Source organism: Vombatus ursinus, unplaced genomic scaffold, assembly GCF_900497805.2.
Source record: "Vombatus ursinus unplaced genomic scaffold, bare-nosed wombat genome assembly UNPS02014768.1, whole genome shotgun sequence".
NCBI lineage: Eukaryota > Metazoa > Chordata > Mammalia > Diprotodontia > Vombatidae > Vombatus > Vombatus ursinus.
Genome location: NW_020954546.1, coordinates 5,135,397 through 5,192,769, shown reverse-complemented (window position 1 = coordinate 5,192,769; position 57,373 = coordinate 5,135,397). Strand labels below are relative to the sequence as shown.

At 48.2% G+C, this 57,373-nt stretch overlaps 2 protein-coding genes across 5 annotated transcripts; one reads left to right on the top strand and one right to left on the bottom strand.

Annotated features, from left to right (window-relative positions):
* The first annotated feature begins 11,723 nt into the window (after nucleotides 1–11,723).
* LOC114043197 (zinc finger protein 687-like) lies at nucleotides 11,724–21,496 on the top strand. Its single transcript, XM_027862227.1, is given in 10 exon segments — nucleotides 11,724–11,841; nucleotides 15,658–16,427; nucleotides 16,429–17,733; nucleotides 18,087–18,265; nucleotides 18,680–18,856; nucleotides 18,944–19,106; nucleotides 19,327–19,662; nucleotides 19,835–19,947; nucleotides 20,041–20,173; nucleotides 20,362–21,496. Coding segments are annotated over 10 exon segments (3,753 nt in total). The 5' UTR covers nucleotides 11,724–11,756; the 3' UTR covers nucleotides 20,854–21,496.
* LOC114043198 (phosphatidylinositol 4-kinase beta) lies at nucleotides 21,395–47,224 on the bottom strand. 4 transcript variants are annotated; one of them, XM_027862228.1, is made up of 12 exons: nucleotides 47,123–47,224; nucleotides 38,422–39,346; nucleotides 33,713–33,757; nucleotides 31,050–31,277; nucleotides 29,026–29,253; nucleotides 27,225–27,334; nucleotides 26,835–26,939; nucleotides 26,525–26,648; nucleotides 25,589–25,854; nucleotides 23,672–23,804; nucleotides 23,338–23,458; nucleotides 21,395–22,486 (listed from the first exon to the last, which is right to left on the bottom strand). In XM_027862228.1, exons 2-12 carry the CDS (start codon nucleotides 39,316–39,318, stop codon nucleotides 22,305–22,307), a joined length of 2,439 nt encoding a protein of 812 aa, XP_027718029.1. In that variant the 5' UTR covers nucleotides 39,319–39,346; nucleotides 47,123–47,224; the 3' UTR covers nucleotides 21,395–22,304. The 4 variants fall into 4 exon arrangements, with proteins under 4 accessions (XP_027718029.1, XP_027718031.1, XP_027718030.1 ...); XM_027862230.1 differs by having other exon boundaries at nucleotides 29,032–29,253; XM_027862229.1 differs by lacking the exon at nucleotides 47,123–47,224 and adding an exon at nucleotides 42,714–42,776.
* Between the last annotated feature and the right edge of the window lie 10,149 nt (nucleotides 47,225–57,373).

The window sequence follows — 57,373 nt, the reverse complement described above, 5'->3', positions numbered from 1 at the left end:
GCTTGGGTTACATTATTATTTATTGTATGAAGTTTTATTGGTGCCATTATCTTTCTTTTACTCAAATCTAAATCATACTTAAATTCTTTGAAAGATCTATAATTTGACTGAATGAACAAGAGTACTCCTTCTGGTGATGTAGGTTGTTTTCTTTCCATGACTTAGTTGAAAGTTTCTTGAGTTGTTGGAGGCTGAAACCTTCATTGCCTTCCAGTCAGTATTTGGTGATGAGGCTGTCAGGAAATTAGTATGATCCTTAGCAGACATACAATCTGCCAATAGGTCCCTACTCAAAAGCTTTCTAGCTTGATATGACCTACCAGAATTGATTCTGCTAGCACAGCCTTTAAGAACCCATAGAGACTTCTATGCCATGATAAGGGCATTGAAAGAGAATAGAAACAGTGTCATTAGTAAATCATCAGTATGACAAGGGAGAAACAAAAGAAAATGTACATATAAGCATATTAAAATAATTTATTTTAGTAACAAAAACAATAATGTTGCCAACTTTATAGAAGCTCTGAATATCATATATTAAAGACATCAAAATGAAGGTATAGTAAAGCATGTACGTTTTAGATTGATATTGTCTGTGACAAATGAAAAATCACATTAATTATTGACTCTTCAATGAATCAATCAACAAATAAAGGAAGCATACAGTGAAAAGAATGCTGGCTTTGGAATAGCAGGACCCAAATTCACTTGAAGCCTATATACACTTGGGCCTCAGTTTCCTTGTCTGCAAAATGAAAGAGTTAGACAAGATTACCTTCCAGCTTTAAATTTAAAAACACCTACTACATGCCAGGCATTGTGCTAGGCACTGAAGATAAAAATTCAAAAGCAAGACTGTCTCTGACCTCAAGGTCTTATATCCTTTCAGGGATACAACAGGCTCATAGAAAGATGAATACAAGATACAAACAAAATGAATACAACTTGATGCATATGTGTGGGGACTAACAACCAGGAGAAATCAGCAAAGTCCTTTTGAAGGAGATGGCATTTGAGCTATGCCTTATAGGAAAATAGGGGTTCCAACAAACAAACATTTTTTCAAAGCTTACTCTGTGCCAGGCACTGTACTAGGTGCTGAGAACACAAATACAAATAATGAAAAAGTCCTATTCTCAAGGAACTTATAGTCTAATGGATAGAAAACAAGTGTATGTAAATACATTGACTACAAGTGTGGCACCAACCCTCAACTCCCCTTAGGAGCTCTTTTTCCCTGGGTTGGAGTGGCTTGCTCATCCTACCTGCACCGTCTTTAGGAGGTTAGGGTGCTTCCCAAAAGGTTGCCCACAAAACTACTACCCAAACTCTCACTGTCCTAGGGGTAACCCTGTAAGTCATGATTCCTACCAAGCTATTCCCACTATTCTCACACTATTGCTTGGGCCCCTACTAATGTATTTCTATGGTCAAACCAGTCATTAATACTCAATCTTTTATTTCCTCCTGTTACAAACATATATAGTCAAGCTAAACAAATTTCCTCATTAGCCATATTCTCCCCCAAAAAGTCTCATTCTGAACTTGGAGTCCTTCACCTCTTTATTAGGAGGTAAAATAATGCTTCATTATTAGTCCTCTGGGACCCTTGGTCATTAAGCTTATCAGAGTTCCTAAGTCTTTCAAAGTTGTTTGTCTTTATAATTTTGTTGTCGTATAAATTACTTTCCTGGTTCTGCTCATTTCACTTTGTATCAGTTCCTATTGTTCTTACAAGTTTCTCTGATAACATCCCTTTCATTATTTCTTATAGTATAATCATATTTAAATATCACATACATATTATGTGATATGTTATATATAATATATGTTATGATATATCATTATATTCTATGTTATATATAAAATATATTATATATATTACGTAACTTATTCAGTCATTCCCCAGTTGCTGAGTACCCTTTCAGATTCTATTTCTTTGCCACTTCAAAAAAGAGTTAAAATTATTTTTATAATTCTTTGAATTTGTTTTGCTTAGGACTAATCTCTCCCTTATTCTACCCTCTATCTTATTTACCCTTCTCAATTTTCCCTACTATTTCTTTGTTTAGTGAAATGTATTTCTGTAACCAATTCTGTGTGTGTGTGTGTTTATCCTTTCCTCAGATGACAGTAATGTTGAGGATCCCCTCAATCTCCTTTATTTATATAGATTTTTAACTTGCTCACACTGATTATGTGAGATAATTTTCTCTAACCTTTCTATCTCTTCCCCTCAACCCCAACATATTCCTCTTCCTCTCTCTTTCCATTCTTCTAAGATCATCAAGACATAAAAGAACCACTCCCAGGTCTTCTATCTAATTAGACTCCCTCTATGATCCTGGATGATAGTTGGGTTTAGAAGCAACACATGTATAATCTCTCCATTCTTGTTTGGTTTCTTCTGATTGTTCATTCATGTTTACCTCTTTATGTTTCTCTTGATTCCTCTGTTTGAGCTTCAAAGTTTCTATGCAGTTTGGTCTTTTTCTTGAGGAATGCTTGAAAGTCTTCTATTACATTAAAGATCCATTTTCTCCCCTGTAGAATTACACTCAGTTTTGTTGGGTAGTTTATTCTTAGTTGTAAGCCTATATCACTTGCCTTCTGGAATATCATATTATAAGTTCTCTGTTCCCTTATAATGGTAGCTGCTAAATCATATGTGATTCTGACTGTGGTTCCTTGGTACTTGAATTCTTTCTTTCTGACTGTTTGCAGTACTTTTACTTTGATTTGTAAACTCTGAATTTTATTATTTTATTTTTTGGCAAGGCAGTTGGGGTTAAGTGACTTGCCCAGAGTCATACAGCTAGTAAGTGTCAAGTATCTGGTCTGAGACTGAATTTGAACTCAGGTCCTCCTGACTCCACGACTGGTGCTCTATCTACTGTGACACCTAGCTGCCCTAAGCTCTGAATTTTGGCTATAATGTTCCTGGAAGTTTTCATTTTGGTGTTTCTTTGAGGAAAAGATCAATGAGTTTCTTCTATTTCCCCTTTGTCCTCTAGTTCTAAGATGTCTGGGCAGGTTTCTTTTATGATTTATTAAAATATGATGTAGGTTTTTTCTTTCTTTCTTTTTTTTGGTCATGGCATTCAGGTAGTTCTTAAATTTCTTAAAATTTTCTCCTTGGTCAGTTTTCCAGTTTCTAGTTTCAAAATTGTGGAGTAGTGGGGGTAGGAGCTCACACTATTTCTTCCTGTCACTCTGCTACTTTGGCTCCTTCCTTCCTTCCTTTCTTCCTTCCTTCCTTCCTTCTTTCCTTCCTTCCTTCCTTCCTTCCTTCCTTCCTTCCTTCCTTCCTTCCTCCCTCCCTCCCTCCCTCCCTCCCTCTCTCTCTCTCTCTCTCTCTCTCTCTCTTTCTTTCTTTCTTTCTTTCTTTCTTTCTTCTCTCTCCACATAGGGTATCACACCCCTACCGGTGGGTGCTCTGCCCAAAGGGAATGTAAATTTTAATTTCTGAAATTTTTTTTTCTTGTTTTCATTTTTTGGTCTTAAAGATCAGCCTTAATCCCAAATCACTCTGGTCCCAGACCAAGCCCTACTTGGTCACTGTTTGGACCCCAATAGGTTCAGAATAAATGCAAATAACAATTGTTTCTGTTTTCACCAGAAACCCTGAAGGTCTTCCCCTCCCAGATAAATTTTTTTTTAAAAGAGGCTATTCTTTGCCTCATTTTTATCAAGTCTTAATCACTGAATGGGGACTGCCTCAGTCAAACTGAGACCTGTTAAAGAGATTAGCTTGAAAAGGCCAAGGTCTCCCAACTGCATCCTGGGCCATCTCCAGTTGTCCTAATCCATATCTGGCCATGGACCCAGATGGCGACAGAGGAGAATGTGAGGCTGGTGACTTTGCACAGCCCTGCCTCACTTAAATCCAATTCACTTGCATGTCATGGCATCACCTCCCTGATGTCATGGTCCTCTTCACGAATGAAGGACAAACAGTAGCAACCTTGGCTCCATCACTCAATCATATGTGTATATATATATATGTATATATATATTTTGTGTGTGTGTGTGTGTGTGTGTGTGTGAATTGGGGTTAAGTGACTTGCTCAGGGTCACACAGCTAGTAAGTGTCAAGTGTCTGGTCTGAGACTGGATTTGAACTCAGGTCCTCCTGACCCCAGGGCCAGTGCTGTCCCACATTCAATCTTAACAAAAACATTTCTTCAAAATGCAAAGAAAAAATAATATTTATAAAAACATCTCACCAATAACACTTGTACCAATGCACACAGTGTCCTCAGGGAAGAGTTGGTATACACTTAGAGTTCCAGGCAGTGAAGCACATTGGCAGTTAGGACAACTCACAGCTCAGGGACTGTGGACTATGTGACATCCTCTTTCTGTCTTAGGAACTGTTCACATTCTGTGCTAAATAGGTGCTTCTATTGATAAGCTCAACTGACCTATGCAGTCCCTCTGGAATACCTCATCGTTAGTTACTTCACTGGGTAGCCTTTTCCATTTTCTGCTTCAAGCTGCTCTTTGCTTAGCTGAACTTACTCCTTAATGGCAACTATAGTATCTATCACTTCCAGCTTTCAGCTTAGCTGATGCTTTCAGCTACAGTAATGTCTTGCTCTGTCAGGAGTAGGCAATAACTTTTATCCTAAAATTGGCAAAAGCTTCTCCAACTCTGCTCCTTTGCAAGATTCTTCTTTTCTTTCTCCACCTCTCAACAACAACACAGGTGATAATGCAGAGAATCATCTTCTGACTTATCTTTTTCTCAGCAACAAATCATCCTTTTGGGGAACAGAGCACATTCTTCTCTATTCCTCATTCTTCTCAGCAGCAGGTGGCAATAGAGAGCATTCTAGCCTCTTACCCAACAACCAAACCAGTCTTCCTGGTAACAAGCGGTAGCGCAAAGACAGTCCTCTCTTTGACCCAGTTCTGAAATTTGTTCTTTGGTCTCACCCTCTTCTTCTATAATCTTTTTTAGTTTAGCAGTCGATTTCTCCTTAGCTTATGGTTAGTAATCAAATTCTCATCTTCTGTCTATATTTGGGTAAATTTCATTTGTCCCACAATCTTAGAGCAGTTTTGGTCCATGTTTGCCCAGATATTAACCTAAAAATTCTCTAATTCTTTGATTCTTCCTATGTAAGTCCCAGAAACAGACTGTATTCTCCACTTGCTCCAATGTTCTACTACTTGTCATGTGCAAATGAGCGATTACAGTCTCATCATTCTGAGTCATACAATTCAGCAACTGCTTTTCTCTGAAGCAAACTTATGCCCAGAGACAAATGAACTGTCAAGGAGACAGAATAAACATAAAGAAAATAAAAAGAAATAAATACAAAGTAGTTAAATACAAGGCAGTTTGGGAGGAAGGGTACTAGCAATTAGTACAGGAAAGGTTTTATATAGAAGCACATATTTGAGCAGTATCCTGAGGGAAGAAAGGTTTTTTGAGAAGCAAGTAAGGAGGAAGTGCATTTAGCACAGCATTAGGAGATGGTATGAGGAACCCAGAGAAGGCCTGTTTGACTGGATCACGGAATGTGAGAGGGAGAGTAATGTACAAGAACTTCAAACACTAAACAGATGAATTTATATTTTCTTAGAGGGGAAGTAAATAGGGAACTGGTAGAGTTTACTGAGTAGGGAGTTACAATATGGTCAGATCTGTGTTTTAGGAAAATCAATTTGGCAATAGTGTGTAGGATGAACTGGAGTAGTGAGAGGTGAGGTAGGGAGACCAGTTGGGAGACTACTGCAATAATACAGGTGAGAGGTGGTAAGAGGTGGAAGTGACAATATTGATTACAGAAATGCAAATTAAAACAACTCTGAGGTACCAACTCACACCTATCAGATTGGCTAATATGACAGAAAAGGAAAATGAGAAATGTTGGAGAAAATGTGAGAAAATTGAAACACTAATGTGTTGTTGGTGGAGTTGTGGACTAATCCAACCATTCTGTTGAGCAATTTGGAACTATGCCCAAGGGGCTATAAAACTGTGCATACCCTTTGACCCAGCAATACCACCTCTAGGTCTGTATCTCAAAGAGATCATAAAGGGAAAAGGACACACATGAACAAAAATATTTATAGTAGTACTTTTTTTTTGGTAGCAAAGAATTGGAAATTGAGCGGATGCCCACGAATTGGGGAATGGTTGAACAAGTTGTGGTGTAAGAATATAATGGAATACTATAGTGCTATATAAGAAATGATAAGCAGGCGGATTTCAGAAAAATCTTGAAATATTTACATGAACTGATGCTGAGTGAAGTGAGCAAAACCAGGAGAACATTGTACATAGTAACAGCAACGTTGAGCAATGATCAACTATGATAGACTTAAGTTTTCTCAGCAATCCAAGACAATTACAAAAGACTACTGATGGAAAATGCTCTTCATATCCAGAGACAGAACTATGGAGTCTGAATGTAGATTGAAGCATACTATTTTCACTTTGTTTTTGTTTTTCTTTCTCATAGTTTTCCCCTTTTGTTCTGATTCTTCTTTCACAACATGACTAACGTGGAAATGTTCAGCATGATTGTACACGTATAACCTATATCAGATTGTTTGCTGTTTTGGGGAAGGAGAAGGGAAGGCAGGGAGAGAAAAATTTGAAACTCAAAATTTTACAAAAATGAATGTTGAAAACTATCTTTACATGTAGTTGGAAAAAAATAAAATACTATTAAGTGAAAAAAAGATATGAAAATATTTGGTAATAGATTGTATATGTGAAGCGAAGAGAGCAAGGAGTTGAGAATAATGCTCTGAGCGTGGTGAGTCTGGGAGATTGAAAGAAGGAATGGTGGTGCCTTTGACAGAAAAAGGGAAGATTGGTAGAAGGGTGGAATTTTTTGGGAAAAAGAGAATGAATTCTATTTTGGACAATTGAGTTTAAGATATCTGTAGGACATTAGGTCTGAAATGCCTAATGAACATTTGATGAAGCAAGACTGAAGCTCAGAGAGACTGGGGCTGGCGATATGGGAGAGATCATTCAAGGCATGGGGTACAATCTGTCATGGAAGCAGGCTATGTAATCTCAAGTGTGGGGAAAAGTTAAGAAGACCAGTTAGGTGAGAGTGTGTGAGGAGGAGTAATTTATAATCTGCCTGGAAATAGTGTCAGATTGTGAAGGAACTTTAATGCCAGAGGTGTTTATATTTTATCCCAGGGCAATAGGATAGGCTTTTTGAGTATGTTCAGACCTGTGCTTTAGGGACATCATTTTTTCAGTCAGTCAACAATTAAGCACTTACTATGTGTCAGGAACTGTGCTAAGCACTGGGGATATAAAGGAAGGCAAAAGACAGTCATTCCTCTGTGTTCAAGAAACTCAATCTTCCTGACTTCTGAGTCAGGAGTTCTGAGTTCTGAGACAACTCCGTTGTTTCAGGAAGAGACAACAAGCAAACAAGCTATATATAGGATAAACAGAAATAATCAACAGAGGGAAAGCACTACAATTAAGAGGGATTGGGAAAGGCTTCCTGTAGAAGGTGAGATTAAGAGTAGATCTGCTTCAGGTAAAATAGCTTAGAAGACCCTAACCTCTATTTGGATGTAATAGTGAAAGTACTACATTTCCCAGGATAACTGGGTCTAGAGAATAAGGGTGGATTAGAGATATGGCTTTTTTTTCTGCAAAGCAATAGGGTGAAGTGACTTGCCCAGAGTCACACAGCTAGTAAGTGTCAAGTGTTTGAGGCCAGATTTAAACTCAGATCTTCCTGAATCCAGGGCTGGTGCTCTATCCACTGTGCCATCTAGCTGCCCTAGGACATCATTTTGATTGAGAAGATAGGCTTTTGGGAGAAGAGGGGCATCCAGGAACACAACAGCCGTGGAGTGCCCTTGCTTGAAGTCCCACAAAGCAAGGAGTCATACTAGTTACAGAGAGATAACTAAGATCAGCTGCCATCTAAGCAGAAATGTGGATTCTATATTCAATTCATTTTGCAACTTCTCATTTCAGCTACAGAGAGACTTCATGTAAAACGTCCCTCCTGGAATTAGGATCATTTAAAGGAGTTGAAATTCCACGCTACTTTTGGGGAGAGAGTATTAGATTGATTTATTGAGAATGTCAGTGGTGATTGCTTTCCACTGCTTTATTGCATATTTCTAACCTGAATGAATATTTTGTTTTTCCAATGCTGTACTGAATTTACTTCATTCAGTAAGTGGCCCAGGAGCTCAGGGGGGATGGGGGACTGGGAGAGATTCAAGATTGGTGGTCAGGGAAGGCTTCTCAGAGGAGGAAAAAAGGTCTGCTCCTATTGTGGGCCACTTTTTATTTGAATCTGAGTTAACATCAGAAGTTTCCAGAATTATCTGAAGCAGGGTGGAAATCAGCCAGAGAGGTTGATTTCAGAACGAGAAGACCCAAGTTGGGAATCTGGGTCCATGGGAGTCCAGAACTGTTTTGAAACATGGGTAGTATGGTACAGGAGAAAGAGTAATGAAACAGGAGGCAGAGGATCTGGGTTCAAATCCTCCTACTCTGTCATTAGTAAATGATTAGTAATTAGTAAAATCACTATCTGTGATTTTGGGCAAGTCATTGACCTTTTTCAGCCTCAGTTTCCTCATCTGAGAGAAGAATTTTAGAAACTCCCCCATTTGGACGAGATGACTAAAATCCTTTCCAGCTCTAAATCTGTGATCTGAGATGAATAAAAGAGACAATTTACAGGACCAGGAGGAAAAGAACTTTTACAATCCTTTAGTCTAATTCTCTCACTTTACAGATGAGGAAACTGAGGTCCAGGGAAGATATTTGATTCTTCCAAAGTCACCCAACGATAGATTAGCCAGGATGTAAATCCAGGTCCCCTAACACTAAATCTAGTGCTGTTTCCATCATCCTGTCAATCCATACTCTTTTTATCCATAGTTAAGTGGCACAGTGGATAGAACCACTGGCCTGGAGTCAGGAAGACCAAACTTCAAATTAGGCTTCAGGCACTTCCTAACTGTGTGATCCTCTGAGAAAGTCACTTAACCGTTCACTGCCTCAGTTTCCTCAACTGTAAATGGGGACAATAACAGCACCTACTTCACAGGGTTGTTGTGTGTCTCAAATGAAATTATTTATAAAATGTGTAAAGGCACAATGCCTGGCACATAGTAAAATGTACATAGTGTATACTTAGTACATAGGGTGTACTTAATAAATGCCTTCCCCTTTTCCTTCTTGGATTTATAAATACAATCTGGACCAGTTTAGGCTTTACCCTAACATAGAAGCTCTTAACCTTTGTGTCATGGACCCCTTTCGCAGTCTGGTGAAACTTATGGATGCCTCCTTTTCAGAATAATATTCTTAAGTGCATGAAATGAAACACATAGACTTACAAAGGAAAGAAATGAAATTTATTTAGTTATTAAATAAAAAAAGGCCCCAGGTTAAGAACCCCTGCTCTAAAACCCTGAATTATTCAATAGTATTAGGAATATATTAGGAAATTATACAGATGGGTTGGAATCCAGCAATTTCAACTTCATGATGAAATTATTACAATGTGCAACTTGTGATGTTTATAAACAGTCTTTTCTCTGCATAGATTAAACTGTATTCGTGATGCATTTTCTCTGTGGTCTGGTATTGACTTCTGAATATATAACTTATTTTACACAATTCTCCAAAACATACTGCAGGGAATGAAAAAGAGGCTGTCACAAATCCACAGGAAGTAGCCAAAAACTATTCTGTATACCTCAAGCTTCCTTCTGCAAAAAAACACGTGATGGCTTCTCATCGCTTATATGATAAAGAGTAGTTAATCTTACCTGACTTCCAGAACCTTCCGCAATCTCTCTGCAATCTACACCTTCAGTTTTAACAATTCCCCTTTCCTCTGGCTTAACAGGTCTCTTCTTTGCCCTTTACACGAGATGCACATTCCTGCTTTTGGCTCTTTTTTCCACATCTCTTCTTCCTGAAAGGTGACATTCTGCCTCCCTCTCCTCTTCTTCCTCCTACCTGGCACAATGCCTTAAGGTCTGCAAAGCACTTTACATAAATACATTATTTCACGGGACAATTCTGTGAGGTAAATACTGTGGGTATCATAGTCCACAGTCCTCATAGACATGAGGAAACTGACACTCGTTTAGCTTGATTTACTTAGCCCTGAGTTACAGCTACTTACAGCCAAGGTGGAATTCAAACCCAGGTCTTACTTTAAAATCAGGGGTCAAGCCCAATCAGCTGCTCAAAGTCTTCCTGGCCAACACAAATCTTGGGTAGGTCTCTCCTCAACTCTTAAAGGCCACAATTGTCTAAACCTCTAAACCTTGGGTTTGCTCTTTGCCATATGCTACCTTATGTGGGTTAGTCTCCTCAATCAGACTGTAAGCCCTTTGAGGGCAAGCAAGGACTTTGTTTCACCCGGGGGACCCCACCCCAATCTTTTCTTGGAGGGCTCTAGGCACGTCAAGCACCTCGTTGTATGGTATTAGTGATGGTGACAAGCCTACATTTTGATGGTCAAATTCAATTCCTTTTTCTGTCCCTCAGTTTCTTCTTGCCCCAAAAGGGAGGTTGCATTATGTTTCTAGGTTAAAGTCAACCCCAAACCCTACAGTCCCCATAGGTAATTAAGGGGCAGTAATTAAGTGAGGGGAGACTCCAGGTGGGTGGTTGGGGAAGGCTTCTCAGAGGAGGCCAAGAGGCTCCTCAATGGCCACAAAGGGGCCATAAGGGGCAGGTAAGACGGTCACTGGACACCCAAGTCAAGCCATACTCCACGTGTCCCCCACCCCCGCCCCCCACAACGTCATAGGAAGAAAGGAAAGGTGAGGAAAGTGAGGCTGTGGGAACATCCCTAGGCCACGTGTAGTTTGGTGTGACGTCACCACACTGACAAGAAAAACTGGCACTGTCCAACTCCAGAATCTGTCATGACGACAGGTGACGTAGTGACGTCCCCATAGTGTCATGGCGCGGCGTACAGTCGTAAAGGTCGTTTGTATGAGAAACTGGCGTGGACAGGGTATTTCCTATCCGGGTCTCTCTAAGAGTCAAGGAGGAGCTGCCCCTCCCTCTCCAAGCCTCCATCAAATGGAAACTGAAAACTCTTTCGTATTTGCATATATGAAGACAGGCCAATGGGCTTTAGGAGAACGGAGGGACGTCGGAGAGTAATCTACTCCAATGGGGAAAGAGGGAATCAGGCTGGGCAGTTGGTAAGCGACTGGAGCTTCCGCCAATGAACTTTAAGAAGCTCAGGTAAGAGGGGTGGGCAGGTTTCCTTCAGGATAACGACCAATGGCGAGCGGAGTCCTCTGAGTGACGAGGCCCCCGGCCCAATGAGGATTGGAGGAGAGCGGGGACCTCGTCCAGAGCGACGTCAGCTGAAGCCAGTAGCATCTGGTTATGGGCGGGGCTAGAATGCGAACGACGGGTGTGACATCCAATGGCGAGTGCAGGAGCAGGCGGCTCCGGCCAGGAGCGCCGAAGGGGCTGAGGGAGGGGGAAAAGCTCTACAGTGGAGAAGCAGGAAGTAGCCGAGGTGAGAAACGGAGGCAGCGGGAAAGGCGGTGGCAGCAGCGGCTGCAGAAGCTGGGCAAAGACCGCATAGTGTCAGCCTGGCCCGGGACCAGAACAAGTAAGCCCGCCCCGGGTAAATACCCGCCCCCGGCCCCGCCCCCTCCTGGGGGCGGGTAAATACCCACCCCTCCCCCACTTGGGTAAATCCCCCCTCTCTCAGGGGGAGGCGTCGGGGGGATTGGGGGTGGAAATCTGTACCGTAAGGATGCTGCTCCGCCGCCGCCGCCGCCCACCTGGGTCCGGCTTGGGGTGGGTGAACCCCCGGCAGAACCGTGCTCCCAGCAAGCCAGGTAAATACCCGGGGGACTGGAGCCACCTCGGTGCCGGCCCCCTCCCCCTAGCCTCCAGCCCGGGGCGGGACCGGTCCGGGGAGGCCTCGAGGGAGCACGACCCAACATGGTGCCTGCGCCCCGGGGAAAAGGAGTCGCGGACCAGCAGCCCTCCCTCCTTCCCCTCCCGACCCCAGAAGCCCGCCCGCCCGCCCCTTAAGACACGCCGGGGCCGGGTTCAAAGGCTTGAGGCCTGCGGGTCAGCCCTTTCTCTTCCCCTCCCTTCCCCCCCTTCCCCCCCTCTGCTCGCGCCTCCCAGGGAATCTGATGTCCTGGGGCCCCGCCCCACCCCACCCCACCCCTGGGGGCCCCCGGAGAGTCTGGAGCCCGGGAGCCGGCACAGGGTCCGAGCTGGCCCCAGGAGACCGGGACTGTGGTCAATTACAGGCGACCCAGAGGACTGGCGTTTAAACTCCTGCAAAGGAGAGGAGGGGGGTGGGACACCCCCGGGGCGCGAGCCGCTGCTGCTGCTGCAGCTTAGCTCTCGGAGACCCTAATTAGCAGCTTGTACGGAGGACCTCGAGTGCCCCCCCCCCCGCCCCCGTCTTGCAGCCTCAGTTTCCCCCTTCGCTTTTCCACGTCCTTGGACCCGTTCCCTGCCTTGCCTCGCTGCACTCTTCTAACCCTGTGCCTCAGCAGATGGCAGAGACTTAATTCCGCCTGCTGCCCAGCTAGTCTGCAGCCTAATCGCCTAGTGTGCGCTGGCCACCTCCCCTCCCTCCCCTGCCCCACCTCACCCTCAGTACCAGGCAGTGGGAGCCCGTGGAAAGTGGAGCACTCCTTCCCCTTCCATTCCTACCCCTCCCCTCCCCCCACATGCTCAGAGTGGGCCGAGAGCTAGGGCCTGAGCTGTGAACCTCTTCCTGTTCAGCCTTCTCCTTTGGCTTTTGGGCAAGAACAGAAGGAAGAACTGAGGGGGGTGGGCAGCAAAAAAACCTGGAGACTTGGAGACAGGAAAGCGCTTCCACCCTTGAGTTCCAGGCTTCTTTTGCTTTTTGATGTGCATTGCTATCAGATGACCTCAGAAACCTAGCCTGAGCGACAAACTAGTTGTAGAGAGGGGTGTGTGAATGAGGTGGGGGTGGGGAGCTGGTCTTTACTGTACCCTCAATAGTCAGACACTCTTTTCCACCGGCCACCTCACCATCAGTCACTTATCCCAGCCCAAAGGAGGAATCTGGGGGCCCTCAGGAGAAACAGCCAGGCAGCTCTTCTGAGAGCGTCCACCAAAGACAAAAGCAAGGGGCCACTTGGAGCTTAGCCGAATTTTGCTGAAGAATGGGAGAGGATTCCCCATTTTGCCTGGAGCTGGATAGGGTTCCCCCCTCCCCCCTCTATTTGCTCCCAAAGGTCCCTAGTACTTGCTCCACCTGCAGAGATTGTCTCCAGTTACCATCCTGGGGCTGGGGACAGGTGAGGGAACTGGCCCCTGGAGATCCAAAGGCATCTTGAGAGAAGAGAAAGAGGAGGGGATTTGTGGAGGTAGAGACTCCCTCACTCAGACTTGGTTTTGGAGACACTGCCCAAACTTCAGTTTTTTCCCTCTTTTTTCTTTGTATGGGGGTAGGATGGGGTAAGGTTCTGAAGGCTACTAATGTGGTAAAACATAGGGCAGAGTCAGGGACCGTGACTGGGTTTCATTGGAATTGGTTACCACCAGGATGGTGAGTGGAAGTGTGCCTGTTTGTGAGAAGCTTTTTACCTTGGCAGCCTAAGGCGGGGTCCTGCCCCTCCTCTGGCTCCCTCTTACATCCTGGGGTAGTTTCTAAGGGGAGGTGTCACCATTAAGTTCTCCTTTGCATCTTGATCCCTTGGCCTGGGAAGAAAGAAGAGAGAAATATGAACAAGAAAGGAGGGGCTGGCTGAGGGAAGTCTGCCACTCTAGGGAAGACTGGGGAACTGAGCAGCAGGTGTTTGTGACTGAGGAGAGGCCCAGAGCTGGGCCTTTTGTGACCAGATCTGCTGTCATTGTCTCTGGGTCTCTCTCCTAATCTCTCTGTATCTCTGTCTTCCCGAGTCCATTTTTCACATTGATCACTTTATATTCCCTTCTAATTGATAAGAATCACCCCAGTTGGCCCAGATTTGAATTTATGGGGTAACTATGGATGGTCTCAAATGGTCCCAACCTCCGATTTCCATTGCCCGCTCATCCTAATCCTTAGCAGATCTAAGATGTCCTTATTTGATCTGAATTTGATAAGATATCGTATTCTTTGTGTAGCACTTTCCAATTTTTATTTGATTTTATTCTTAAAACAGCACTGTAGGGAGTTGGAATCATTTCTCTACCTTTTATAGGCCATGAAGCTGAGGCCAAGTGAAACTTGTGATGAGGTTGAACCTTTCTTGTGTCCTAGCCTGTTGCTTTGGCCGCTTGGCCCAATTGCTTTCCTCATCTCTGTAGGCTTGCTTTGACCCACAGATGACCTTAATCGATTCTGTGGCCAACCTTGAGCCTAGATCAGCATCTGCATCATCAGTTATTGATTAATTGTTTTTCTTTGCTGGTACTGAGCTGAGTGATGGAGTTACTTCAAGGACAGGGCCCATGTCTGTATCTAAAGCCTCAGCTGATTTCAGCGCTCTGTAAACTGTCTGAATTCCTCAAGATCCTTCCTACTATGGACATTCGTGCCTACATGCATCTCCATCTCTTTCTCTGGCTTCCTTCTTCTGCTGTCCCTTCATATCCCTTCCTCCCTTCTCCACTATCCCTTACTCACAGCTCTTTTGGACTTTCCCCTGCTTGGATCCTTAAGGTGCTGGTGGGGGTCATCAGTGTCTCATCTTCAAGTAGTTACTAAGTCCTGTTAACTCAGCCTCCCTAATAGTTGGGATCCCTGCTCCCACCACTGATGTCCAGCTAGTATAGGCTCTCATTGCCAATTACCTGGTCTCCTGCAGTAACCTCCTCATTATCTTCCTGACTACATTTCCATTCTTCATTCTGCCGGCAGAAACATTTGTCTTAGAGATGGCTATTCTACTCTTGATAAAACTCTTCCATGGTTTCCTTTTGCTTGTCATCATATTTAAACTGCCCTGCATTCAAAGCCGTCCACAGTCTGGCCTTATTCTCCTTTTCCAACCTTATATCCTGTCTTTCCCTTCTCTGTTCTGTGCTTCAGCTAAATCCACGTCAGCTCCATGCTTTCCCTCCCTTCCTCTCCCGGAAATGCCTGACCTCCCTCTGTCTCCTGATGGATCCATATACGTATTTTAGAGCCTGAGCCTTCCCTGCTCTCCCCTTAGGATATTGTTTTATAATTTTCTTATAAGCTTATAGATGTAGACCTAGAAGAGACCTCCGAGGTCATCTGGTCCAATCCCATCATTGGGGATGGGGATGATGAGGAATCTGAGGCTCCTGGAGGTTAATGACTTCCCTAAGTAACCAGGAAGTAAGCATCAGGAAAGATTTGAACCCACTGCTCTGACTCCAGAGACAGTTTTCTGTACCACCGTCCCACAGTTGCCTCCCTTTTTCATGTAGTATTGTGTATTATAGCTGTGTGAGTTGTTGTCTTGTCTGCCCTACTAGACTGTAAGCTCCTTGAGAGCAGAACTGGTGTCTGATCTAAACCTTGTATTGTCCTCGGTGCCGACCACAGAACTCTGCACACAATAGGTCCTTAATAAATGACTGTTGTATTGCATTGTCCAGTCTGAGGGTTCTTCACAAGGCTAAAGAGTGGGGAAAGGATGGAAACTGAAAGGAAGATGTCCCCCCTCCCTGAAGACTCAATTCCTCCCTCTTATTCCCTTTTTCCCCAGGTGTAGGTCCCACCCCCACTATGGGGGACATGAAGACCCCAGACTTTGATGACCTCCTTGCTGCCTTTGACATTCCTGATATTGATGCTAACGAGGCCATACATTCAGGGCCTGAGGAAAGTGAGGGGCCTGGGGCCCAAGGGAAGGCAGACCCCAGTGGTGGGGGATCTTCTGGGGAAGGACCTGGGGCTGCTGGAGATGGGCCAACAGTTCCAGGCCAGCCTTCTGACCATAGCCTTCCCCATCCAGACATCTCTGCTGTCAGCGTTATTGTCAAAAACACTGTATGCCCTGAACAGCCTGATTCTGTGGGGGGTGGTCCGGGTGGGGATGGAGCCCGAACGGGGCCCGGGCCCAAGGAAGGGCCTGTGGGGCCCCGACAACTACAAAATGGTTTTGGGGGCCCTGAGCCACCCCCCTCAGGAGCTGCCCTCTCCTCCGTTCCTCCCGGAGGAGAGAGTTGGAAAGACAAAGCAGGGGAAGGAAAGCCTTCCTTGGACCTCTTTGCACATTTTGGGCCTGAGCCCCGGGACCCAGGCCCCTTGCCTCCTTCTGCCCCATCATCCCGAGAGGGGGCCTTGACCTCAGCCTCTTTCTCTACCCCTTTTGAATTGAGCCAGGAAAATGGTCCTTCTCTGCTGCCACCTGATTCTTCCCGACCCTCAGGAACCACAGAGCCAGGCAGTGACAGCCCCCTTCCTCCTCCTGGCTCAGGCAGGTCTGGTGTGGCCTCCAGCCCCAAAGAGGTGGGCACCCTTCCTAGCAGTTCCCCCACCCGGGTGGGGGGGGGCCCCTTTTTTTAAGTCATTGCCAGCCTCAGGAAGCCCTGCCAGCTCCCCAGAGCCACTGGGCACCAGTGCACCAAGAGACGAAGATGAAGAAGGAGAGGGGACTGCTGACAAGTCTGCCCCTGATACCCCTCAGAGCCCTTCCAGTGGGGCGGAGGCGGCTGACGAGGACAGCAACGATTCCCCTGCCTCTGCCAGCTCCTCCCGACCTCTCAAAGTTCGTATCAAAACTATTAAAACGTCCTGTGGGAGTATCACGAGAACAGTGACACGTGTCCCCTCAGACCCTGACCCCTCTCCTGCTGCCGTCCCCTCGGCTGAAGGAGCCCTCCCGCCTGAGGCTGGCCTCCCCAAGGTCCCTGAGAGCCCCAAAGTGGTGAGTGTCCAGCTAGGGGATGGCACGAAGCTCAAGGGCACAGTGCTTCCGGTAGCTACCATCCAGAACGCCAGCACAGCTATGCTGATGGCAGCCAACGTGGCCCGCAAGGCCGTGGTCCTGCCTGCTTCGGCCACCCCCAAGACTGTGGCCAAAAATATCCTTGGCTTGTCGCCCCAGACCCTGCCCAAATCTGAGGGGAGGGTGACACCAGGGAGCGGGGGCCAGAAGGTCAACGGTGCCTCCGTGGTGATGGTGCAGCCCTCGAGGCCCACGGGGGCTGGGGGCACAGTGATCTCTCGGACCCAGTCTGGGCTGGTGGAGGCTTTCAACAAGGTCCTCAACAGCAAGAACTTGCTGCCAGCGTATCGACCCAATCTGTGCCCGCCGGCAGAGGCTGGGCTGGCTCTGCCTCCTTCTGGGTACCGCTGCCTAGAATGTGGGGACGCCTTCTCCTTGGAGAAGAGCCTGGCGAGACACTACGATCGCCGCAGCATGCGGATTGAGGTCACGTGCAACCACTGTGCCCGCCGCCTTGTCTTCTTCAACAAGTGCAGCCTGCTCCTGCATGCTCGCGAGCACAAGGACAGGGGGCTGGTCATGCAGTGCTCCCATCTCGTCATGCGGCCCGTGGCTCTGGACCAGATGGTTGGACAGCCAGACATCACACCTCTGGTGCCTGTGGCCGCGCCCCCCGTGGCTCCTCCACCCCCACTTACTCCAGGCAAAGGGGAGGGGGCTGCCGAGTCCCTGGCGTCACCCCCGTCGGCCGAGCTGCCGCCAGCCTCTGCTCCTGCCTTCACTTACACCTGCTTTCGCTGCCTCGAGTGTAAGGAGCAGTGTCGAGACAAGGCCGGGATGGCCACTCACTTCCAGCAGGCCGGACCCCCTGCTCCCGGGGTTGCCAGCAACGTGAGTCAATCTTCTCCCAGGGAGAGGGACCACGGACAGGAAATGGGGTGAGGGGACTGGTTGGTTGTGACTTGGCAGGGCTGGGAAAACGCTATGGGGAGGGAGATTTTGAAGGACCAAGGCAGGATGCTATATGGGTGGTCCAACCAAGCCTGGTAGGGAGAAACTTCCAGTGGCAAGAAGGGAAGTACCTGTCTTCTTTTCACTCTAGAACTGTAGCTTGGGATATGGGTAGGGTTTAGCATGAGTGTCCTTCCTGATCTCTAGTCTGGGTAGTGTTGCAGTCAGTGCTAACCTTGTAGCCTGGGGAAATCTCTGGTGCCCTCAGGATCACCTTCACCCGCCCTTTCCAGGTGTGCTCAACTTGTCCCATGATGCTTCCCAATCGCTGCAGTCTGAATGCCCACCAGCGCGTGCACAAGAGCCGCCCTCCCCACGTCTGCCCTGAGTGTGGGGGAAACTTCTTACTGGCCAACTTCCAAGCCCACCTTCGGGAAACCTGTCTACACTTCTCCCGTCGTGTTGGATACAGGTGCTCACCATCTCTCTGATTTCTGGCTATCCCTGCCTTGCCCTCTGAAGTCCTCTGGGAAAGCTCACTGGCGCTCCTGTCGGCTGTAGCGGCACCCCCTTCCCTGCCCCTCAGTTTCCCGTGGAGAGGTGGAGAGGGTCCTTCTGGAGGCTTTCCTGGCCCAGTTCTCGTCCCAGATCTGTGCCCTCTGCCCACTTAGAATTCCTTCTCCAGCCTTTGGCCAATCCTGCCACTTCTTTTCTCCTTCTCCTTGTGTTCTTACCCTGCTGTCTCTCTCTTAGTACTCTCCTAGGGGACCAGATTTCTTTTCCCTCAGAATCCAGATCACATAGAAAATGGTACTGTGGGCCAGAGATGTTGGAGGGTTTGGGATGTACCCTGCCCCCCACTGCTCACCATGGCCCTTTCCCCCAGGTGCCCAAGCTGTTCAGTGGTGTTTGGTGGGGTGAACTCCATCAAGTCCCATATCCAGACATCACATTGCGAAGTTTTCCATAAGTGCCCCATCTGTCCCATGGCTTTCAAGTCTGCACCCAGCGCTCACGCACACCTCTACACCCAGCACCCTGGCTTCAGCGCCCAGGAAGCTAAGTGAGACCCCAGGGAGCTGGAAGTTTGGAGGGTGGGGGGAAGAGAGAGGCCCATCCTGACCGCTCGCTGCCCCTCCCTGCTCCATAGGCTGATCTACAAGTGCGCCATGTGTGACACGGTCTTCACCCACAAGCCTCTCCTCTCCTCACACTTTGAACAGCATCTGCTGCCCCAGCGTGTCAGTGTCTTCAAGTGCCCGTCCTGCCCCTTACTTTTTGCTCAGAAGAGGACCATGTTGGAACATCTCAAGGTGGCTGTGGGTACTCTAGTTGAACCCCTTGAGAAGGGTTGGGGGGGTGGGGCTGGCATTGTGGGGGGGCGGGAGACTCCATGCTGAAATATTTCTGGGGATGGAACATTTAGGAAATGGGGGTTGTGGGAAAATGAAGGGGGGGGGTAAGCCATAGAGAAGCTCCTTTTCCCTCCCATCCCACTCATGGTGACTACCCTCCCTTCTCTCCCTCCCACAGAACAGTCATCAGGCTGGGCGGCTGGGAGAGGAAGCTGGGGGGAAAGGGACTGGGGCTACCCTGCTTACCCCTAAGCCTGAACCTGAGGAATTGGCTCTGTCTCGGGGTGGGGCAGGCCCTCCCACGGAGGAGTCGTCTTCCTCTTCAGAAGAAGAGGAACCCCCTAGTTCCCCTGAGCCCCCCCGACCAGCTAAGAGGTCCCGACGTGAACCGCGGGGGAACAGGGGCAGCAGGGGACGGGGTGGGGGGCTTGGGGGCTGGACCTGCGGCCTCTGCCACTCCTGGTTTCCTGAACAAGATGAGTATGTGGCCCACATGAAGAAGGAACATGGCAAGGTGAGGGGGCGGCAGCAGCTGGGAGGCCTGGGGTAGAAGAGGTGGTGGTGGGGAAGATGAATTGGGGTGGGGTGGCCCCAGGGTGCTAATGAAAAGATGGATGGCATGATCCCTGGAACTCCATGCTGGGCTCTCTCACCCTGACTGTCCCTCTCCTTCCACCTCTCTCCAGTCAGTGAAAAAGTTTCCATGCAGACTTTGTGAGCGCTCCTTTTGCTCTGCCCCCAGCCTGAGGCGCCATGTCAGGGTCAACCATGAGGGCATCAAGCGTGTCTATCCCTGCAGGTAACTGCCTCGTTGTCCAGCAGTTAGCTCCCTGTGCTTCCCTTTTCCACTCGCGGGAGATCCCACGTGGGTCCCCTCGCTCTGTCCACCCAGGTACTGCACAGAGGGAAAACGCACTTTCAGTAGCCGGCTGATCTTGGAGAAGCACATCCAAGTCCGACACAGGTTGCGGCTGGGCGCCCAGTCCCCGAGTCTGGCGGCTGGGCTTGCACGGGGTGGTCCCCAGGTACTGAGGGGTTAGTCAGAGGGTGGGCTGCCCCCCAGGTCCTGGGAGATGTGATCCAACATGTAAGGTTGAGGATGGAGATGGGGTAGGTGGACAGATGAGGGAAGGGCACTCAGAAATGGACTGCAGCTAGCTTGAAGAGGTGTGCGGTCACTCTTCCCACTGACCTGTTTCCCTGGCTCCTCCAGGGTTCTGGGCGTAAGCGTCGCCCGTCCTCAGACTCGTGCAGCGAGGAGCCAGACAGCACCACGCCGCCAGCCAAGCCCCTCCGAGCAGGACCTGGGGCCAGCAGCCGGATGCCCTTGCGCTACCGGACCGTGACTGGGGCTGAACAGGGTCATACGGGAGGCATTCGGGGTGACGACGGGGCCTCCCAGTGTCGGGACTGTGGCCTCTGCTTTGCATCGCCCGGCTCCCTCAGCAGACATCGATTCATCAGCCACAAGAAAAGACGATGTGGAGGGGTTACTGGTGGGGGAGTTGGGGCTGTGGAGGAGGTGCCTCCCCAGTCAGGGCCTGAGCCTGAAGCAGGTGACTCACCCCTGCCTGCTTCTGGGGGTCCTCTGGCCTGTAAAGTCTGTGGCAAAGGCTTTGACAGCCCACTCAACCTCAAGACACATTTTCGAACCCATGGCATGGCTTTCATCCGTGCTCGGCAGGGAGGCAATGGAGACAGCTAGGTCACAGCCCCCTGCAGGAAGCAGAGGGGGCCCTGGAGCTTTTAAGGGGCGCTTTGGATGGAGCCTGGGGCTGCCCTGCTTGCTGTCTCCTTTATGCCCAGGCGAGAAGGGAATCCCATGCCCCCCCCTTTCATGAAGGACTCTAGTCATTCCTATCTCCCTTGTCCCATATTGGGTTTGGCACCTGGGTCCTAGATAGGACCTTTTCTTTTCCCATTTCCCAGCCCAACACTAATCAGCACCCCCTCAGGCCTTTAGTGTGTAGTTGGGGAGTGGGGGTTAGAAACCGGTCTCTGTTTTGGTTTTGGAGGTGTAACTGGTATACCAAGGCCCGGGGATGGATGATGACACTTACAGATACTCCCAACCGTTCTTGGTCCTCCCAATCTTAGGCACCAGGAGAGGTGACCCTCCCCCCTCCTCTGGGCCTGCCCCCCACCTCCCCCAGCTCCAGGCCCAGTTCCTACAGTGCCTTTCACTTCTCTTTTTTCAGAAACTCCACAGGAGGCTGGTGGGGACCAGGGAGGGAAGAAGGGGTAGGTACTCAGGAATCCTTTATTCTTGTAGTAATAAGAATAATTAATAATATTAACAATGAGAGGGGAGGGGAGCACTCAGCCCATTAAAACTGCTAGTGATTTAATCCTGATTCCGGCATCTGCTTTATGCGCCTTGGGCTTGGCAGGGACAGGACGGGCTTTTTGGGGGCCTTCAACCCAGTGTTGTCTTGGATGCCACAGTTGCTTTTTGTACTCCAGCCAAGTTCAGTGAGGACACAGGTGGCTAACTAAGGACTTTATTTCAAACCAAAAAAAAAAAAAAATAATAAAATAAAAAATTGAGAGCATTTTCCCTAGGCCAGAGGGAGTGGGGTCAGAATGGATACAGGTATCCCCACCCCCCTGGGCTTGGGGCAGAACTGGGACTGGACCTACATGACATGGAAGGAGGCCTGACTGCCTTCCCCTGCTTCCATGATGGGGCCACTGGAAGTGGAGGGGCCAGAACCAGATCCCCCTTCAGTAGGGGGAGCACCAGGTGCGTGCTGTGACCCCTCCTCACCAGGGACAGGGTGGAGTTGGGAGAGAGGCCAGTGGGGCAATGGTATGGCTAGTCCCCAAGTATCAAAAATCTCCTTTTCCCTCTCCCTGTGGCCCAGAACAGATTGGGGGAGGGCAAAGAAAACCACAGACCCCAGAAAGGTCCCCTCTCCCCCAAACTCATCATGTCCATGGGGGCAGTGACTCCCGGAGCCTGTCAGGTGGTAATACTGTCAAAGAAAGGGGGTTCCTCTCCACACACTCCTCTTGCCCCAGGGGCAAGCTCTCTCCTCGGTTACCACGTGATCCTGGCTAGTGCTCTCACCATTCGTCTCCCTTGGGTGGACACTGACCCTCCCAGGGAGTCTCCCGTCGTCCCTCCCACTGCTCCCTGGGGCTGGCGGCAGGGTGTCACATGATGCCGTTGGTGAGGTACTGGAAGCCATCGTAGAGCTTGGTGGTGATGGAGCGCATGCTGCCGTCCACCATCTGCTCCACTAGCAGCTGCAGCTGCTCCTCGGTCATGCTCATGTGGAAGCGCTCCTTCAGGTTGCGGATGGTGCTGGAGCCGTGGAAGCAGGGCAGCTGGGAGCCTGGGGAGGGAAGGGGGGGGTGTCATCACACCCGTAACACCTACAGGCACAGCGGCTCCTGAGCCGTCAGCACCCCCTCCCCAATTCTGTTCGGTTGTCAGCCCTAACACAGCCCTGACGTGGTTCCAGTGCAGTTCTGCTGGGCAGAGGGGGAGAAGGGAAGAGCTGGGGAAGACCTGCCCCAGGCATCCTCACTCTGCGCAGGGGTGGGGCCGGGGTGGGGGATGGGAGAGGGAGAGACAGAGAAGGGTCCTGGGGCTGTAACAGGAGCCAGGCAAGGAATGCTGGGGCACAAGCACTGATCTGGGCACTTATCTGGCTGCAGTCTCTGCCTATGCTACGTGACACTCACAGATGACCTGGGCCACCGTCATTACGGGGCTGGGCGGGGATTCTCCTGAGCAACGTCGGCAACCTGTGGGGTGGGGCCAGGGGTGGCCCAATTGAATATTGATAGGGAAGATGTGAGCAAATGGGGGGAAGGACTTGGAAAGGCAGGTTCAGGCAGAGAATGAAAGCCCAGGTTAAAGATGGGAAAGAGGAAAAGAGTGAAGGGGGAAGGCCTAACTCAGCCAGGGTGCCTGGTGAGTGGGACTGGGGAAGGTGAAATAAAATGGGATGGCTGACTTTCAAGGAAGGTGGGGCAGAGACTATGACTGGGGGAGAAGCAGTGGGCTGCCAAGCACGAGGAATGAAAGGCTCCAGGAAGAGGGGGAGCCTGGGAGACCCAGGGCTGCCCAAGGGTGGGGAGAAGGGTGGAAGTGGTAATGGCTGGTGGGGGTAATTCAGGCTCCAGCACACAGCAGGGCAGGGCCCACCCTGCTCCAGTCCCTTGGCCCAAGGGCCCCGACCTTGCTGCATGATCTCCACGATCTGCACCACCTTGTCCATGTGTTTTCGGGCAGCGATGAGCCCCTGCAGCATCAGCATCTTGTAGTAGTTAAACATGTCACCGTCCAACCCTCCCATCACCTGGAGAATGGAAGGTAAGTGGGAAGGGCAGCTCTGACCTTCCTCAGTCACTCTCCATGTATCCTCCCCTCCCCAGGCCAGAGCCCTCAGCCTCACTTCTGGTGAGGACCCTCCAGCCCCCTTGTTAGCATGGCTACCTCATGCCACTTTACAGAACAGCCAAGTTCACCCTCCCCTGGCAGGGAGCTTGATGGAGACGGCTTTATCACTCACATCCACAAACTCTGTGGTCAACTTAAACGCGGAAGTCTCAAAGCCCAGGTTTCGAGGGGAGCTGGACAGGATGAAGCCAAAGTCAATGTGGATGATGTGCCCGTCGGCATCTAGAAGGATATTCCCGTTGTGCCTGATGAGGGGATAAAGATGGGCCGTTAGGCGAATGGTCAGTATGGCCTCCACCCCCAAGATTACAATGTGTTGGTCAAAAAGTGTTCTGCAGAGCCAACTCCTAGCTGTCTTCATCTGTCTGCCGGGCTCTCAGACAACCAGCAGAGACCGTTCAACGGGAACAAAACTGCCAGCAGAGGCTGCAGCATCCAAAATTGCTATTAATAAGAATGAGAAAACTCAACTAACACCTCCCTTATTTAGCAATAACCATCTGGAACATAGCCGATAAGTCAGAACAGTCTGAACCTCAAAGTTAACTGACACAAAGACCACAGGGAGGTCAGTCAAAGTCTCTGTGAACAATTTTTTGCTTAATCCATACTTTTTTTTTGGCGAGGCAATCAGGGTCACACAGCTAGTGAGTATCATGTGTCTGAGGTCAGATTTGAACTCAGGTTCTCCTGACTCCTGGGCTGGTGCTCTATCTGCTGCCCCTAATCCATACTTTCTAATGAATTTCCTGGTTGGGTTTACCAGTCCATAGCAAATAAACAGTAGCAAACTGGGTGAGGGGCTACCAGAAGCAGGAACATTGAGAACAGAGAGAAGTGTTTACATTCAGTTTTTAAAAAATAATGAAACAAACTGCAAAGAGAAAATGAATTAATGTGGAATACCTTACACCTAGAAGTCACATTACTCAGTGGGGTGGGGGTGGGGGGAGGTGGCAGCGGCTGCAGCATGAATTAGAGAGAAATTCCAGGTCTTAATGACTTCCAAATGAATGGCCTGCAAAGGAGCCAAAGCCTCCTGAAGGTGGGGCGCCCAGGACCTATTCAGCATAACACTGCCTAGCCAAGGCGGCCAAGGCAGGATCTTTGTTAAGTAAAGTGCTCTTATTCAAGAAGGCTGGGGGGTGGGGGGTGCCAGCCAGAGGAGAAACTGTTCTCCTTTCTCTCTCTTCCAACCAATCACCAGAGCACTACAGGAAGCAGAGCTAGAATTAGGAAAAGATGTGAGTTTTGTGCGGAGAATCTCATTCTGATTTAGTTCCATGCACATTAAACCATTACAGGTTGGTACCTTGATAATACTTTTCTGTTTTACAGCTTTTATTATATCTATCTATCTATCTATCTATTATATAGCTTATAATACAGCTTTTCTGTTCTTTCCTATGTCTGGTTCTATAAATTGACTCCAACTCACCTCTTCTACCATAGATCATTTTTTAAAAAAAAGGTTCAACAGACTATTGGCTGCTGTTAAGATTGTCTTATTCAATAATGGAACCTCCCTCATTCTCGGAACCAGAAGGGCAGACAGCCACCCCTTTGCAGCCGTCACGTTTGCCTGGACTTATTGTGGTTGTGCTTCAGGAAATTGGATTCAAAATCCTATCCTTGGTCTTAAAAAAGGATTTCTAGCAAAAACAGTCCCCCCTACACACACACCCCCCCACCCCCCAATGCTGTTTGCACGGCTTTGCTGCTTTGAAAATTAAGTTTTTGTGGAGCGCACCTCTCCACTTCAGCGTCTTCCAGAGATCTGGGAAGCCAGGCTCTGTTTTCTTTTCCCAAACCACCGACAAACAGTTTCAGACTCTATGTTAAGACAAGGGTCCTACTTACTCAACACCGAGCACAACCATCAAGAATGCAGATGCATCTTGGATGTGGGATCACAAGCACAGATGGGGTGATGTCCAGGTCAGGGCTGGGGGACATATGTATATGCGAGGGGCCGGGGCTGGGGCCTGGAGGCCAGGCAAGATGAGGACCTGGGGAGTCAGTCACCCACCTGTCTTTGACCTGAAGCAGGTAGCAGACAAGACAATAGCCAGCACAGCTTTGTACAAAATTGCGCTGGGCGCTGAGGAATGCCTCGGTGGTATAGCTGCCATGCTCCTGCAAGAAGTAATCGAGCAGGGAGAGCTGTGACTGCTTCTTCACCTGATGGATGGACACAGCATTGACCACAGGCTCTATCATGCCGCTGTCCGCAGAAATCACAAGAATCTTGTAGGGCTTGATCCAAAGAGGCACCCGTTCTTGCTCCCAAATGGACTGAGGGGAGAGACAAGGACACAGGAAGATTACCCTCATCTCCCTAGTTGGAAAGAGATGGTAACTGGGCCAGAGGGAGAAGAGACCTGCATCCCTCCTTAGCCTTTTCTCTGCCCATTGCCCTAACCAAGGTTGTCTTGGAACATTATAAACAAAATCTAAAGATCTTGCTGGGTACTAAAATGCATGGTAGGGAGGTCTAGGAAAAAGAATGGGAGAAGGATGTAAACACTAATACAGCAGCATACTGGGAAGGAGAGACACAGGAATGGAGAAAGATGTTGCTCAGGTACAAAGGCAGGGAGTCCTATATGAAGAGTGAGGACCCCCCAAAGCTCTTGGTGTAGAAGCGAGTAATGGCAGTAACGTCTTTTTTTTTTTTTTTTTAGGCAGTTGGGGTTAAGTGACTTGCCCAGGGTCACACAGCTAGTAAGTGGCAGTATAATGTAATTTTAAGGAATGAGAAAGAAGAGAGTATGGCAAGGTCTTAAACCCCAGCCAGTTACAACTCATCTTCCCTTTCAACCAGGAGCCAAAAGACCACACAGATGCAGTGCCATAAGTAACCAGGAGAGGTCCCCATAGTCCCCTTCAAGTGCAACTACCCTCAGTGGAGCAGCCTGGCCCAGATTCATCCCAAAGCCGGCATTTTTTCCTCACCTCCCCTTACCTGCAGTTGTTTCAACACCTGGAAGGCTAAGAGCTCCTGTCGCAGGTCATCCCCACACTTGACGATGACGGAGAGGAGCCGCCAGTTGGGGAGGTGGCCATAAGGGGAGCCCTCTCGGATCCGCCTGTGGGGGAAGGAAGGAAGAAGAGAGGATGACCAGGAGATCTGCACATCCAACCTTCCACTTAAACCCACTACGCAACTCCGTGGTGGGATGCAGGTGGGGCTGCTGGGTCCCCTGTCAGCTTGGTTTGTACCTCTGTACAACAGGAATGTTGGTGGGACATCAGAGGGAACAGCATTCACTCACCTGACTTTCTCCTGCCAGGGCTCTTTGAGGGCAACTGCTGATGGGTCTTCTGGGTCCCGTTTAAAGGCAGTAGGGGTGTGGGCTAGCTGCTCTGAGAGGCGCCGTCTGGCAGGAGAGAAACCCATCACTCACCACGTGTAAGGAGCTGACCTCTATGGGAGGGACCCCAGCCCACTCCTGGGCCAGCCCCGCCCAAAAATCCAAAAAACCAGGACAGCACAAAATTTAGGACGAGGACATGATTAGAGACTGGTGCTGACACAGGCAATGAGTGAGAGAATGGAGTGAAAGTGGTCAATGGCCAGAGAGAGTGGCCCCTAGACAGGCAGGTCAGCTCTAAAGGCAGGAGAGGTCAAGGGAGAAAGGGCAGAGCTCTTGGGATGGTCATACCGGATATCTCCTGCCGCAATGAACACGGGTTCCTTGCTCTCTTGGCTGGTGATACTATCCACAGAGAACTGGGAGATGTTGTCACAGCTGTTAGCATGTACTTCGGGGAGCTGGGGGGAGCAGCGACAGGCAGCCATAGTGAGCAGAAGACTCCCTGCCCCTACTCTTCTTTCCCTTCTCTCTCACCCTGACCTCTGGGCAGGTGACCTGTGAGGCCCTTCCGGACCCTGCTCCAGATTCCCACATCAATCCCACTGTGATCGTCCCCTCCTCGTTTCTTTGGCAGTGGGGTCTAAACCACAGCAGGGACCTAAGGGACTCAACAATGGCATTTTTTCTTCATATAAGGCTGGGAGATTCCTGAGGCCAGGGATCCCACATCTTCCCTCTGAATTTCCCCAGTGCCCAGAATCTTACTCTTAACAGCCTGGATGTGAAAGTTGAATGCAGTGATAACTGACTTTCTTGTGCCTCTACTTTCTTCTTTAAGTCTGGCATTCAAGGTCTTCCACAAGCTGGACCCAGCTGACTTCCTTATCAGTCAGCTCTTCCCTTGCTCTCTTAGGCCAGCGACACGTCTGCTCTAGCCAGCCTTGTTTCACTCATGGTCCCTGGAACCTGCTACACCTCCTGACCTCCCTCCCTTTGTCTCCTGCAGTTCCTCTTACTTGCAATGCCTTCTCCTCTTTTGGAATGTCACCAACACTGCCCACAGCCCAAGTTCAAGTTTCACCTCTTCCTCATTCTGACATCATTTCTTGTTCATCAGTGGGAATTAATGCTGCCTTACTGGGTTGCCAATTAACGTTCAGGTGGCTGGGTGTGTCTCCTCATGGGATCATCAGCTTCTCGAGGGCAGGGGCTGGGTCTTGTGTTTTTATCTCCCACAGTGCCTAGCCCAGTGTTCAGTACAGACGTGGAAGATGCTCAACCAAACGTTTCACACTACAGAGCAGGGATTGTGGCCTTGGAGGCTGCCTGCTCTGCACCAACCCTGGCCTTGGTGTATAGGCCTTCATGACTGCCCCTCTGGATTACCGCCAAGACTCGCTTTCCCTCTCTCTAATCCGTCCTCCACCCTGCTTCCAGATAGACTCCTTGATACATCTATCTGGCCATACACCATTTACTCCTTTGCACAAAACCATCCTGTTTACTGAGTCCAGTTCAGACTCTTTTGGCCTGGCAATCATGGCGCTGTTCCCCCTGTGCAGCCTGACCTCCTTTAGCACCCCTTAGGCAATCAGGACTGCTCACTTTCCACAACCACATCCTGTACTTTGATGCTTTGTGACTTTTGTGACCTTCTGCTCATACTGTTCCCTTGGCCTACAATACACTTTAAAGTCCAACTCAAATGCTGCCACCTTCTGCAGAAAGTCTTCCCCGAACACCAGGGAGTTGATCATGGCATCTCTTCCCTTTGACTTTCCACAGAATTCTCTTTGCAGCCCTCTAACATGTCATTTTACACTCTAATTTTATGTACCCCCCCATCCGTGAGGTCTATGCAGGCAGGGACTGCATCTTGTCTCAATGGTATACCTTGTCCAACACTGTGTCCTGAGCTCTGAAGCTGCTTCAACAAAGTCTGCCACCTGGAACTGGACTGATTCCCAGCCTTCCCTGACCCCTGGGCATCCTCAGATCACTTGGTTCTGCTTTCTAAATCCATGTTTCCATGGCTGCCTTCTTGTCCTTCTCAGAATACCTATTTCCCTCCCACCACTAGCCCACAGCTGGACACATACCAGATAACACATGTGCTACTTGAGGACATGGAGCCCCCAGGATCCCTCACCTCTACCTGCAGCTCTCCTATGTCGTCCACAGACCAGGCTTCGTCATCGTTGTCGTAATTGGGGACAGTGCTGAAGCTGCCTGCCCGCTGCTCGTGGGTGATGCCACATTCAGGAAGGTTTTCCACAGACCGAGTACTGCGGATCCGGTTCTCGGGGATCCTCGTTGGAACGCTGGTGGTGTCAAAGTTTTCACACTCAAGGACTTCCACATAAATAAGATAGGGCGCCTGGAGGAAGAGAATGATGGTGTAAACTACCTGCTCCCCTGCTCTCTACTCCCCATCTGACATTCTTCCCCAGTGACTGTGACAGTCATCTCCCTGCCACTCTCAATACTGGAGATTGATGGAGAGGCAGCACGGTGGCGTGGAAAGCGTATTGGATTTGGTGTCAGAAGACCTGGGCTCAAAACCTGGCTCTGCTACTTAGACCTGTGACTTTCAGTAAATCACTTGGCTCTTGTGGGCCTCATCCTCATCTGTAAAATGAGGAAGCTGGACTAGATGACTGAAGATCCCATCCAGCTCTAAATCCTATGATCTGGAAAAAGGAATAAACAGTGAAATTTCAAGTTTTCCAATGACACGAAATTCTCTAAGTTCACAAAAAGGCAAGCCAGAGGGGATGGCCTTCAGGAAGAGCTCTTGTGGCTGTGTGAGAGGGCAGAGAAGTGGCTGTAGGAACCAGATGGTGGATTTAAGGAAAATTCATTCAAACTGAACTTCTGGACGATGAGCTGGACAAACATCCCTGAAGACATTGCCCTGGTGTGCAGCGGCACCCTCCAATGCCAACAAAACAGCATTTGTCAATAAGGATGTGAGAAACAAAACCAACAAACTCCCTTGGAATCCTATTAAGTAATTCTGATCCCTGAACCTCAGGAAAGGAGTGACTGAGGTGGATAAAGGTTGGGGAAGGGCAATAAAATGATGCAAGAGACAGGGGTAAGAGGCTGTTGTATGAGGAAATACTAAAAAGATTAGAACTCCTTAAGTCTGTAAACGTGAAAGCTGGGAGGAGCAAGGTGAATTGAGCGAAAATTAAAAAGGAACATTTGTTAAAAGGAACAAATGGTAGAACATCTGTTCCATACTTTATAGAACAGATATTAAATTTATAGAACTCATTACGCTGAAAAGTGATACTGGTTAAGAAATGAAATTGCCTCCCAAAAGGCTTAGAAAAATTGTTGGGTGGTAGCCACAATGGGCTACGAAGCAAACGGTGCTATTCTGGTGACACCCCTAGCCTTCTGAGCTCAGTCAGAGGACACAGCATGCTCCATCTGGTGCCCTATCAAGAAATAGAATCTATGTCGGGGTGAGGGAACCTGCGGCCTCGAGGTTCAGATTCCGTCAAAGGGCCACACTTGAGGACTTAGAGGGCCACATGTGGCCTTGAGGCTGCATGTTCCCCAGCCTTGATCTATGTGGAGTAGCAGAAAGAGCACATGGCTGAGCCTGGAGAGCCCAGGTCTTGCCAACAACTTTGCCAGTAATTTGCTATGTGAGCTTGGACAAATCACTTCAACTTTCCCCAGCCTCCATTTAGCTCTTGCTAAACTGAGACTGAAACTACCTGTCCTCCCTACCTTCCAAACTTACTGAGGTTCAAGTAGGAAAATGCATGCGAACTATGTTGAAGAAGCACAAAAAACTATGCAAATTTAAGGTGCTATGTCAGTAAGAATATTAGTAAATGGCCGGATGTGACGATGCAGCAGTTCTTACTGTGATTCTCCTTCTACCGTGTCCCCTGCTCCCCTGTCCCCTAGACTTTTAATCTCTTCTCTTTGCCCAAATCCAAGCCTGCCTCTGTAAGCTTTTCCATACTAAACCCAAGTGGAAGACTGAAGTTCTCACAAACACAAACACAGGAGAAAGGATAAGCTCTAGGAGGGAGGGCCCTAGGTTTTATCTAAGCTCTGCATGTAACTAGCAACCATGTTCTGGATGTTTGTTGAATAAATGAAAGTGAGGTCAGCTTCTGGGCGTTGGGGGACAAGTGGGAGCTTACCTACCTTATCCTTAGAGTTGAGGACAACTGCCTGGGTGTGGGGTACCCGAACCACATGGTGGTCGAAACCAGCAGTCGGCAGCCAGACTCGGGCAGGGAGCTTGTGGTTGAGTAGGGACAGCTCAGAGATCAGCCTCTGGGTCTTCTGCTCCTTGGTGGGCAGCGTTGCCAGTCGCTTGCCAATTGCCATCAGAGATTTGATGAATTCTCGCTCAGGAGCCAGTCTGACCGGCTATGAAGTATCAGGGTAAGAGATAGGAGGGAGTTATAGAGCTGCCAGACATGCCCTACACATCAAAGACCCTTTTGATTGACGCAGGCCAAAGTTTCCTGGTGTCCAGGGAGCAGCAGGGTTTGGGGTATGGTTTTTGGCCCGATGGCAACACCCTTCCCATCACCCCAGTGATCCCTGTGGAAGTTCTGAGAGGCCAGAGGGAATGTCAGGCCCCTCCCTGTTTCAAGAGTCCTTAGGAGATATCCCCAGGATGCAGTGTACAAAGAGAGGGTATGGTGAGAAGTGTCTGAGGTTTTCCAGAACATCCTTTAGTGAGAAGTGTCTCTTTCTTACTAAGAACATCTCCTCATTCTGACTTACTGGGCTACCTGACTCTCTCAAATATCTGTGGAGGTGGCTGGCACCTACCAGCTCCTTTGGGGATTGGGACAAGGAGATTTTGGTTGATTTTCCTCAGTAAAAATGGTCACTCCCCCAAATCCCACCCCAAGTTCTTGCAAATGTCACTCTACCTTTCCCCTTCTCCCTCCCATCACTCCACATGCAAGCAATGAACATGCAGGGGTGGGAGGGAGCAAAATTTGTATGATGGGTGAAAAATCAATGGGGAAAAGCAACAGCAGCTAAAGGGAGGACCAAGAAAGGGCGAGGAGACGGGCAGCCTCTCTCGGCCCCTGACCAAAGGGCTGAAGTGTTGCCTCACTCTCAATCCTCAAGGGAGACCCCATGTTTTCTGAGATGCCCTCCCCTCTCCAGCTCTGATCCAGCAGTATGAACAGCATAGTCTCAAGTCGGCCAGTTCTGCCCATGTCCAGAAATGGCTCATTCGCTATTTAAGAGGCTTTTCATACCCTGGTGTGGGATACTCTAGCCATCTCCTCAAAGAGACAGGGGTAGTCTGGGCGGGAAGAGATGGACGAGGCTAGACAGTGAAAAGGGTCTTCTTTAGCCTCGGCCCCCACCACCGGGGGAAGAGTTTTATCAAGACCACCAGCTCAGATTCCTATCCTATGTGCTCAGTGCTTGGCACAAGCAGACATTTAATAAATGTTTATTGACTGATTTCATTCACTATCAATAGGCTGCTCCTTCACATGAATAACATTTCACTCACCAGGATTTTTTTTCTCATGATTATTTTCCCTAAATGAGAATTTCAAACTTTATACTACAAGACTCATCTTTTTGGGAAAGCCACATGGTACAGGCCCTGCCTCTACATATCCAACAAGACTAAGAGATATAGAAGGAATTCTCAGGAATCCCAGTCAAGAACTAAACAGTTCTTTTCATGAATTCAGAATGTTGAACATGAGGAATAAAACAGATTGGGGCGGGGGACTTCTAGTTCTCAGAGCCACCCTCAAATGTCCAACGAGGGAAGCAGGACGAAAGGAAGAATGAATGTAGAAATTCCCCCTGACTCTGACCCCTCTGATGTGGTCACTCAAGTGGAAAGCCTAGCCCTACCTTGGACTTTGTGTTCATAGCAGTCATCTCAGGAAAGAGGGTGGGACTCTTCCTGATCCTCAAATCAGGAGAATCACCCAAACTAGCTGATTAGGTGGTGTATGTCACCTCATAGGGGAGACAGGAATCATGATTGAGAAAGCAACGGCATAGAACACAGAAAACTGATTGGGGAGTCAAGTAAAAAATCAAAATGCAAAAAAAAAAAAAAAAAAAAAAAAAACCAAACATCCCAATCCTCCCCCGCCCTGAGGGCCCAGCATTTCCTCTCACGTCTCTGGCCAGAGGCAGGGTCTTTGATCCTGTACACCTCTTGGGGTAGGGAATGCACTGGAGCTTCAACCAAAGGGACTTGTGGCAAGACAGATGAGGCAAGGAAGATGAAGATTGAGAAATATTCTTACTAATAAACTGGGAAAACAGGGGTACTTGGGTCTAGAAGAAATGAGGCTGCAGCTGAGAAACAGTCTGTAGGTAAGCAAACATTTCTTTTCAAGCCAAGTCCTCCTATGTCCTGGGTGCTCACTGGTGGGCCCCAGGTGACAAGGAGGAGATAAGATGGGAGGTGGGGGTGGGGAAGAAAAGTCCTTTTCCGGGTACACATTTCTACTCCTGGAGCTAGCTCCAATGCCCAGTTCTCACCAATACCTCTTGGGTGCTTGTTTCAGAGACCTGGGATGGGTAAAAAGGACAGTTCCCCTGCTCTCACTGACCTCTGGGAGAAAAAAAAGAACTGGACCTAATTCAGCTAGGGCTCAGGACAAATGGCAGCATGGTGAAAGGTAGATCCTCTCTGTCAGGAGGGCCAGTGAGGGGCGGGAACCCCTGGATGCCTTTAAAAGCTGGCCTTGGCATTTGGGCAAAGGTGAAAGTACTAAAAAGAGATCTGGGGACGGAGAGGAAATGCTGCCATGGGCGGACATGGGGAGTAAGCCACCCAGCCCCAGCCTGGCCCCACTTACGGAACTGAATGATTTATCAACACTCTCGGTACTGGAGGAGAGTTCCTGGGAAAGGGGCCGGGAGGGCAAGGGGAGAGAGGGGGAGGGGGAAGGGAGAGAGAAAAAGGCAAAGAATTTAGCTCCTATTTTAATTACAACCACTTCTCTTTCACATCTCTATTATATTTTTCTTTAAATAATTAAACCTGATTATGGAGTTTGACCCTAACACTATCATTATTCGGAAATGACGAGGCAGGTTCAGATCCTAGAAGAGTGAGTGGGAGGGACAAAGGACCAACATGGTTTGTGGGAGGGCAGTATGTCTCTCTGCTGTTCCGGTTTTTTTTTTCCTTTTACTCTCATTTATTCAGCCCTTATTTCAAAGGAAAAATTCAGATCTGAGTCCCAGAAGGGGGCAGCTTTCCTCAGTCTAACACTCTCAGTCAAGGCCCCAAGACTTAGTGGTTTCCAAAGTGCCAGCTCCTAATTCAGGTCAAGTTTTACAAGACATATGGTCCTTAAATTAGGGATCTCCAGTTCCACCAGTCTTGGGGGATACAGTGAAGAAAAAGAGCTGAGTTTAAAAGCTGATGGATGAATCAGAAGCCTCTAATTCCATATCACAAGTTCCACACCACACTGGAGGACAAACAAGGCCCCCAAACCATCATGTCCTCTCCATTCTGCTTAGCACTAAGTCCTAGTTATTACCCCTTGCACTGAGTAGATACACATCTGTTGCCTAAATTTTGCTCCTAGCTGCAAGATGCAACTTGAAACTAAGTCTGAGAGAGTCTATACCTTTCCCAGTTCTGGGGGGCTCTAAGGAGGTCCCTTTATGGCTCAGTCAGAACTAGGCTCAGGGAGGGGGCGCTACTTTTCACAAAGCTGTAGTGGCCCTCAAAACAGCGCCCATCTTGTGGCCCACATGAGAGGTCTTCCACAGCTGTGGAAAGAGGGAAGAGGCAAAGGTGCAGCCGACTGCCTGGGCTCTGGGGACAGAGTCCTGCTTCTTCCCTCCTCTGCAAAGACTAAGGAGTAGTCACTTAGAAGTCTTAATTTCTACTTGAATATTTAACCCAATGAATTCTACTTGAGTATTTAACTGCCCCATTCTAACGTGAAGACTGTCCCAACTCTTGCCTCTTTCCTCGGAGAACCTGAGGAGTGGTGAAGAAGATAGGAGGCTGGGGAAGTCAGGGGGACATTGAGGGAAAGTGGGAACAAAGGAGGGCATAGGGAAGTCACCCTTAGAAACCTCACCTTTCCACAAACATTTTCCAGGCTGAGGGAAGGGGCTGGGGAGGCAGTGAGACTACCAAGGCCAGGCCTGTGAGGCCTCCTTTTCTCAGACAGAATGACTTGTACCACAAACCTGGCTGGGAATGGCCTGCCTTCGCATCTCCCATCCGCCTTGTCTCCCCCATTCCTACTCTGTTTCAGGGACACCCTGTGGGGAAGGTTGTTCCACCTGGTTATCGTGACTCCTCTACTCTCTGGGCCTTTGTTACTCACACTGAGTCAGCTCCAGGGAGCAGGGCTGGGCCAAGAGGCTGACATCAGAACAATATCATGCTGGCAGGCTGGCTGGGGCTCCCAGTATGACAAGGAACAGATTTCTCTGTACAAAGGTTGAGGTAGTCCCAAGAAAGCAAGACAGATCCACCAAAAATGTTGCTACTGTGGTGGTAGGGGAATCAATCTAGTTAGAAATGGGAAAGAAAATTGCCTGGTGGTTAGCAGCTGAGCAAAGTTACTTAGCTCGTTTTCTCTGATCTGTCTTTGTCTGTGGGAAGGAGATGAAGGTAAGCCTAGTTCCGAGTCTCTCTCTGTTCCACTACTCCACCTTACATAATCCCCATTCGAATTAAGAGATGGATAGTGAAGATAAGGGGAAGGATATCTGGTTACAACTGAGTCAGCAAAATTTGGATAAACAGAAGGCAGAGAAGTAGTCCTTGGGTAACCACTACCCCAGACAATGGGGCTTTGCATACTAAACCATAAGCTCCTTGGGCAAGCAGCAGCTAGGTGACAAAGTGGATAGAGCACTGGGCCTTGAGTCAGGAAGACCTGAGTTCAAATTCAGCCTCAGCCACATATTAGTTGTGTAACCCTGAGCAAGTCATTTAACCCTGTTTGCCTCAGTTTCCTCATCTGTAAAATTAGCTGGAGAAGGAAATGGCAAACTTCTCCAGCATCTTTGCCAAGAAAACCCCAAACAGGGTCACAAAGAGTCGGAGGTGACTGGAATGAATGAATAAACAATAACCACCTCCTCTTAGTCTTACATATTCTCCCCGCTGGCACAGTGCTGTGTATAGTAGGTGCCTGACAAATGTTTGCTGAATAGGGAATGAATCAATAAATGATAAAGGAAAGGAGGGACAAAGGAGAGTTGGGCTGGGGCTGCGTCCCTTTCCCACTTACTTTAAAATAGGAAGAGGAGAAGGAGAACCACTGTTTATTTCCTTCAGATCTTGAAACACTCTACGTTCCCCAAATGCACCTACAAGTGAGTGCTGAGGGAACAGAATTCAGGTACTAAAGACTCCAAAGTGACCCTCGAGATAAAGAGACCTTCTGCAGCAGTAGAGATCAGGGTTCTCTCTCTTTTACTCCCTGGCTCACATTTCCCTCAGGGAAGGAATCAGATGTCTAATCCTTCTAGTATTCGATAACCAGTGAGGGTTTGGAGATCTGGTGTCCCCCTCCTTCTCCCAAGATATAGTGATCTTTGATATAGAGAGTCAAATCAGGAAAATGAGTTACCTGTAAGGCCTGGCCCAACTCCCCACAAGGACCGACACTTCCACAAGATGCCCACAACTCTGATCTGGACAGAACCAGCAAGGAAAAGGGCACCACCTATAGCCACCGCCTAAGGAAAGCACCAAGGTCAAGACAGGAGCTACACAACTAAGTCCAGGCCTATAAAGTGGCCCCATGGGGTCTGTACATGGTTTTGGGGAAGATCACCTAAGAACATGGAGAGTCCTAAAATCTATATCTGGTTTTGAACTCTCTGGGGTCAAAGGACCTGAAATCTAGCTGGTTCTTCTCAGGTCTACAACCATGGCCACCTGATCAAGTCAATACTACAGCTGCTTTTGGAAAGAGACTAGCAGCCAATTTCCATATGGTTCTGCCCACCATACTTGTGACTCTCCAGAGGAAAAAAAAAGCCCTTTCCTAACTACCGCACTCCATTTTGTATGGTCTCTACCTATTAGAACGCAGCAGTTCCTTGATTGCAGAGACCATCCCCATGCCTTGTAACAGATGCCCCCTAGCTCAGCATCCAACGAGGAAGGAAGCAGTTTCATCTTAGGAGAGAGTGGTCACAGGGATGTAGATACTGGGGGCAGCTTCTGTCCAAAGGCCACTCCCATGGCTAGGAAGGACAGGTGACAATCCCAGGAGGGAGTCTCTGGGACATGATTCTGGACTAGAGCACATGAATTCACTCTACCTCACTCCAGGTCAACAACCTGATCACGTGATCAGGGACAAACTGGCCTACAAATTCTAATTCCCAGAGACAGCAGGTTCCAAATCAGGTTTCGAAGCTCCCCTTCCTCCCAACACAGACAGGTTGAAAGGATCCTTACTGTATTAGAAACATGGGATATGGCACTTCCCCATGTGGGCAGATGCCAAGACCCCAGCCACATGGGGCTTCCAACAAGGGCCAATTCCTTAGTCTTTTTTCTCTCTTCCTTCCCAAACTGGGCTGAAGGCCAGTCTGGGAGCCTGGCCAGTGGTGAGTCAGTGGTGGAGAACTGAGGCACCATTGTCTGGCTGGGACACCAGGTCACCAGCAGTTGGCTGTCCACCGTGGTAGCTTCCCCTGCCATTTACCCAGCTGGGGACTGGAAGGTAGGTGTGGATTACAGATACAGGCACCTCATCTTTAGGTCACATACCTATCCCAATATTGTCTTCTCACAGCCTCCTTCTCCTGGCTGTCATGTCTCTGATCTTACACCGAGAGCTTCTGAGACCCACTCCCATCCAGCCTGCTTATCCCATCCTGTTTTCTCTCAGAAGGAAAGGGAAATTGCAGAAAAGCCAGCTATTTCATTCTCGCTTTATAACCTGAGAGCTAACAGGTAGTAAGCACATTCTGATTGAATGCTGAAATAATAACAAATTAAATTTGCCCTTGAATCTACAAGGAGGGAAAGGAGCAATTGTGATGACAGAAGGCCAGGAGAATGAGCTGATGCTCTATTAAACCTCTTTCTACATTGCCTATGACATACACAATCCTTGGTTCTTTTCCTTTCCCAACAGACCCTGTCACTCCCTGGGGATTTGAAGCAGACAACCGAGACCTTAAGTGGGGTGGGGTGGAATCCCTGCCACAAGAAGTTTATCCTCCACACTCTTGGCCTTCAGGGTCTTCCCAGCAAGAAGTGAATGGGGTGAGAGCACAGTGGAGAGGGTAGGTGCCTGAGATTCAAGAGACCTGGTTTGCTCACTAACCAGCTATGTGACCTTGGGCAAATTAGTAGGTACTCAAGAGCTTCCATTTTCTTCATCGATAAAATGAGGGAGCTAGATTAGATACTTTCTAATCTTTCAAGCCCTAAAATTCCATGCTCCTGACTGAAATGAAAGATTTGAAGAAGGAAGAGGATACGGGAAATAACACCCCCAGGCAGAAGACCTATCCCCATGCAGCCCTGCACAACACTGTTCCGGACCCAATCCTTGCATTTTACCTCCTCCTCGTTCTCCACTTTGGGGTTGCTGGCCGTGCGTTTCAAATTGCTGCAGAGGCTGATGCTGGCGGTGGCGTCCGATTTGGAACGCTGGTGAGTCCTTTTGGAGGGGGACAACCCCGTGTCAGGAGCTGGGCTCAGGGAAGGCAGCTCCCTCTTTCGATGAGCTGGTTTCAGCTCATCTGAAAGGATGAGCTTTCGGAGCTTGGTCCCACGGGAGTGTCGCTGGGTGGAGATGTGCATGTCCGAAGAGTAGGCCCCAAGCAGTAGGGCGCACTGGAGGGAAAAATTAACGCTCTGGCGGCAGCGGTGCACAATGTAGGGCTTGATGGCATCCCCCACGTCTTCATCCATGTGGATGTACATGTTCAGCAGCTGGGGCAGATAGAAGTCAACGTCTTCATTGCGGAAACAGAAGAGCCGATTGCCTATGTAAGCCTGGACCCCGGGCTCCTTGGAGTTGTACAGATACGAGATGGCCATGGAGATGTCAAACAGCTTTGACTCAAACAGCCTCAGCAGCCAAGACTGCTTGGCTGAGTTGTTCTGCCGCCGCCTCCTCGCACCCTTAGCTGAACTGGAGGTCCCCACCTCGTCCTCCTCTCGGATGCGGTTGCGTGGCTCATCCAGGCAGTGAAGTTCATTGCCTGTGCTGTCCCCATTGACAAGCTCGAGGGCGGGCCCCTCTGGGGAGCTAGTGGCACCCCCATGCAAAAGTTTTACTTTCTCCAACACCTCCTCGCAAGCCTTTTGGGCCACCTCTGGGTCAATGACTGCCAGCTCCCCAACCCCCTCAGTGATGACACTGAGCAGGGCACCCCCACTGCTTCCTGGTGGGCCTGGAGCGGGCTCTGAAGAGGCATTCAGAGGGGCTGGCTCCACTGCCGTGTCTCCCATGGCCACAGCCAGACACAGCACTTCCAAGCTGGGGCAAAGGAGGGAAGGAAAAGGAGAAACACGAACCAATTAGTTTCTCTACCTTCAAGTTTGTACTGCCTTCCAACTCCCAACCACATGGAGTTCTCCCTAGAATCTGCATGACTTAGTTCGGATGTCATTACCTCCCTGATTATGGCCACCCCACACTCAGAACTTTACTCGTCTTTATGCACTTAGTATGCACTAGGTTCATAATCTGCATTTGCTAATATGTTGCTCTCTAAGTATATTCACAATGTTTTCACATGTGTACGTACACCGTTTCCCTAAGTAGACTGTGTCCCCTCTAAAGCCATACACCTTTCTCCTTGCTTATTATCTCTCCAAAGTTCATTCTCCTGTCCTCCCCATTTTCCCTCTCATGCCCCATCCCTTTGGCGGTTCTTTAAACTTCAGATTTCTAAGCCTTGGCACATACCATGCTTTCACATACTCTTTGCCTGTAACAGATTCCCTTGACCTCCAATTTCTCCCTACTTGCGACATTCCGTTTCTTTTAAGACCTAGTTCACGTGTCACTTTCTCCATCAAGTCTTTCCTTATTCTCTCAAGAAAGAAATGATAGCTCTTCCTTTAAGACCCTCAAGTCACTGAACCCGACCTCTTCTATGCACTTAATCATTTTAAGATGTGTTTTACAGTTATTTCCATACATATTTTCACCTCCTCACCCCCATCCCTGATTTGATTATAAGCTCTTTGAGGGTAGAGACTTGTTAATTTTCAACTTTGTCATTATAGTAACTTAAGCAAATGCCTGATAAAGATTTGTGGAACTGACAGTAGTTCTACCTTCTCTAGGAAGCTGTCCTCATTTATCACTCTTCCCACAATCCCTCATTATGGTACAGATAGATTTCTGTTGATTCCATGTGTATTCTTACCTGCCCTTTTAGACTGTAAACTCTCTGATGGCCATCAGAAACCATGCCAGGCCAGGTCAAGAGAAAACCATACTAGAATAATGATTCTCAGTCTTTGGCTTTCCACCGTCCTGTTGTTTGTTTGCTTTCAAGACACCCTCCCCTACTCCTGAAGGAGCTGGATGGCACATGTATATTATTTTTTATTGAAACGGATGAGAATTTGGGATTGAGAACTTTCTTTCAAGATAACTAGTAATATTTTGGGGTGTCAAAAAATCTACCACTACCACTAGGGCTAAGAATCTTGGCTCTAGAACTTGGGGAGGGGGAGAGGAGGAATAAGATCCCCATAATCCAGACCTTTCTTCTGGAGAGATCTCTGGGAAAAGTCTCAAGTAAAGAATACCAAGGAAGAAAGACAGCTCAATTTACTGCTTCTTTTCAGACTTCTCTCCAAGTAGAGACACTGGGGAGTGGGAGAGGCACACTGTTAATTCTAGATTAACCAGGGCTTGGGCGTCTGGCTGTAGTCAGCAATGGTTACAAGTCCATGAACTGAATAAGACTACAGTACATTAAGAGAACACAGGCCAGTCAGAGGGCATTGGAGGATCAGAGCGAAGGTGAATTCTGAGTATTAGCAACAACTTTTAAGCCCAGGCTTAGGCACATACATTTGGAGGGTCGGGTAGGTAGCTTAGACTCTCTAAGCAGTCATGCACACTCACTCCCCAGACAACCCGACCTGACTGAGGTTTTCTGGTCTACGTCTCTGTGTCTACTGAGGCATCACTCAAGCTGTGTGAAGCTCTTCAACCAATCAGAATTACAGGGTATCTCAGGGCCCTCTAGTCTAGCCTGTATCTGAAAAAGAATCTCTCTACAAAACAACCAACAAGTGGTCTTCTACCACTTACCAAGCAGTCCATTCCACTTTTGAAAGTTTTTAACTTCCACTTAGTGATTTTCGTTTTGATGTCTAGGGCTAAAGAGACCAAATCTAACTTTTTCAAATCCTCGAATAAAACCCATGCCCTACCCTCCTTCCCTTCTGCAGGCTAAAAACCCCTAGTTTCTCTTAGAGATTTCCAAAGCTAAGCCCACAAGTGTTCTTTGATTTCTTGTGACAGGTCCAAGGAATGTCCTAACCACAATCTTCCAGATACCAATTAATTCTGGTGAAGGCTAGGGGTGGCAGTTCTCCTCTGCCCCCTCCCAAAGCTGGGCAGGGCCCCTGGGGGCCTTGCTTTCTGAGCAGTATAACCAGCACTACTACTTGTGTGGATCTGTCTCTACTCGTGCACATACAACATGAGCATGAGAAGAAAACCTCAATCTTTCCCCCCCACACCTCTGAAGGGTTCTCAGTCCTTTCTACTGCAACCCTGGTTCAGCTAGGATCACCTGCCTTGCCTCCTATGTCATCATGGTATTCATTCAAGGTCAGAAAAGGAACTGAGAGAGCAGCCAAGAGTTATTTATTCAGCACCATTATTGACACTGCTTTTCTCATAATCCTTCTCCCACTTTTTTCTGCCTCATTGACTCTTTCAATCCCCTCCCAAGCTTCCCCAGAGCCTATCTTCTCCTCAAAACTTCTAGTCAAAGCGAGCTCCTTTTGGACCAAGCTTCAGATTTCATGCAGAGGCTTAGCAAATAGATGGCAGCGTAACCTTCTTAGTAGCTGGAGAGTGAGAAGAGGGGAAGGTATGAACTTCAGGATAAGGGCTTCATATGCCTCTCCTTATCCTCAGTACAAGCCAGCCCTTCACCAGTTCCCAAGGGTCTTCCTTGCTGATAGCCAGTCTCTGTCTGGGAGCCTCTCCCTCCAAATCTTCCAGAAGAGGCTTGCCAAGGGGTGTGGAGCTAGACTACTCACCGATGAGGCCCGAAAGGTTCTCTACGACATATACTGAACCACAGAAGGACTTCCTAAACTGAGTCTGGGGAGAGGTGTGGAGGGGTGGGTATGAAACCACCCTCCTAGTTTCTCTGGTACTTAAGGATCGTCAGGGTCTAGTTTTAATGCTGGGGCTGAGAGGTTGGGAACAATGGAGGGATTAGATGGGGAAAGATAAAAGAAGGGAATATTTTTAGATTGTTTCCATATTTTGGGGAATGTAAGGGGAGTAGGGGATTCTCTGGTCCTGCAAGTCCAACATAGTCCCAAATGTGGACTGTACTGGTTTCAAGGGATAAATTTTAAAATTAGGAGGTCTAGGGAGCAGTTTCACAGGGAAAAGACAACAACAAGGCAGTTAAATGAAAAGACTAGGTCATCACGTCCTGAATCTACTCTCTTTGCCCCACCCCCCCTGCCAGAGGGAAAGAGAAAAAGGAAAAAAAAAGAAATAGAAAAAGAAAAAAAACCAGTGAGGGAAGAAAATCCAGTTTGGTTTGTAATTTCTGTGGCTTTAAGGGTCATACCATCCCCATTCCTATCTGACCATTAAAGCTCAGACTGTCCTGCTTGGGGAAGCTCCTTACCTCAAACCTATTGGAGCCTGACATGACTTGAGAACTGGATGGAAAAGGAAACTGGAGAGGCCTTTGCTCCTCTGGCTATGCAACTGGCTTCAGAGTGGAGGGGTAGGAGTACTGACAACAGAACGTGGGTTCCACAGCTCATGTCTGGGCAGCATCTGGTGAGCTGGGCTGAGCATCCAGGGTTATTACAGGGCAAAGGGAAGATTGTGTACACGTGAAACAGAAGGAAGTTGCTCACACTTGCCTGGTGTCTCTGTCCCTCACCTCCAAGGATCCAGAAGTCTTCTTACTCTCATCTACCCTCCTACCCTACTCTACTAATGCATTTACTGAGAGTCTGTCTGTGCCTAAAGCTGGGTCTACCAGAGCCCAAGACCGGTCTTTCCCCCCAATTTCCTCATCATGCCTCTCCTTAGTGGGACAGTGGGAAGGGTGCTAGAATTGGATGCATGTTCTGTTGAGGCTCTTTGTTAGCTGTGTGACCTTGGGCAAGTCATCTCTCCTCTCTGGGCCCACTTTCCTGATCTACGATACGTGGGTTGGTTTAAATGGCCTCTAAGACAACTTCCAGTTCTAAATCAAAGGGCCCATGAACTAGATGATGAAGGCCTACTTTGGGTCAATGACAGCCTCCCTGCACCTGGTGATTCTGATTTACTTACTCTGAACATGTTCTAATCCCCAGCAGAACGCTCACTCCTTAAAGGCCAGAGCTGTTTTGTTTCTGTATCCCCAAGGAGCACAGTGTTCTGCACACAGTAGGCTTTCATAAAGTTACTGCATTTTTCACTTTGGAACCTTTAAAAAGTCATTAAATCCAGACCTCTGCCTCAAAACAGGTCACTTCCTTTGTCCTGCTTCCAGAATATCACCAATGAAAGAGATATGACACTACTAGTGATGCTTGTTCCACTAATAGAAGGCAGGATGATATGGTAGAAAAAAACACTTGCTCTGGAGTCAGAAGACTTGGGTTCAAATCTGGTTTCTAGGGTCAAAGAGAACAAACCTAACTCTTTTCAAATATTTGAATAAAACCAATGTGTGCTCTCCATGCCCTTCCTTTCTGCAGGTCAACAATCCCTAGTTTCTCTTAGAGATTTTCAAAGCTAAGTCTACAACCTTCTTTGATTTCTCCTGACAGGTCCAAGGAACGTCCTAACCACAATCTTCTTGATGCCAATTAATTCTGGTGGAGGCTGGGGGTGGCAGTTCTTTTACTTTACCTGTGTGACCTTGGGCAAGCTGCTATCCATTCCTGTGCCTCAGTGGCCATGTCTAGACATCCTGAGAGCCCTCCTAGCTCTAGGTCTCTAGATCCTTTGAATTTGTGAGCAATGGGGGGGGGGGGGGAGAGAGACAATGAGAGAGTGAGAGAGAGTGAGAGAGAGAGAGGAAGAGAAATGGATCTGCAGTCAGGAAGCCTCAGACACTTACGATGGGACCTTAGGCGAATCCCTTAACCTCCTCATTCAAGGTGCCTCATTCGTATAATGGGGGGTAATGACAGCACCTGCCTCACAAGGTTGTGGGAATCAAATGAGATAATGTGCACATACTGCCTTATACATCTTAAGAGTTCTAGGTCAGTATCATTCTTATGTCTAACCTCAACCTTAACTGTGATAGTTTCAGCCCATCTTGCCCCTCTGATATTACTGCTAAAGTTGGAAGCTGGGGCCTCTCATTTTCCTGGGTTACAGCTCAGATTCCAGGGCCACATAGTTAAGCAAGCTTAAATCCTATCAAGAACCAAGTAAAAATCACAGCAATGGTCCCAAGAGGATGTTGAACTTTGTGCAGGGTTTCTCTCAGGACCATCAAGTGGAGGGATGGCACTGAGCTAAATGTGGCTGAATCAATAATGAATCAGGCTGGGAGCTCCTTGAGCTGCATCTGAGAGAATGGGGCCAAGAAGCCAGTATTGGCAGATTCTGGGCAGGAGCCTCAGCCAGTTCTGGGAGCACCAAATGGAAAAGACACATGGTAAGGAAAGGCAGCCTGGTTACTCTTTTTTAATTGAGTTCTCTCTATCCAATCCCCTTGGTTATCTGGGTGACTTCCCATTCCCTTCTGTGGTTTCCATCAAATCTCTTACCAGAAGAGAGGTTCTCCTCCCTGCTCAAGAGTTTTCTATGCTCAGCTGAAGTGTTCTTCCTATGAAGAACTAGCTTGGAAAAGGGAAATGGGAAAAAAGGAAAAAGGGTTGGAGCAAAATTGGTAGTGCAGGTGAACTTCAATGTCAGTTTTAAACCCTTCTAAGTAATCAATGCTCCTGAGAAAAGGGTCAGCATCAGTCTCCTAGTTGGGAAATGGACAAGAGGGAAAATGAAAAGTGAGGTCCTTTAATTATCACAGAACCAGATCGGGGCTTGAAAACACCTAATCTACTAAACGTCTCTTCACTAATATAACCGTGATTGAGTTACGTGGTCAATAAGGCAGCAGCCAAACTCTCAAGCCCATTCCACCTGAGGGTCTCTTCCCACTTCAGCCTACTTGTATTGGAATGTAAGTTTATGGATCAGGCATATGGATTACACCTCGGAGTAGATGAGAAGTGGAGTTGGAAGTTTTCTCTTAACCATGTTAATTCGATAGGCTATAGGGCATGGACATATCAGATGAAAGAGACAAGAATGCAAATTCTCAGAAATACAGCATTACTACTATCAATAAATGCCTTTAGATTATAGTCCCCAAAATGTTTTACAAACAAACAAGGTAGGTCTGATTACGTTTCTCATCCAGTCCCTGCTATTAAACTATTACAGAGCTGACTTGTACAAAGTAGACCAATATGCCTAAGATTACTCTGGGGGGTCCAAATAAGGAAGTTACAAACTGAACCCAGGAGTCTTACCTCCCCAAGGCTTTCTCCACTGTCCCATGCTCCTTAGTTATGCTGGCTACCTTTCAGCGTTTCACACATGCTGCACTCTTATGGAGTCAACAAAACGATTCTTCTACTGAGCCACAGATGAGTTAAACAATTTTGTCCTGGATCAGGACGGAGAAAGATACTTCTCCAGTATCTTTAAAGCAACAAACCTAAAATTAAATAGGCCATATCAAATTTTCCCACAACCTCATCCATACTGACTTGTCAATCCATTTAGGGTCTGTTTCTTTGAACCAAGGAAGTGGAAGCAAATAAACATTTATAGGCACCTACCATGTGCTAAGCACTTTAAAAATATCTCATCTGATACTAGAAACAAGCTTGAAAGGTAGTGACTTGCTCAGGGTCACATAGCTAGCAAGTGTTTAAGATGATTTTGCCTAGGGTCACACAGCTCAGTAAGTGTATGAGGCCACATTTGATTCCAAGCCTAGTGCTCTATCCACCAGCTGCCCTACAACAAAGTGAAGCCTAAAGAGACTTCTCCAGAATTTCTCAGCCTTTCTAAATGTATCTACCCAAGACTGGGCTCAAAGGTTGTTGCTGACACTTGGAAATCACCTCTAGTTTGGCTCTCACCATTCCCCAGCCTTTTAGGGAAGCATATTTTCTTCTGCCCAGGAAAATCAGAAGCATATTTCCAATAGTTCATGACTTTTTTGATCTTGAAACAAGAGGGGATTAGTTAGGTGGAGGAGAATATGACAGAGGGTATCAAGGACATACATTGAAATCGGATTCAGGTGGGGGGACTATCCAACCCAATCCTTCAGGCCTTGAGAAACTGAGAGGAATTCAAACTAGAATTCCTCAGCAGAGAAGAGGTCATCACTGTGAGATCTCTTTTCTCTACCACGAGTCAATGCTATGTCAACTTTAAGCTGCTTTGGGGGTGGGAGTGCAGTGTGTGTGTGTGTGGGGGGGTTACAAGGACCATAGAGAAGGGAAGGTGGGAGCAAAAGGATTGGGTTGGCCAACGGAGAATCTAAAAAGTATTTTGAAAAGGATAAACGGGGTGGAGGGGAGGGGAGTTACCAAAATCCAGTGATGTAAGGCCACAACTCACAACCCTGGGGTGAAAGCCCAGTGACAGGTGGATAAATCTTGAGAGGAGGGGAGGACTAAGGGTCAGCAGAGTGGGGAAGGATCGAGAGTAAAGAGGAAGGGAGAAGGAAGGACGGGACCATAAAGGAAGGAGGACATGGGGTGGAAGGGGCCCAAGACAGCAAGGAAGAAAATAAGCGGGTGAGGGTGGGTTCAAGATGAGGAAAGAGGTCTGGGGGAAACCCTGGAGTTAGGGGGAGGAGCTAAGCAGAGGAGGAAGGCAAAGTACGTGGGAGGATCCCGATCTTGAGGGAAAAGTTGAGAGGGAACCTGATATGCAGGTGTTCCCAGGGGCAGGGGGGGCAAGTTTTGTAGTCGGACCGGGGGTGGGGAAGAAGGGTGGGGGAGCCAGGAGGGGAAAAGAGGAACCCTGGAGGAGGTGAAGGGGGGAGGGGCACCTTACCTCTGGGGACCCCCCGCGGAGGGGACGAGGTGTGGGGTCGGTGTCGGGCCGCCGGCGCCGCCGCCTCAGCAGCAGCAGCCGCTCCCGGACGCCATCGGCCGCCTCCGCTTCCCTGACAGCAGCGGCTGCGGCGGCGGCAGCGGCGGCGGCGGCGGCTGCACCAGGCCCCGGCTGCGGGGCTGCCCTCGGCACTGCCTGCGGGGGCCTTTGAGCCGCCTAGACTCGGGCCAGCCAGCACAACTTCTTCCCACGACCGAAACAAACAAACAAACAAAAAGTCTTCCCCCACACCGGATTCCGACGTGTGGTATCTGCTTCAGAGTCCGAATCCTCCCTCCCTGGGATTTTCCTCCGCGCGTCCCCGGTGCTCAGGACCCCACTGAGCCCATAGTAACCTATGGAATCGACTGAGGTGTCTAATGCATGCCTACCCAGAAATAGAAAAGGGGGTGTGTGTGGGAGGGAGGGCAGAGTAAGCTACCTTAGGCCAAAGAGGCGGGGCCAAGGGTGGGCGGGGCGTCCAACTAAAGGGGCGGGGTCAACCTTCTGGGACCGAGCGAGCATTGCGAGACTAAGGGAGCCGAGAAGGAATTTCAGGAAGTCAGGGGGTAGGGGCTGGGCTTGGGATGACCGTGGACAGAAACAGTCCTGGGGCTCAGTGCAAGAAATGGAGTAGGGTGTAGGGTCAGATCGGTGTGCTTTGCTATTCAATGATTATGCAAACTATATAGTAAACGAGGACCATAGATTTCGGAAGCGGTGACTGGTCTTTCATTGAATGCCTCTTCTCTACCGCATCCCGACCCGCTGTCAATTCCTGGTCTGTTTTGGGGCGGGTGACCCACCAGAAGGGTCTTTAAATAGCCCCTAGTTGAGGAGGAGGGGGACGGCGAAGTCCACAAACGTTCCCCCTGGAAGGGCCGGGCTGCGGGCTCGAACCTTCTCCGGGCAGAGAGGGAGGTGTTTCCGGAGGCGCAGTTACTGGACCTCCCGCGAGGCCTCCGTTTCCCGCGCTTTTACCCGCCACCCCCGTAGAGGTGCTTTCTTTCCCCTCCCCTCCACCCTCCAGGAGAGGAGCCTTCAGCTGCAGGACATAGTCGTCCGGCGCCGGGCCCGACCCCAACCCAGGCCCTGCCCCCTCTCCCTGCGCCCCCGCCCCGCCTGGCCACCGGCCCAGGGCGAGGGGAGGGGCGCTCCGCCTGGAGGCTGTGAGAAGGTCACGTGATGCCGGCTTCACTCGTTTCCCCCCTTCCCCAAACCCGGCTGAGGCTCGTCTGTTGTAGCCTTTGGGGTGCGCGACCCTCGTAGAGAGCTCGGGTTCACCTGCCGTGGCCCCCCGCTTTCGGTAGCGCCTTTCTTTGACCCCAGCCCCAGGAGGTGGGCGGGGCAAGCCCTGTTGCCTTCCTTTCCCAGGTAAGCTGGGACTGCGAGTGCCCGAGGTCCCCCCGCCGCCTTTTCGGCTATGGGGGGGTCTTCCTCCCCCCCAACCCTGCGTCTCTCCTCCAGGAATTGAGGTTCTTGTCCCATCCTGGGAGCCCCTTGAGGGCAGGTGGGGACTGGCTCGTATCGACTCTGCGGCCCGATGACGCAGCTCGCATCGCTCATGGATTTGTCAGTTGATACCTCTCACGTGGGCATCTGTACACAGACACACACGTGCTTAGACATACTTGCGGGTATGCGCACCGACGCCCTTGAGGTTCTCTGCCACCTGGCTCAGACGGGAAAGGGGGGTTGCCTGATGTCACCCAGGGGCAGCGACACAGAGCGCTGGACTTAGGAAGACCCGATGCCGAGAGACAGCGCCACCCTGCCCCCACCCCCACCCCCACCCCCGCCTCGGTCAAGTCACTTGGCTGTTTCCTCGTCTGTAGAGTGGTGATCATAAGAGTACCCACCTCACAGAGTGGTTGTCAGGTTCGGATTGCAATCTCTAGCTATTAATATCATTAATGGGACATTTACTGAGTTTTGGAGTTACAAATTCGGGTCTTCCACTTCCAAGTCTGGTGTCCCCAACAGCTTTACATGATAGCACGGGAGGAATTCCATTATCTGTTTTTGAATGAGTACTAGATGTGTAGGGAAATACAGAAGAAACAAAAAATGGGATCACTTCCTTCTGGTCTCGTTGGGTACTTACCTCCCCCTGACTTCTGTGACATTTGTATCACTCTCCTGATTTTCTACCTTTGGGCCAGAGCTGGCTATGTTTCCTTCTTTTGTTATTGTTCGGTAGTGCTCCACTTCTTGACTCCATTTGGGGTTTTCTTGGCAAAGATACTGGAGTGATGAGGAAACAGGCAAACAGGGTTAAGTGACTTGTCCAGGGTCACACAGCTAATGAGTGTCTGAGGTCATATTTGAACTGGGTTCTCCTGACTCCAGGACTGGTGCTGTATCCATTTTGCCACCTAGCTGCCACTGTTTCTTTCAACCACCCTCTACATGTCAGTATCCTTTAAATTTCTATCATTTTCTCCTCTGGTAACTTGACCCAGGGTTTCTAAGTGTGTGTGTGCAGCCTGGTGAAACCTATGGAGAGCACTCCTTTGGCAGCCTGGTGAAACCTATGGAGCCCTTCTCAGAATATTATTCTGAAACACATAAAATACATAGGTTTACAAAAGAAACCAATTCAATTAAAATAAAGTTATCAAAGTATTTTAAGAGTTCAGGTTAAGAACCCCAGATCTAGCTTGTCAATACTGGTTTAACCACCATGTTGATGTAGAAGGTGAACATCCAAATCTTTTTCTTGTTCCAGCCCTTATTTGGAGTTCTAGACCTGTTTTCAACTCCCTGGTTGTTTTCATGGCACCTCAAACCCAACATCTGAAATTGAATTCCTTCCCTTGACCTTCCCACATTGTTAATGGCATTGCCACTTTAAGGCATGTTTAATTCAATATTTATTCAGTTTATACTATGTGAAATGCCCTGTGCTAGGCGCTGAGGATACAAAAAGAAAAATGAAACCATCCCTGCTGTCAAAGACTTTATATTCTGTTTGTGGCTGGGGGGATAAACAAACACACACACACATACACACACACACACACACACAAATATAAGGTAAATATATACCAAGTAAATAGAAGGTAATTTCAGGAAGGGGATGAGAAAAAGGCCCCTTATAGGAGGGTGCACTTGAATTGTGCTTTGGAGGATTCTAAGAGGCAGAGGTGAGGAGATGACACATTCCGGACATGGAAGACAGCCTGGGCAAAGGCAGAGAGGTGGGAGATGCAATGTTGTGTATGGGAGCACCTGGTAAGCCAGTTTTACTGCAATGAAAATGTACAAAAGGGAATAATATGAAAGTAAACCTGGAAAGGCAGGTGGAAGCCTCATTGTAGAGGTTTTGAAATAAAAAAGGCGAGATGGTACAGTGCAAAGAGTTTTGGATTTAGAGTCAGAGGATCTGGGTTTGAATTCTGGCTCTTGCCATGTGACCTTGGGCAAGTCACTTAACTTCTACAGGTCTCAGTTTCCTCATCTGTAAAATGGAGAAATTGAACTAGATGACAATAAATGCTCCTTCCAATTCTGTGAGATGCCAGACTGAGAATTTTGTATTTTACCCTAGAGGTCATGGGAACCTACTAAATGTCCTTGAGCAGGGGAACTCTAGAGCTGAGAGCTGTGCTTGAGGAAGATTATTTTGGAAGTATAGATGGGAGAAGGCAGAGACTAGAAGCAGGGAGACTAGTTAGGATGGTTTCCCTTATATCCTTAAGCCTAAATCTTCCTCTTGTTGCCTTTCATTCATTGGGCCTGGTTCTTTCTTTTAAGTCTTCTGACAAGTGAAATTCTTCTTCAATGTAATAGTCCTTAAATATTTGATTTTTTAAAAATTAAATTTTATTTTTTTAATTAATGAAAAGTCATCTTCCTTCCACCTCCCACTTTACCCCCATTGAAAAAGAAAACAAACATATCTGTCTGTCTGTCTCTTATCTATCTGTATACAGGCAAACTAACTTCCATCATTGACAACCAGTATCAAATACTTGAAGGCAACTATCATCACACCTCCCTTAAATTGCTCTGCCAAGCTAAGTATTTCCCAGTTCTTCAACTGATTCTTCTCTCAATGATACTTGAGCACTTTTACCATCCTGTTCACCATCTTCTGGATGCTCTCCACTTTATCGATCCCCTCTCCAATTCATCCTCCACACGGCTGCCAGGCTGATTTTTTTTTTTTTTTTTGGTTGGGCAATGGGGGTTGAGTGACTTACCCAGGGTCACACGGCTAGTAAGTGTTATGTGTCTGAGGCCGAATTTGAATCCTTCTGAATCTGGGTCCTTCTGAATCCAGGGCCGGTGCTCTATCCACTGCACCACCTAGCTGCCCCCTCGGCTGATATTTCTAATGCATAGGTCTAGCCATGCCACTCTCATACTCAATAAATTCTAGGGTCTGCCTATTAACTCTGTGATCAGATACAAACTCTTTGTCATTTAAAGCCCTTTACAACATGACTTCAGCCTACCTTTCCAGGCTTATACCTGATGTTCCTTCATGCACAATGCAGTCCAGCCAAACCCAGCATCCTGTTGTTCTTGACATACCACATGACATTTATCTCCCATAAGCCTTTGCATAGGCTGTTTCCTTTACTTGGAATGTACTTTCTCATCACTTCTTCCACTTAGAATCCCTAATTTCTTTCAAAACTCAGCTTAAATTTCACCCCATGTATACCTCACAGACCTTACCTGATCACTGCCAGTTCTTGCCCTCCAAATTGCCTTGTGGTGAGTTATAGTCTCAGAAGGAAGGCATCTAGATTAAAGAGGACAGGGAGAAGTTTCTTGTAGAAAGTCAAACTTCATCTGAGACATGAAGGAAGCCAGGAGGCAAAATATTCTAGGCATGCAGGATAGCCAGTGAAAATTCTTCGAGTCTCCAACTCTGATCGGCTTAGCTCTTCTCAGCAATGCAATGATCTAAGACAATTCCAAAAGATTCAAGATGGCATATGCTCTCCACATCCAGAGAAACAACTGTGGAGTCTGAATGCAGATTGAAGCACACTATTTTCTCTTTTTCTTTTCTTTCTTGTTCTGATTCTTCTTTTACAACATGACTGATGTGGAAATATGTTTAATATGATTATACAGGTATAGCCTATATCAGATTACATGCCATCTTGGGGTGGGGGAGAGGAGAGATGAGGAGGAAATTTGGAACCCGAAATCCTATGGAAGTGATTGTTGAAAACTAAAAATAAATGAATTTATTAAAAAAAAAAAAGAGCCAGTAACATAATTCATGCTCTTCTTGACTTATATACAAGTATACAAAGGTTAACTAAAGATCCAAATGTAAAAAAGCAAACTACCTCATAGATATGACTTATGGAAGTAGGGGGGGAGGAAGGGAGAAAAAATATGAAACTCAAAATATTATAGAAGTGAATGTTGAAAACTAAAAAAAAAAATTAAAATAAAAAAAAATTCTTGGAGTCTCAAGATGGAGTGGCCCATGTGAAGAATAGTGGAGCTGCTGGTATTGTTGGATCACAGAATACATGAAGAAAAGTAAGATATAGGAAGACTAGAAGGGTGAGGGGGAGGGAACATGTGACAAAGGGCTTTAAAACCCAAACAGAATTTTATATTTGATCCTGGAGTAATAGGGAGCCACTGGAGGTTATTGAAAATTGAAGGTGACTTGATCAGACCTGGACTCTAGGAAAATCACTTTGGTGACTGAGTGGAGGATGGATTGGAGTGGGGTGAGATTTGAGGTAAGCAGGCACATTTCCCTCTAGTTGTGGACATGTTGAGTTTAAGAGCCTATGAAATATCCAGTTAGAGACAGTTGGAACACTGTCACTTCGACTTTTAAAGCTGTGTTCTTGTCTTCAGAACTATAGGCATAAACAGTGTCATCTAACAGAAAGCTGGAGATAGAAGAGTGGAGGCTGAGAGAGAAGTTAAGGCTGGACAAGTAGATCTGAGAGTCATCTACCAGACATCAGGGACACAGTGCCGCAATAGCAATGAGGACCTTTATATCTTAGTAATCTGACCTTGCTTTCTTCTATACTAGCTAAATTGCTCAGTGAATGCCCCTCTCTCTAGCATCAGAATTGTTTCCATGTGTTCAGAATTTCATTCTGGAGAGCCTCATATCCTTTCTTGTCTTACTTCCCCTGTAGAACTTTAGTCCATGGGAGCCTACCTAATCTTTCTTCAAAGCCTTTGAAATCTGCTCTCCCTGTGTCTAGGTGTATGTCAGACAATGACCAGATTTCCTCTCCTTTTTTTGCATGTATTCGAAGATGAGATGGTTACCTTTCCCTCAGGGTTGCTTTCATTCCCATCTGTGAGGGACTGTCTGATGTTGGCAGCTACCAGGTTGGGCGCTGTGGCAAGAGTAGGGTAAGATCTGGGTATTTTGGAAGTTGAGGCAGGGGCTGTGGTAGGCAGAGTCATGGTGAACTGGGATGGGCTGGTTATGGAGAAGCCCTGAGGCAATGGGCAGTGCTTTGTGAGATAAACTGGGTACAAGGAAGTAGCCAGAGCTTGAGCTCCTAAGGCAAGGGGCGGTGCCACGTGGGAGTGGGACGGCAGAGGACTGAGTTCCCTTTGCTTAGTCCCCTCCCTATATGCAACGTCATCCCCAGACGCCTCTTGTGACCTTCCTGACTTCCTGGGTCCCTTTGTGCAGCACTGACCCCAGACCCCTCCTGAGTCTGACTTCCTAGGTCACGTACTCTTGTCTATGCGTCAATCCCAGATGCCTCCTCCCCGTATCTGGTCCTAGCCTCCTATGTCACTCCCTCCCCCTTGGTGTGCTAAACTCAGACAGCCCCTTCCGGTATCTGACCCTACAATCATTGGTTAGTAAGAGGGCTGGGGAGGAGGGGCTAGGTAGGTACTTAGAACAAGCGTGGTCAGATCACACACGCGCTTTCTCCTGGCTCCTGCCCTGTTGCTCTGGCCTTGCTGCTTGGGCTTGCTATGATGGCTTGTTGTGTTGGCCTCTGAATAAAGCTCTGGTGTTGGCGCCTCCCGATGGCTCGTCTCTGTGTGGTTATCTGGCAGAGGACCGAAGACTCGAGTGTGAGTAAGACTCTGGTAGTGTGCTCCTTATAGAAGGAGTGGGTACCGGTGTATGGCTGGCAGAAGGTCGGCGTGTGGCCAGTATAAGTGGCGCCCAACGTGGGGCGGAGGAAATAGGCCAGAGGCCCCGTGGACCAGCTGGTCTGGTTGCGGGAAGAGAGACGAGACCCTTAGCCGATAGGGCGAAGGAAGGAGGATGGGACAATTGTTTGGTAAGGTCCCGGATCGGGAGGTGCAAGGGAAAGAAGTGTATAAAAGAGTGAAAGAAGCAGAAATCAGTAGTGAGGAAGAGTCTAGGAGTGAGACAGACTCAGGGAGTGAGACAGAGGACACTGGAAACAGCGAATGGGAAAATAAGTAAGGGAAAAGAAAGCAAGGCCGGGCAGGGGGGTGGGAGCGGGAGGGCAGGAGCCGGGAGAGAGCAGGAAACCGTAGCAGGGAAAGCCACGTGGAGGGATGGCCCCCTCCCCCACACTTAACCGAAGGAGGGAGGACCTGGGCCCTTTTAGAATGGAAGAAGTTTAAGGAGTTAAAAGAGGCACTAAATACAGCCTTTGCAGGTGTTTCCCAATGTGCCCTACGGGCTTTTAGTAAGATTCAGGCTTTGGGGAAACAAAAGCCCTCCCTGACCAAGATTAAAAAGGGTTCTGATAAACACTTCCGGATTTCCTGGCCCGCATAACAGAAGTGCTGAAAACAAAAGAGACTAAATTGTACTATCTATGCGGGAAAGCTGGTCATTTTAAGGCACAATGCAGCCAGAAACCTGGTGGAGCCTGCCCTAAGGCAATTTGTTACAATTGTAACAAATCCGGCCATTATGCTAAAGAATGCTGCAAGCCAGTTGGGAGGTGGGGCAAGGAGGGCCCCTCAGCAAGCTTACCAGATGGAAGCTCCACCCCCTCGGAATGCGCCCTCGGGGCTGCATCAGGAAAATCTCCGACTTTTACCCGGTGGTTCGGACTTCCCCTTTACAGCAAAGGAATTTTCCAAATCGACCCCGGTGGTTGCTGGTTTGAGATACAATTTATGGGGAAGGGATATTTTGAAGGCTTGTGGTGCATCTGTTTATATACCACCCCCGCAGGATTTTTAATTGGGGCTGTTGGGCAACAAGAAAAATTTTATTGTATCAGACCCACTCCTCTAACATGGAGATCTAATAACCCAGTCTGGGTACCCCAATGGCCCCTCCCTGCAGAGAAAGCCCAGGCTTTACGTGATATAGTGCAGCACCAGTTACAGGTGGGGCACATTGAGCCCACATCCAGCCCCTGGAACAGCCCAGTGTTTGTAATAAAAAAGAAATCAGGGAAATTTCAAATGTTAATAGATCTCAGGGCTGTTAACACCACCCTAGAGCCCATGGGAACCCTACAGCCTGGCCTTCCCTCCCCTAATTTAGTGCCTTCTGGATGGCCTGTGACAGTCATAGACATCCAAGATTGTTTTTTCTCTATCCCATTATCCCCAGAAGATAGAAAGAGATTTGCCTTTACCATACCCACTACCAATAATGCAGGACCAGATTTAAGATATCAGTGGAAGGTCCTGCCCCAAGGAATGTGCTGCAGTCCCTCCTTATGTCAGGCTTATGTGGGAAGAGTGCTGGACCCTATCAGGGACAAATGGCCTAAAGCCACAATACTTCACTATATGAACGATATTTTATTAGCCACCAGCAGTCATGAGACACTAGCAAGATTAGTAAAAGAAACCGTCTCTACACTTGTTCATTATGGTTTGGTGGTGGCCCCTGACAAAGTCCAACAAAATTACCCACTTATATACCTAGGCTTTCGTATGGAGGCTGTCTTTATTAGCAATCAAATTCCTGAACTAGGGCTTGATAAGATAACCACCTTGAATCACTTCCAAAAGTTAGTGGGACAGATCCAATGGCTCAGGGCCCGAACACCCATTCCTCCTGCTGTAATGCAGCCTTTATATGATATAGTAAAAGGAAATTCAGATTTAAACTCCCCTCGGGCATGGACTCCTGCTGCTAAGGCAGCAGTGTCCCAAATATTCTCACTTGCTGCCCAAGCCCAGACCGCCAGATGGGACCCCAAAGGTAGAATAGAAGTCTCCTTAGTCAATCAACAGAGTCCTTTTTGTGTTATACACCAAGGTCCCAAATTGTTAGAATTTGTATATGCAAAGAAGGCTCACAAGGTACTGCCAAATTATTATGAGATGTTAGGGGAACTAGCCTTAGCTGCAGTACAAAGGGCTGTCCACTTGTCTGGACAGCGACCTTTACTTTACTCGAATTTTGAACCTGGACAGCGAGAAGCCATTATGCAAACCTATTGGTCTTGGGCACATTGCTCCCAATGGGCCGAGATAAGTCCTCATTCCTCCTGTCTGCTTCTCCCTATGCTAGAGCAAATAACCTTAGTACCACCCCAACGAAAGGTTATGGGGGAACCTGTTCAAGGCTCAAATGTTTTCACTGATGCTACAAAAAACTATAAGGCCTCTATTTATCATGAGGCCTCCAAGGAAATGACAGTATTAGAAACCCCCTATGACTCTACCCAGAAAAATGAGCTCTTTGCCATCCTCTAGGCTTGCCGTAAATATCCTGAGCCTATAAACATAATCTCTGATAGTCTATACACAGTAAAGGTTCTTAAATGCATAGAGGACGCTGTCCTCCAACCTCATAAGTCCACCATATCCTCTCTCCTGAGGGAATTACAGCAAATTTTGTTGCAGCGAAAAAACCCCCTTTACATTCTCCATGTTTATTCTCATCAGTCCACCTCAGGAGGCATTTTTGAAGGCAATGATGTAGTGGATCGTGCCTTACAGTGCTCCCTACTGCCAGTCCTCACCCCTCCTGAACAAGCCCATGATTTTTTACACCTACCAGCGAGCTCCCTGAGACGCCTGTGTGGTTTAACTCGTGAACAGGCTCGACAAATTGTGAGGCGATGTGTGCGCTGTGTTCCTTTTCTCCCCCCTCCATCCAGTAAGGGGATTAACCCACGAGGTCTTTTTCCCAATGACTTGTGGCAAATGGATGTCACTCACCTTGGCCGTGTCACTATCCATGTCTGCATTGATACTTTTTCCAAATTTATAATGGCCACTGTATCCAGTAAGGAGAACACCCCATCAGTTATTAAGCATCAGTACCATTGTTTTGCCTCTGTGGGGATCCCT

Bases quoted from the DNA above. Each gene is read 5' to 3' on its own strand.
- LOC114043198 (XM_027862228.1), bottom strand. From the start codon at position 39,318: ATGGGAGACACGGCAGTGGAGCCAGCCCCTCTGAATGCCTCTTCAGAG. The intron at 31,278-33,712 runs GTAAGTGGGGCC...GATACTTCATAG, and splicing joins TTGATAAATCATTCAGTTCC to CCGGTCAGACTGGCTCCTGA. The intron at 29,254-31,049 runs GTAGGTAAGCTC...CTCTTCCTCCAG, and splicing joins TCCTCAACTCTAAGGATAAG to GCGCCCTATCTTATTTATGT.